The 72,089-nt window shown below is 41.1% G+C and overlaps 3 protein-coding genes and 1 gene segment (V, D, J or C); 3 read left to right on the top strand and 1 right to left on the bottom strand.

The window, feature by feature from the left end:
• LOC132808261 (uncharacterized) overlaps positions 1–6,049 on the top strand; it is a 21,135-nt gene extending 15,086 nt beyond the window's left edge. The window contains exon 6 of the mRNA XM_060822077.1: positions 5,835–6,049. Coding sequence (XP_060678060.1) covers positions 5,835–6,049 — 215 coding nt within the window. The remainder of the gene's footprint in view (positions 1–5,834) is intronic.
• Positions 6,050–31,911: 25,862 nt separating this feature from the next.
• On the top strand, positions 31,912–36,375 carry LOC132808260 (uncharacterized). Its single transcript, XM_060822076.1, has 4 exons — positions 31,912–31,954; positions 32,106–32,405; positions 33,179–33,227; positions 35,910–36,375. Exons 1-4 carry the CDS (start codon positions 31,912–31,914, stop codon positions 36,373–36,375), a joined length of 858 nt encoding a protein of 285 aa, XP_060678059.1.
• Positions 36,376–38,907: 2,532 nt separating this feature from the next.
• On the top strand, positions 38,908–41,268 carry LOC132808259 (probable G-protein coupled receptor 139). Its single transcript, XM_060822074.1, has 2 exons — positions 38,908–38,977; positions 40,430–41,268. Exons 1-2 carry the CDS (start codon positions 38,908–38,910, stop codon positions 41,266–41,268), a joined length of 909 nt encoding a protein of 302 aa, XP_060678057.1.
• Positions 41,269–48,263: 6,995 nt separating this feature from the next.
• On the bottom strand, positions 48,264–49,121 carry LOC132808258 (T cell receptor alpha variable 19-like). The segment is given in 2 exon segments: positions 48,264–48,610; positions 49,063–49,121. Coding segments are annotated over 2 exon segments (399 nt in total).
• Positions 49,122–72,089: the final 22,968 nt, after the last annotated feature.

Below are 72,089 nucleotides of genomic sequence, written 5' to 3'. Positions count from 1 at the left end.
TAATACATGGCCGAGTCTGTCCACTGGATTTTAGTAACTTTTAGAGACACGGTTCGAAAGGATTAATTGAGCTGTGCTGGAAAACGTTTCTCTCGAAATCCTTCTATGTATGTTCCTCTGTACCAAAACCTCGACGGATCCACTTGGATAATGATGGTGGTAGAACCGGTAACAAACACTGATGATTGTCATTCTGTAATTACAGAAAAACTGAACATTATTTCGTTCATTCACTGGACTTTCACCTGGTGATTGTGATTCAGCGTCTCTTCGACAATGCCCTGTAAAATCACATAAAGATATTAAGTTAAGCAATAGCATGTTATTGCGCCTTTCCCTCCCAGAACCAATGCGATAACTTCCACACGTACATTGAGAATTAACTGAGAAAATTTTACAGAAACATATGAAAGAAAACATGATCTACAACAACCAATTTAATTTGCTTTAATAAACTCTCAGTGGGTTCTGTGGCGACAAGTTCTCCAATGAGACAAAAATTGGAACATAAATAGATTAATTTGTCCGGAGCTAGCCAAATCTAGATTTGGTCACTTTACAGCAGTATCTGAACTTTTCTGTGCTCTGACTACATGGAATAGATGAGACATTTGTGTGCTGAAAAAAACAAACATCCTGTCAATTTACCAGTTAAGAAAGCTGCAGTGGTAACAACAAAGTAAAAATTAAACCCAAACATATTGGCAGAGGTTCATGGCGGATCTGAACAGAAATTGTTTTTTTTTTCTGAAAGGGGTATTTGTCAAGAGATGAGATGATGTCTGATATCGATCTCCCGTCTGATTGATTTGTTCTGGACAAACACACAAGGTGACATCTAATAAAGTGGCAAAACCATTGCCTTGCACAAAAAAAATCTGCTCAATACGCCTCTGTTCTGAAAATGGTGACGTCAGAAAAAGTGATGGTGGAATGGCATGATATTGAAACATAATTCTGCTGCTGTTGAAATTATTCCATCCTCTTCATTAGAGCAACTGTTCTGAAATGTGCAAAACAGGAAGCATCGCTGATATAACAATGTCGAAATTATTCTCCCAAATCAGTGAAATGGATGTGGAACTATCCAAATGTTGGATTTGAAACATGTTCAATCTGTTCCTTGTTTCCTCAACAAGTCACCTTTTGTTTCACTCCATCTTTCACCAATTATTCCCCTTTCTCTTCTAAACATCTTGTTACTTCAATTATATTTCTGTCAATTTGCAGATTGTTCCATTTCGTTTACTACTGTCTCTTCATATCTAGCTTATTTCTACCTCCATTTCGATTTCAGACATCTTTTCTAAATCCTCTCCTCTCTTTTACTGCATCTTCATGATCCCTTTTTGCATTCGCTCTCCCCTATCCTCTTTGTTCAATGTATTTCTCGACGTCGGTTTTTCATTCATTTCTCTCTGCGCTTATCCATTGCAATGTTGTATTATCTCATTAAATGCGATTCAAAGCAATCTCACTTTCAAGAGTTGTTATCTTTTTCACTCTGTATTCTTGTCTTTCTCTCTGTCTTTATGTTTCTGCATCTCTCCACCCAACTCTGTCGGTCACTCTGAGTCTTCTTTAATCTGTGTGTTTAAATCATTCTCTCCCGCTGGATGCTGCACTCCTTTTTATACTCCACTCCACGATTTCTTTCTGTTTCTTTGCTAGCCTCGTCTTGTATCTTTCTTTCTCCAGTTTCTATCTCATTACCTCTCATTATCTTATTTAAAATCAATTTATTTATCTGACCATCTTCGCAAAGTTCTCTATCTCTCGCTGGTCCTCTCCCTCAGTGTTCTCTATTCCAGATAGTAATCCACTCTTTATTTGCATATTTATTTGTCTTCTCCCTTGGATATCTGTATTTCTATTTTTATCTCCTCTGTTTTTGATGTCCCTTTCTCTACTTCGCTTTAGGTCTGACTGGCCTTTTATGTTAACCACAGTTTCATATTACAGTTTTATGTAGTGTCTCTATCTCTCTGTTTCTCTTTCTTCCTTCTTCTTTCTCAGATCACGTGTGCCTCCATGTCTCTTAATTGCCAAATCGTGCTGTTTCTTCACGTGGTTCTTGTCTTTCACTCCACATTCTGCTCTTTGGAGACGAAGCACTCTGTCCAGTTCCGCTGTTTTAATGCAGCCTTCCTGGTTTGTGCAACATTGTGTCATGTAATGAAATAGCAGGAATTTATATTTGCAAGGAAAAAATACGAGACATGACTCTTCTGCAGACTAAAAAAGCTGATAACATTGGTCGTGCTGCGTGGTGCGTATCTGTTTAAATCATGTGGAAAACGCTGATCTCTGACAGGGATGGACAGAGCTCAAAATGACACAAAACAGTAGATATTCCAAGCTTTATTTCCAAATTACCTTGTATTGCAATAACCTGGTGTTGCATGATTTTTAAATATGTTTAAACGTTCAATATCTGCTCCACAAGGTGTGGTCTCTTTCGGAAAATTAATAATTTTTGCTTTGTTGCAGGTACCAATGGCAAAGACTCAGTTTTCCAGGATCAACACGAAATCACAATCTTTGAAGGACAAAATATTACATTTAACTGCAGTTTCTCGCCAGCTACTGTGAGAACTGTGTTCTGCTGCGTTCAGCATTATGTGACATTGTAAGATATTTCATAAAAGCTAACAGACTGGGAACAGGAGAAATGTCGTGAGATTTTCAAGACAGGTTCTTTGGTGTTTTGTACAAAGGAACCAAAGTGTTTCCTTTATATGTAGCTCTGGTTCTTCTCTCCAACAACGCATTGCATTTCTGGGCCGTGGAACCGAGATTGCTGCAAATAGACACATGTATCTTGAGATTTCCCACTGCTGTCCATGCGAGGGAGGTCCCAGAGCAATAAACCGAGACAAGAATGAAAACCCAAGGATGAGGGTCACAAAATCATCAATGAAAACGGAAAAAGAGTACTCAACCAGAACATGTCAGAAAAAAAACGAGAAATTAGGCTTCTTTTTCATTTCACTTTCAAATACTCAAAATTGACTTCATAAATGAATATGTGATACATTTATGCATATTTTACCATGATATCATCTTTAAATACCTTTGTAATTTACTGTTTATTTTCATTTCACAAAGTAGCTGTGAGTGGAGATTGTTAGTGACTAATAAAAGGAATAATACAATGGCTAAGCATGTGATAACAAACCCTGGTGTGAGAGGTAGAGGACTTGCACATAGCAGAGTTCATGCCCTAACATCATTGAACTTGATTAGGAGTCTCAAATGCTGCAGGGTCCACAAGCAGAAAATGTGTTCTTAAATTCATATAGTCATTGAGATGTACAGCATGGAAACAGACCCTTCGGTCCAACCCATCCATGCTGACCAGATATCCCAACCCAATCTAGTCCCACCTACCAGTACCTGGCCTATATCGCTCCAAACCCTTTCTATTCTTCCTACCTGCGATAATTTCACTTGGGCACTGCAGCAAGCCTGAGAGCAAGGTGTTGGCCAGGTATTACAGTGGTGTAGTTCCATTATACATCTTTAAAATACTGAATTGTACTGAATTGTGCCCATTTGCAATACGCAGCAAGATTATATTCTACCTGCCGTTTTGAACAATTACAGAACAAGTTAGATCATTTACATTTGATTAGAATATATTGCATTGCCTGAATATTAATCATGTAAACTGCTCAGGATTACATTCTATTCCAATACTGGAAATTAAACTCTAATGATTTCGGTGTAATATGAAATAATCTCCACTACCACTGAGGTCGACATTTTTAAGCGCAGCTTTCGTGATAATATCTAAGGAAACTATTGACGATCTGATTTTTTTCACACTTAAAGGTTATGTAGTGATAATTTAAGTCAGTTGGATAATACCTTGCAATTTCCCACAGGCAACTTGCTGGCGATCATCATGCTCTTACAATCAATCTTCTTGTTGGAGGATGTTGCAGACTCTCTCGGTGCACCACCTATTGTTTGAGGGACTTGCTTGCAATCATCACTGGGTATATCCTTGTCGGTGAAATATCTGTCCCCCTGCCCACCCACAGCATGACAACAAACAAACTCAAAAGCAGGACTGCGAAAGAAGGCGATCAGGCCTGCTGACACCCACAATGCCCCAGTCTTGGCTAAGCAGGCTAACAAAGAAACCAAACATGGCAAAGCTACTCCTAGACCAGAGAATACAATTCCCAAACAGCCTTCACAGTAGGCTCCAAGCCCGATTAGCACTGCAGTCCAATGCCCTAATGGCTGCCTCATTTCCCATTGAAAGCAAAACCACAAAAACAAAGAGACAGATCGAGAGGCCTCAACAGACGTCATTCGCAGGAGGAGCACAATGGACAAACCTGGATGCCAGGAAAATAAGCATTTACACATATTCATGCAGACGGGAAATACAATGAAGAATCCTCTAGAAAACATTCTCACCCATTCACGGAGATGGCTCAAATCGCTTGTGTCCATTACAAATGAATTGCTACTGCCAAACACTTGATTAGTTTCCATTCAGTTTATTCTTGTTTTAATCGCTTTGCAATTTTTACGATTGTCCTGTAACTGCATTACAATTATCACCTTTGTGTTATAACCCGAGATAAAGCCGTCTGCACCTTCCATTTGGGGAAGAGCATTCTGCTCATCTGTGCAGAGAATCAATTCTGTGTCAGCCTCGACAATTTCTCTTTTGTGATATTGCTTTGTTTAATACACTGCTTATCAATTTAACCACGATCCTCATTTGTGATCTCTGATTCATTAGGCTGAATTTCTCCAACAATCCTGAATCAGATCGGTGATATTTGCTTCCATCATAGTGCCCTTTCCACGACACCTGCCTCTGCACAGAACACTGTGATGATCTACGCCAGCCTAGATAGCTCAGTCTGGCTGATTGAGGATTTCAGCATCGACCATTCGTTGCCCATCTGCTGCCCGAGTCTGAAGAGCAAGTACTGTACGGGGAAAATTGCATCATGGTTCAACATAGTGGTTTGTGTCCTGAGCTTTGTCAAGAGCTTGCACCCCAAATTGTCTATTGTACATCCACTTGTACATTGTGGATGGAATGTCCCGGTTCTGTGACATAGAGAAACATACGATGACTCACCGTCATGGAGGTCTTATGACTGGCCTCAAAATATGCTGAACAATGAGGACGTCCTTGAGGAATGGGATAGATTGGTAAACTGTCTGCATATGAAAGGTTTTTTAAAGCAGTGCGTGGACGTATGCAGCAATAAAATGGGGAGGGCTAATGTAGATTCAGGTTGGAGGACTGTATGGAGAACTTTGAACAAGCCAGTTACACCACTAAATTGGATTTCCTGCGTGGTTACTGGCAGTTAAATTTATCAGAGAAGGTTAAAGAAATTTCTGCGTTTTTAATCCCAAATGTGCTGTAACAATTCAAAGTGATACACTTTTTGAATGAAGAACGCACCCACCAACATTCCAAAGACTCATGAACAGAGTTCTGCCATGGCCAACAATCTGTGCAGTCTATTTGGACTATGTAGTGATCTTTCGTGAGTGCTGGGAAGATCACGAGGTAAAGCTGGCAGAGCTCTTTGACTGATTAAGAGTTGCAAAACTAGTAATGAACTTAAACAAAACTGAATTCGCGAAAGTAAAGGTGACGTTCTTGAGACATAACATGGGGCATGGAAGGATGACACCAAGGAATGCAAAGTTAAAGGCCATTGAAGAATCTCTGAGACCAAGATCGAAGAAATAGTTGTTTTAATTTTTGAGACTAAGCGGATCCTATCGGAAGTTTGTTCCAAACTTAAGCAGCATAGTGGCACCTTTAACAGATCTTTTTCGTTGGACAGATCGATGCCAGGAGACTTTTGACGATTTAGCAGTTATGTTAAAAAACGCACCAGTTTTAGCGACACCAAACGTTTCGAAACCGTTCAAAGTGTCCATCGATGCTCGTGACATCAGAGTTCGAACTGTGCTGCTGCAGGAAGATGATGATTGGCAATTTTCAAAGAAACTCAACGTCTACCAGAGAAAATACCTACGATCGAAAAAGAACGACTGAGTTTGTTACTGGCCATAAAACATTTTAATGTTTATGTCATGAATAATGTGTTGGAGCCAGGTGGATCCGTGGATCACAATGCTCTTCTTTTCTTGGGGCGCTTTAAAGACATGGATATGAGACTATTTCGTGGAGTCTTATGTTAATGACTTTCAATTCACAAATCGTGCATGTTGCGACTCATAAGAATGTAATAGCAGATGTGTTATCGTGGATTTAACTGACAAAGTATGGATGTGTTTGGTACATACTCGATGATATATATGGGAGGACGTTAATATGAACTTAGATTAAAGTGACGTGCCTGTCATGGGAAAGTGTTTATACTAAGCTGATTTGTTATACAACAGATTCGAGTTCAACCAATTAGTTTAAATTATGCCTCAAGATAACTGATTTAAATCGCAAGTGAATTTTACACTTTTGACAGCATCAAACCAATGAGATGATCGGATGTGTTGGGATATAAAAGTCGGATATTTTGAACAGTCAGCCAGAGCGGCAAAGAGCGCCAACAAACAAAGACTGCCCACACAAAATCTTTCTGAAAGGTACCTCTTCATGTGAAGTCTGTGAAGCAGAAGACTGAATAAAAGACCTAGGGAAATGGAGAGGAAGATACAGAGGAGAATCGAAACAGCTGACTGGTTTTGAAGTTTGAACTTTTTGTAAAACCTAATTGGAGTTTTATCGTATTGGTATATTGTTGGAGAGTGAGAGGACGATAAATCAATGGGATATAGAAGGCTAACAGAATTGATAGTTATTTTTTCACGTTCTCTTTTTTCTTGGAGTTAAAGGGTTTTTTGTTGAAGTAGTGGAATTTGGTAGTTCTTCGTCACACATACGTTTACAGATTACAAGGCAAGGAGAGTTTTTCTAAGTGTCTGGTTTAATTTGGCAGAAGGTTTTACCCTGTGTAGTCACAATCCATTGTACTGCTGTTCAGCATATCGCTGGGCTTCCTCATTCTATGGGTTATCTCTGCTGCCCGATTTTTGGTGAGGCCTGCTTCAGCGACTTGGGTTTCACGAACACAGAGTCATTCCCAAAAGGTGAACAATGTTCAGTAGATATTCGGTTTCCGCAGCTATGTCTTCATTTATGCATTATTCCAGAACAAGTTCCCAGACGATGTCAAGAACGTCTTGGTATCTCTCTGCACATCTCTCGCTCGTTGCAAATACTTTTGGATTGTTGTTTTCCTTCCAACAGATGGGCTCAGTGAGTAACACTCTCTCTATATAGCTCCCTCAAAACTGAATAATTTTGTGCATTCTTACTTCTCTCCTGGAGATATGAACAGTTAATTTTACAGCCCGGATATTCGTTGTTGCCAAAGTCATCAGAATATGAGACAACCAGAAGAGATGTGTTTTTGGAAGAGATGCAAGTGATCAATATGTAAGATTTCTAATGATATGAGCCATTTGATTTGATATTCATCTCTTTCTCTCCTTCCCTCTCAGTCTCTATTATTGTGTGACTCCCTGCCTTCGTCTCCCTCGTTTATGTGTCAGGACTATTGTGTTCATCGTTTTTGAAGCTCAAGCGTTGTCCTTAGCTTAGATGAACAAAATAATTGTGCCCTCAATAAAGATCTACGTAGTTTTCGTGCTATCTGTAGATCGTAGAGTCCTTGTCACTCTCCATAAATATCAGACTTAGTTTCACAGTAGCAGCAGCTCCAGGCAATTCACAGCCATCCACCACCACTACCACCAACCCCCAAAAGCACCTGAAGGCGTCCTCCATCTTTTGTGCACTGCAAGAAAAAAATAATTTAGTGATTCTTTTACTTTACGTTCCCTTTAATGTGATAAAAGGCTGTCAGAAATTAGGTTCTGCACGGTCTTTACACAATTAACTAGGTCATACATTTGCCTGATATTTCTCTCCTGCTGTGTATACTCCTAATCGAAGAAGTGCACCACCTAATGATCGATTTCGAGAAATTCGACGCGTTGACTTGCCAACACTGAAATGTTGCATGTTTGCGGCTCATTCTTTATTGTAAGCTATATTATCATTGGGAGCAATTTGCCCTCCTCCTTCCTAGGTATTTCAAACTAATGTCGTCGAGTGTGTAATGTATTCTTGAGCGTTGAACGACACTGTTGCTCACTGTTCATGCCCAAGTTGAGCTGAGAATCACCGAACTTCCAGCGTTCGTATTGTGTGAAAATGGAATGCAAAGGTTGACATTAATTTCTCATGGACATTGAGTGGAGTCGAAAGGATAAATTTGCTTTCTCCCCACAGTTGATGCCACACCTGCTGAGTTTTGGCAGCTAGTTTTGCTCTGTATCAGATCTCCAGCATCCGCAGCTCCTGGTTTTATCGCCTTGGTGCAAGTTATAACAGGAAGCCCAATAAATAATTCTTCTGATGATATCATCTAAAGATTCTGAAGGTAAGACTTTGGTAAAATCCATATGTATTTTTATTTGCACAGTTGGCCCAGTCGACCAACTTTAACTATTCCTGTGTTGCATCTGAAACCACAACGCACGTTATCGTGACACCTGAGACTCACAATTGAAAATGGTTCCACCATACAAGAGGCATCCCAGCTCGCTTGTCAATCAGGACTTTTTATGCTGAAGTCAGTTAAAACAATATGAAGACCGGTGGACAATAAAAGAATTTGGACAATCATAGACTCATTACAGTTTGAAGCATGCCATCCGGCCCATCGAGCATACACCAAACCTCCAAATATCATCCCACAACCCAGACCCACTGCTTCTCCATTGAAGCGTATATTTCCCAACGGCTAACGCTATCCACCTAGCCTACACACCCCCAGGCACTATGGCAATTTACTTTAGCCAATTCACCAAACATGCACAACTTTGAAACGTGGGAGGAGACCAGACCGCTTGAAAGAAAGCCACACAGATACAGAGAGAATGAACAAACTCCACGAGACAGTCGCCTATAGATGGAATCAATGGAATCAAGCCCAGGCCACTGTTACTGTGAGACAGTAGTGCTAAGCACTGAGCCGAAAACCACCCAACTGCAACATCTTTACATGTTCCATTACGTTGACAACAACGTCTAACTTTAATCAGATTACATTATTGTGAAACTCCTACATTATGAGAACTTAGCTGAAAATATTTGTCTCTGTTTTGTATGGGACATCAATTTCAGCCAAACTCTATAATCGGCGGGAGAACGTGAATTTGCATGCAGCGAGCTGTTGTGATATGGAATGTATGAGCAAATGTTTCGTCGATAGGAACAGTAAAAAAAAGCCTTAAAATTATACTTGTCTAAGCATGTGCATAGAGGAGGTTAACGGTGCCAACTCTGTATAATATATGATGGATGGTAAACCATTCAGTTATAATTTGAGCCAGTAGACACATATAATTACAGAAAAGAGTCATAGGAGTAGATCATTCAGCTCCTCGAGCCTGTTCCACTATTCAGCGTGGTCTTGACTGGTCATGGAGGTGAATGCAATGCACTGATCTCGCCCTCCTCCTATATCCCTTGATTCCTTCAGAGACAAAAACGAATCTCGATCGACCAAAGGAGTGAGTGTGAGAGATAACGAGTTTATCTATGTGAGAGAAAGGTAGTGAGATTGTGCATGAAAGAGAGAGAGAGTAGGCAGAATATGGAGGGCCGAATGGTTTCTGTACTGTTCTTTGCAAATATCTCCTTCCATGTGTAGCTATGTCTTTTAGTGCAGAGAGAATACTTGGGCATGTTACAATTCCTCTTGTCAGTTGGTGTCTGTATATTTCACCGTTTCTCAAGGTGAGCCGTTGTTGTTGAACACTAATGGTAATTACCTTTGCTGATTTTTCAGTTTGTGAATTTTATCATTCCAACTCATGTCAAAAGGCACAACTGGCAGGATGTAAACTAAAATCCAGCATGCTCATTGTTGCAAAAGAAAATGTGCCTCATGCTGCATCCGGCAATTGTGTGCTTGATCTTCACATGCTTCCAATGTATTTTGAAAACTCAGTGTTCATCACGTGTCAACTAAATGGCTTTTCTTGTCCTACTAAAAACTTCCTCTAGTGAAATGCTAACGTGAAATGCCGTTGTAGGATTCAAGCACATGCAAGGAGAATATTGCTGTCGCTTTCACATTGTAGCCACCATCAACAGATGGACGCTGATAAAGTTCGTCAGAGATAATGCAATGATCCCACCAGCGAAGAAGGCGACTCAACCAAGGCTGGTCCCGCTGAGATCCCAAAGATTCTCTGTAATACCGCTCGCTCTCGTTAATGCCAACATAGAGATATTAATACAGTGAGGACGAAAGACGAAGGCAAGTACCTGGTCTTCTGTATTCCGAGAAAACCTTCCCTGCATTAACATATTTATGGCTGTTAACATAGGAAAAAGAAGGAACATTTTATTTTTGTTACTTGTTCACTGAATGAGGACGTCGCTGGTAAGGCCGTCTTTATTCTCCATCCCTAACAGAGGTTACTTAAGTGTCAACCATATTGCAGTGGGTCTGGAGACACATGTAGGCCAGACCAGATGAGGATGGCAGTTTCTTTCCCAAAAAGATATCAGTGAACCATTTGGGTTTTTAATACAATCGACAATGGATTCGAAATCATCACGAGATTCTCAACTCGAGATTTTTAAAAGTTAAATTCAAATTCTTCCGTCTGCCAGGGGGCACATACTGTGTGCCCAGATACTTAACTGGATTTCTGTATTAACATTCCAGCAGTGATGCCACGAGGTGGTCTCATCCTCGCTTCCACCTACATTCACTGATGAAGTTCAATCCTGTAAGGCAGGAGTGGAATCAACGAATAACAGCAGATTTTGGAGTGACTGCTTTCTGTCTGAAACTAGCCCTCAGTTTAGGATGGAGAAACATGATTCATAAGTAACTGTTCTAGGTTGTGCATTGTCCTTCCAAAAGAATGAGAGTCGACTGGAAAATTTGGTCAATAACAACGGCAGATAATGAAGAAAATGGTTCATGACTGACAGCATCCTAATGAGGAAGAATGATTCCATAAGGGGTTAAACCAACCATGTTTAAGTCAGAAAGCAAAAGATAAAAAGGAAATTTGAAACGTACATGGAGAGAGGTTAAGAGGTAAGAAAGAGGATTGGAAAGACATGTTGAAAATAGAATGGAAAAGGGAGGTAGACTGCAATGAGCTAACAAACCCCCATCTAATTCTTTAACAAGTTCGTGATCTTTCTGTATGAGGTTATTGTGTTGAATATGGAAGGTGGATACAAAGACCAGCCAACCTCATGATGCTTTACGTCTCTCAGATACAGAGGCTCATTTAAAACAGCATTTCACTGATGATGAGAGCTCCATGCAGCCGTTACACCCCGCCAATGGTTCCTGAGAGACCTGAACACAATACTGGAATGCATAATTGTCACATTTCGATGAATGAAAATGAAGTGAACAGACTTTGTTGTTTGATAACATAGATCAGAAGAGGAAAGTGGGATCAGTGATCTTAAGGTGAAGTAGAAATAAGAAATCTTTACATCACGATTTTTTTTAAACACAACTAAGTACATACAAGCGGAGTCGTTACTTTTCAGAACTGCAACCATCAATTAACACAAAGGCAGTACAGCTATCGAAGAACCAGCAACTGTAACATACTCGCCAAAGCACACTCACCATGCCGACTTTGAATCTTGTCATGATTCTTGCACAGTAGCCAAGTCAAAATCCTGGCTCTCCCTTCTTCGTAAATTGGCGATGCACTTTCACCAGATTGGTGTTTGGTAACATCGTGATAATATATCCGGCCACGCAATCCAGTTGCTTACATTTGGTCTTAGAGGTCATGGACCCACCATTGCATCTGAAGGTGTTTGATCTCATATTCTCAGGCTTTGGAGTTGAAGGCTAGTGTCTGGAGATGACCGTGAAATTCTCATTTGTATGCTTTTGACAATGGCATATACAACTGCATTGAATCCCTTGTTCCGTTACTCAAACCCTCTTGCAATGAAGTCAAAAATGTGGACATACCGGATTAGGTTCCATAAACCAAATATATATGAATTCTGATTACGCGGAGTTGCCCATCTGTGAAACGAACAATTCCTCTTACATTTTGCCAAGTTAATCTATAAGTGAGTCAATTGTTAAGGGAGTAAGGCAGAAAATTGGATTTTAAGATCTTCAATTCATTCATAATCCCAACGAAAACCAGAATCCCAATGAACCGAATGGGCAACGTCTGCTCCTACATCTACAGTCTATTGCACTCTGATGATTATTGATGAAATTTTATTCGATATTCATTGTCATGAAAAGTTAACTCTCTCCAGAGTTCTGTCACTGGTTTAACATGTGAATGTATCTGTTTCATGCTACTCCTGCCCTCTGATGGCAGCCGGTTATGATATTTTTCACTATGCTCAAAGAAAATGAACAATTTTCCCTTTGAGAATCATAAAGATATACTGCAAGGAAAGACAGCCTTTTGCCCAATTCATCCATGACAACTAGATATCTCAAACGAATCTACTTCCACTTAAACTATCCGTTCAGTTGCCTAATAAAAACGTTTGTGGTTTTTTCTTTTATCAACAGGTTTCACTTCTTCTATAACGAAAGAGTTATTTGGACTGTGCAGAATGTATTAGGTCCTGAAAGATTCCAAGTCCCGTGTGTGTCCTTTAATCTGCAGAAGCGATTTCACTAGACTTGGATATGCAGAATCCGGAATATCTCCTCTGTGAGTGCATTTCAAAATAGGATTCTTCTTTTCTTCAAATGTCACAAGAGGAACAAGAGAAACTCATTGGTCTTTCTGAAAATTAAATGTCCGGAAGTAAACTGCTGACAAAGAATGAAAACTTTAAATGAAGGATGAAAAATGTTCATATCCATCCAGACTTACAGCAGATGATTCATGTCAATGAGATTTCCACTGGCAGCTCTGACTCACAAACCAGTCATCACGATGTGCAATCTGTGGACATGGGAAAGCATTTATTGAATACTTTTTGACACTACTCATATTGGAAAAGCGCAAGATTAGTGAGAATATGATGATGCAGGATACTAGATTAGATGGGTTTGCAGTTGGCAAAGAGGCGGTTTTAGCATTTTTTGAAGATCTTAAAATAGATAAGTCCCCTGGGCTAGATGGGATTTATTCTCAGATACTGTGGCAAGCCAGGGAGGATAAAGTAAAGCCTTTGGCTTTGATCTTTATGTCATCATTGTCAACAGGAGTATTGCCAGAAGACTGGAGGATATCAACTGTTGTTCCCTTGTTTGAGAAGAGGGGGGGTGGTCCGGCCATTCTTGGAAATAATAGGCCAGTGAGATTTATTTTGGTTGTGAGTAAGGAGTTAGGACAGTTTACAAGAGATAGGATTTGTAATCATCTGGAAAGCAGTAATTTGACGAAAGATAGTCAACGGGGTTCTCGAAGTATAGGTTGCACTAAACAAACCTTACTAAGTTCTTAAAACGGTGACAAAGAAGGTGAATGAAGTAAAGCGGTTGGTGTGGTGTATATGGACTTAAGTAAGGCGTTTGATAAGATTCCACATGGTAGGCTACTGCACAAGTACGGACTTTCGGGACTAATGTTGATTCAGAGATTTGGATCAGGCATTGGCGAGCTGAAAGAAGACAGAAGGTGGTAGTTGATGCAAAATGTTCATCCTGCAACTCAGTTACCAGTGGTGTGCTGTAAGGATCTGTTTTGGGCCAATGCTGTTTGTCATTTTTAAAAATGGTCTGGATGTGGGCGTTGAAGCATGACACTAAGGTAGGCAAAGTTGTGGATAGTGCCCAAGGATATTGTGGGTTGCAGAGGGACACAGTGAAGATGCAGAGCTGGACTGAGAACTGGTAAACGGAATATAATGCGAAAGGATGTGAGGTTGTTCACTTCACAAGGAGTAACAGGAATGCAAAGTATTGGATTAATAGTAAAACTCTTGGCAGTGTCGATTCATGGAGGAGTCTCGGTATCCAGGTACATAAATCCCTGCAAGTTGTGACCCAGGTTGTTAGGGTTGTTAAGAAGGCATATTGTGTGTTGGTGTTTATTGGTAAGGAAACTGACCTTCAGGGCCACGAGGTCAGGATTCAGCTATTCAAGACACTGGTAAGCTCGCACCTGGAATATTGTGTGCAGATACGGGAATGCCCTGCCCGTATCAGTGGTGAACTCTCCTTCTTTATGGTCATTTAAGCGGGCATTGGATAGGCATTTGGAAGTTATTGGGCTAGTATAGGTTAGGTAGGATTCGGTCGGCGCAACATCGAGGGCCGAAGGGCCTGTACTGCGCTGTATCCTTCTATGTTCTATGTTCTATGTTCTAGTTACCGCATTATAAGAAGGAGGTGAAAGCTTTGGAAAGGGTTCGGAGGAGATTTACTAGGATGTTGCCTGGTATGGAAGGAAGGTCTTACGAGGAAAGCCTGAGGGAACTGAGGCAGAGTTCGCTGGAGACAAAAAGGTTAAGATGTGAATTAGATGGGATGTGTAAGATAATCAGAGGCTAAGATAAGTTGGACAGTGAGAGCCTATTTCCTCGGATGGTGAAGGCGAAAACAAGGTTACATGGCTTTAAATTGAGGGGTGATAGATTTAGGACAGTGATCAGGAGCAGTTTATTTACTCAGAGATTAGAAGGGGCGCGGAAAGGCCTGCCTGCAACAGTAGTTAATTTTGCAGATATTAAGAGAATTTACATGGCATTGGACATGCATGTGGATAATAATGGAATGAGGTTTGATGGGTATCAGATTGATTTAACGTGTGGGCGCAAAATCGAGGGCTGAAAGGCCTGTACTGCTCTATAAAGTTCTATGTTCTATATTCTGTATGTTTTTGATTTGTTATTATTGTTCAGATATGTTTTGGAACCCGCTTTCTTATTGATATGCGGACAAGGTCTGCATGATACCGTATCGCCGATCCTCTAGTTCACCTTTCTGGAGTTGCAAATATGGAAGTACGGGGCAGTGCTGAGTAACCTGCAATTTGGTTGACGTTGTTCTCGTTGCACGACTGTTTGTGAGAAACATGTAACAGGTTATTGTCTCTCAAACGAGTTCTACAATTCCTTATGTCGCTAAAGGATTCTCTTTAACTTCAACTAGTCCCTGCATTTTCGACACCACAATGTCAATTAAGCATTCAAATAGCTTGGGACATATCAAAAGGCACAAAATACATTATTTGTATATCATTCGTTGAACTAACGACGTTAGCTCATTATAATAGGAGCTTATTAATGATTAAAGCTTTGTCTTCGAATGCGGTAGATGATGTCACCGTGTATTCTGGTTCCACCGCAGATCTGCCCTTCATCTCACTGTTTCATTGACATGCTGTCATGTTCAGTGGCCCTCTAACAGTTTTGTACTGGGTCGGCCATGTTCTGAGTGTCTGTGGGGCTCAGCCCACAGTAATAAACCGTGATTCTGTCAATTCTGTTTTCAACACATTCAGCTGGATAGTGCGGTTCACATGATCAAACTGAGAGAAAAGGCCGGATTCTTAAAGGTGTGTCTGTGGTCTTGATGTAATGGTTTCTCCGCAAGAGATATTCCATGATGCAGCTGGAATGCTGCCAGAAGCAGAAGAGTTAAGGATCGCTGCTTGGTGTAGCTGTATGGTTGTAGAATTACAGGACATCATCTCCCACATTCAATGTGATTGCGGCTGGTCATTGTAAGACAGAATCTGCGCGACAAAACACAGTAAGAATCGGGAGTGAGACTAAATTTAAATAGTTACTTAATTATTTTTATCGCCCAGAATCAGTCGGTTCATCTTGGACAATAAACAGAGAAATAATTGGTAGGGAAGTTGAACAAGAATCTGTTTCAAACAACACTGCGACTGGAACAAGCAAGGACTTTGACAAATGAAATAAAAAGTTCTTCAAAACACAGGCCACACCTTTAATGAGGTAATTTCCCATTCCCCTCCCAAGGGGACATCGGGAATTAGTCGGTTATTTTAAAAGTACGGCCTTTGACAAGTTGTTTCAATCGCCTCAATCCTGTCTGGCTTCCTAGTCTAACTCTTTCACTGCCTTTTTTTTTGACCAAGTACAGTTGTTAATTTACCCCAACTTTTGCTCTGTGTTGGGACAGGTTTATATCCAGATGATTTTCATCTGTGGAGAACGTGTTGCTGTCTCTGTGTTGCCAGAACTGCTCGAATCAATTTAATTCCCGGCATAGAGCAGAAGCATAACGTTTCACGAATTGTGAACCTACAGTTCAGAAGAGCTGCAGCTAGGAGTAATAAACAGAGAGCTGCAGACGATATGTTTGCAGAGATATCACGTTGAATATGATCAGAACTGGCCAAAGGTAAAATTGTTTTCGTCAAGAGATGGGAAAGCCTTGAGTAATTCCCGGACCTTTGCTCATTGGTTCATTATAGGCGAAGAGATTGGGTGACAGCCACGTAACTTGTAGCTGCTTTATTCTTAAATTGCATTACTTTCAAGCTCCTGTGAGCCTCACTTCATGTCATGATCTTTGTGAAAAAGGAACAAAATACTGAAAAACTGTCACTGGAACTGAAACGTTGATTCAGATACTGCCAAACTGGGTGAGTTTCTCCCGGTGTTTCGGTTTTGTTTCAGATATCCAGTAACTGCAGTTCTTTATAATTTATTTAAAAAACAAACTCAGTTTGTTCATCTGACAACACCGTGATGGACAGAGTCTAAACAAAATATCGCCCCATCACGGAAATTATTATTATTAGGCAACACCAGAAAAAGGAAGTATTTCATGTTCTTCAACTATCAGAACTGGAGTTCCCCAGTTAACAGAGCTGCTCTCTGACGATGACAGTTCCCTGCAGCTGATGTGGAAGGACTGTGGGTCTGAGCGATTTGGAATAAAATAATTAGGGAATTAAAAATAATACGTCATGAATGTGACGGTAGAATCGAATGCGTTTTCACTGCATTTGCTGGCAAGAGCCATTGGCTAGCATGGAAATTCATGGTTGCAAGGCTGTCGCACTGCACGCGGGACATAGGTTCTATTCCACTTTCGGGTAAACATGTTCATGGTGTGTACAAATTTTTGCTGCTCTCCAGGTATCCGCACACAGTTCAATCATTTGCAGGCTATGTCGCTTAGCTGTGGGAAAAGTGTGGTTACTGGAATGCGATAGAATAGGGTTCATGCTTTTCAGTGGGTCAGTTTGGTTTCAATGGGCTGCATGGCCTACTACCATATTGTCGACACTCTACATTGTCAAAAGCTGGTTTTGTTTAACATCACATTTCATCATCGCATATATAACTTATGCACCTATATCAGATGCAGTGTGTCAAAAAGATGGCTCACAAACCTATTGCCATGCTACAGACCATGTTTGCACAAACTTAAACATTTAATACAGGTGTTGCTGATAGTATTGGTGTGAATGCTGGTGAGTCAAAATGACGTTGTCGGATGGGTCAGGCCCTATCATGATGGCAACTGTAACGGACCATATTTTATTTTTTTTCCTATAATATTATCTCTATTTTTGTTCCTTTATAACGGAAGTGCCTCTAATTACCAGTGCTTTTGATACGATAATACAAATCAAAATACATTTGCTGTTTCACCTGTTGACGCATTTAGCAAACATAGCAAACCCCAGCCCACAATTCGACCTTTCTAAATCCTGAACAAGAAGTCGAAAGGTTGAAGACCTGTCTGCACTTCTCGATTAGCAGGACAAACGAATCGTTTTGCGTATTTCCATCTTCAAAAATGTGCATCTGATATCAACTTTACTTCAAATAGTTCAGCGATTTGGTCACATTAAGGCATAAAATATGACAACCCTGATGAACAGACCAAGCAAATGAACGAATCTGACTTGTCACATCAAAAAAGTACATGAAAAGTGAAAATGGCAGAAGCATCAATTTTAGATTTCATATTGTGGCGATAGAAATGAAAGGTAGACAGAAAACCATGGTTTGTGAGGATGAGCGCATCAGACGTTTATGGAGCCAATTCGTCCATGTAGTTGATGGCAGCAGCTGCATTGCTAATTGTCAAAATGGAAGGCATCAAAACCGGGATTAATTTGCTTTTGGCAGAACTGTAAATGAGCTGAATGATCCAACTTAATTGTTTCTCTAGAGACACCAAGATGGAATATATGTGGGACTCTGTGCATTTTTCAGAGCTCAGTTCTTTCCAATTGCTTTAATTTTTGGAGGAAAAAAACAATGCACGGGCCAGCGAAAGGACTCTTCTTTGGAATTGCTTACCCCATTGTCGCTGCTATTGGTGTCCCTGGTAAATAATAGATGACAAAAAGATAATGTTATTTTCTGTTCTATAAATTTTTGGAAACATTGCTTTTCAGGTCCAGGCTGAATTTATTTGCAGGACTTGACATTTTCTGAGATTGAGATAGATCAACTAGGCAGCAATATCTTAAGCTGCCACTTTATATATGTAGCTCAATTTAGCTTGGCACTGTCACAAGTATGTCATGTATTTGAGTGCTGGAATATGAACTTTAACGTGTGACATTGCTTGAACATCAGCCTATTATTTTGCTGAATATTAGTTTCTGGAATGATGTTGTACAAACCTCAAAATACAACTTCGTGACATGTGAGTGATTTTGTGTCATGGTGCAAGCAGTTCTATTTTCGTACACACATCATATGGCATCATTATAAGTAATTCCTATCATACAATGATCACGTTAAGGGCATTCTAACTTAGAAAAGTACGTTCAGTTGTTATAAAAATGAATGGTGAGACTTTAGTGAAATAAATAATAGTTATGCTGCAGTGAGTTCCCATTAAATAGTCAATATTTGAAATGTGATTTTAAATAAGACATGGACACATTTGAAAAGGGCGAGGAGAGAGAAAATTGCTATAATCTGTGGCGAAAATTGTCTTATGCTGATAGGTTTTGTACATTTTCGTTCTATCTTTTGTGTGAATACTCATATGTTAATGATTATGCAGTATGGCTGTCTCAATTTCCGTTTAGCACTGGAGAAGATGGAGTTGTACATGTTCTTTCAGCCATCGCATTATGTCAAGACTGTTTGATTCGCAGGAGTGTGGACATTAGGAAATTCTGTTGAAAGATGGAAGGAATAGTAGTGCGAGCTACAATATGTTTATCAAAGAGATAGATTATTTGAAGCATTCTTAAAAAAGAAGAGTAGAAATACCCTTCCAGGGAGAAACTTCCAGGGATTAGATGCTCGACAACTATAGATTTAGTGGGAGAGATGACATGCTTCAGGGATGCACAACAGAGCAAAATTTGAGGCACGTGGTGAAGACAGATGTTTATGAATTCTAAATAGATGCAAGTGGCAATTACTGATAAACATTAAGTGAGATGAATGGAAGTGAGGTGTTGCCAGGCGGAGACCCATTGTACGGCAATATGCTTGGGACAAGGTATGAACTGCATACTATGCGGATGTGTGGGACCAGGGTTCCATTCCATCCTTGTCTGTGTGAGTGTTTCATCTGCTTCCTGTGTAAGCAAAGGTGCCTGCTGCTTGGTCAGGATTCTTTCCATAGTACAAGATATCCAGATAAGATGAATTGGCCAAGCTAAATTGTGCCATTGTGCACAGGTGATACGCAGTTAGTTGGTCTATCTATGATAAACACATGATTACGGGGACATAGTGGGGATAGATGGGATGCCCTTCAGAGATTAAATGTTCGAACCGCAAATGAGTTCTTTCGCTGCATTAGGAATTCTCTTTTTCTGCAATCTTTGAATGAATAGGTGGATATTACCAGAAGGAAGAAATTGTGGTGATACAGGTTTCAGTAGCCCCTGTATTGACAAATGATTTATCCAGCAGTGACACTATACTTTTAGAAGAGTCATTATCGCAGAGTGATGAATGAATGTTTAAGATGATAGCAATAACAGGAAGACGAGACAATGGCCGGCATTTGAAATTAGCATAGTAACAACTGTCTCTTTTGACCACTTGCAGCCAACGTGGTGACAATCATAATCCTATCCCGAGGACGATGCGGACTCTCACGTTTTGTCACCAACGACCTGATGGCGATAGCTTTCGCTGATTTCCTTGTCATTTTCACCGGATGCATTCTGAACAGGATCGGTCGCATTTATCTTAGGTACACAATCCTATCTGCTCATCCAGTGTGTGCGTTTGGTGCAGTTTTGGTCTACATCAGCCGTGATGGATCAGTCTGGCTGACAGCAGCCTTCACCATTGATCGTTTTGTGGCCATCGCCTGCCCGAGTCTGAGTACCAGATACTGCACTGAGAAAACTGCATTGCTCGTCATAGGCGTGATCTGCTCCTTGTTCTGCAGCAAGAACATTCCTCTGTACTTTGTCACTCAACCCTTGGTTATACTGGAAGGGATGCCTTGGTTCTGTGTCATCAAGCCGATGTTCTACACTTCACCTGCTTGGCAGGCCTACCGCTACCTTGACCGTGTCTTGACTCCACTTCTTCCGTTCTTTTTCATTCTACTGCTTAACGCCCTCACTGTTCGGCATATTTTAGAGGTTAATGCGGCACGCAGGAAGCTGCGTGGCTCTCTGAACGGTGAAGATCACGAGGTGGCCAAACGCAAGAGGTCCATTGTTCTGCTGTACGCCATCTCCATCAGCTTTCTACTCCTGTGGGGCACATATGTAGGAAGATTTCTCTACATTCAGCTTACAGGACAGGACAACTTTGGTGGACTAGATTTCAATAACCCACAATACATACTCTCAGAGATGACAAATATGCTCCAGTTACTCAGTTCCTGCAACAACGTCTTCATCTATGCGATATCTCAGAATAAATTCCGAGAGGAAATGGAGAAGGTGCTAATGTGTCCTCTTGTCTTAATCACCAGTTGGTTTAAACGTCGAAAAACGCAACAGAAAATCATCACATAAGTTCTCTTACATCATTGTCTCTCAGAATGTTTTGCTGCATTACAATGTTGGATATTTTAGCTTCTGAACTCGTGAAATCTAAGACTCTCTCTTGTACCAATAATGATAGAATACAGAACAATTGAAGGTGCTGCATTTCTGGGTGGTGTGGAAAATCAGAGTCTGCATCTTCGGTCACTATTACGGAATTCTGAGAGGGGAGCAAGAAATTGTTTATGAAATTGCCCCAGCCATGAGGAACACCAGTAATATCTAAAGATCGATGAGTGTGTGCCTACTTGCTTCGGAAATGAAAAGTTTGAATGCAGATGAGGTCGAGCGATTTAAGATCACTTGGAGTCTGAACAGACTGGAGGAGGTAATAGTTGCAGTTGGATGCAAGGATTGACATGCAGACAATGTACACACTTCAGGAACCTGGGAGACGGAAGAACAATGACACAATCAAGTTGATCAACACAGCACAAATTTAGAATTTGTCGGAATCTAACTGAGAATTTGTCGGAGGCAGAATCTAAAGAGACTTTTGAAGTGAAGGACTTGCATTTCTGAACAGCAGAAATGGTTCTGTTCTATGAAAGTCGACTGGCCCCTGGTGAATTGCTCTTTTAGAAGACATTTACAATAGCCGAATAGGCTCCCTTTTGCGTTTTAATATTTCTATGATGTCGTTACTAATCTTAGGACAACGAAGTTAAATCAACTTTACATAGCATTTCCATGACGAAAGTATGTCTTGCTGATGGTAGTGAAATCTAGATTATGTACATGGCATGAATCTGGTGCTGTTTAAAAATGTAACTGCACTGGACCCAGTCTCTGTTTGTATGACATTAAATGAAACCATGTACTCAGTCATACTACATCAAGTGATACCTTTGATTGTATTGCAGCAGATCATGTTTCAATTTAGTCTCTATGCTTGCCCAGTTACTGAATCGGAACGTATGTCATGGGCTCGCATATTTGTCCATTCCAGCATGCTGCAATAATCAACAGGACAATGTCCGGTAAAGCTTTTCTCTCGTTTCCAGCTGTCTGTGTGCACCACGTACACTTTGGATTCCATGTAATCATTAAAATCTGTCTAAAGCAGAATTGCATAAATTTAAAGCTTCCGCCTGAAGTATCTTGTTGGCAAAGTGTTTTTTACATAGAGATGGACCTATACGGGATGCACAAGTCATTTCTTAAGCAATTTAAAAACGTGGTGGTTGGTTTACTTGATATTTTACACACCCTCAAGCTTTTTTTCCCCTTCGTTTGAAACTGTGAAGCGTTTTGCTGGACCTATTTCAGTACATCCGTCGACTTTTGGATTTCTCCATGAGTATCTGTGTTCCACATCAGGATTGTCACAAAGTTGGGTTTGATTTGTAATCTAAAATTCAGAGAGACATATGATTGTGCTGGGATTTCCTCTGGATTTTGTGAACAAAATTCGAAGGTGAACTCTTCTGACTGATTTTTCGAATTAATCGCTCAGGCTAATATTCTACAGGCAAAGCGGCAGGCGGAATGAAAATTCAGTTTGTATGTAATCTGAAATTTAATAGTTCCTTTAATTGTGAGCGTGACACGGAAATCAACTGGTATGTTTTTAAAAAAAGACAAGTTTTGATATCGGTTGGATAATGCAGGTTCATAATGTTTCTAGGTGTGCATGTACCCCGAGACCTGATGAACCGTTTGACTCTTCATTGACCTCTGAATATATTTTACAATGCAGCCAATTCAAGGAGCAATTAGGAAAGGGTAAAAACTTTTTCCTTTACCAGTGACAACAGCTGGGGTTTTCTGGAAAATGGATTTTCTTCGGAATTTCCTCATGAACTACTCATACCAGTTGAAACTGTTGAAAACTCACAGACTCTGCAATATATTGCTTCTCGCAGAGACGAGTAGACAAGTAGGTTTGAAATATTTCACATTTCACTTGTTTGTTATAACACAAAACTTCATTTATTAGAAATATTATCTTTCAATGGACTAACGCTGCTAGTTTAGGGAATGAATACAGGACTTATTTCGTGCCTTTTGAGATGGCGAAATGTGATTTACTGTGAAACCAATGAGGTGCTGTAGAAAATTCCACAACCACTTTTGTAATAGTAAAGTATTTCGATGAAGCATGGAACAAGAGTACTCATTTGAGAGACATCCAGTCCCTGTACACCTCCATCCCCCATCACGAAGGACTCAAAGCCCTCCGCTTCTTCCTTTCCTGCCGCACCAACTAGTACCCTTCCACTGACACCCTCCTTCGACTGTCTGAACTGGTCCTCATCCTGAACAACTTCTCTTTCCCACTTCCTCCAAACTAAAGGAGTTGCCATGCGCACCCACATGGGCTCCAGCTATGCCTGTCTCTTCGTAGGATATGTGGAACAGTCCATCTTCCGCAACTACACTGGCACCACCCCCCACCTTTTCCTCCGCTACATCGATGACTGTATTGGCGCTACCTCGTGCTCCGACGAGGAGGTTGAACAGTTCATCAACTTTACCAACACCTTCCATCCAGACCTCAAATTCACCTGGAATGTCTCAGACTCCTCCCTCCCCTTCCTAGACCTTTCCATTTCTATCTCGGGTGACCAAATCAACACAGACATCTACTATAAACCGACTGACTCCCACAGCTACCTGGACTACACCTCCTCCCACCCTGCCCCCTGTAAAAACGCCATCCCATATTCCCAATTCCTTCGCCTCCGCCGCATCTGCTCCCAGGAGGACCAGTTCCAATACCGTAGAGCCCAGATGGCCTCCTTCTTCAAAGACCACAATTTCCCCCCAGACGTGATCGACGATGCCCTCCACCGAATCTCCTCCACTTCTCGCTCCTCCGCCCTTGAGCCCCAAACCCCCAACCGCCACCAGGACAGAACCCCATTGGTCCTCACCTTCCACCCCACCAACCTCCGTAGACAGCGTATCATCCGCCGTCATTTCCGCCACCTCCAAACGGACCCCACCACCAGGGATATATTTCCCTCCCCTCCCCTATCAGTGTTCCGCAAAGACCACTCCCTTCGTGACTCCCTCATCGGATCCACACCCCCCACCAACCCAACCTCCACTCCCGGCACCTTCCCCTGCAACCACAGGAAATGCAAAACTTGTGCCCACACCTCCTCACTTACCTCTCTCCAAGGCCCCAAGGGATCTTTCCATATCCGCCACAAATTCACCTGCACCTCCACACACATCATCTAATGCATCCGTTGCACCCGATGTGACCTCCTCTATATTGTGGAATGCTTCAGGGAACATCTCTGGGACGCCCGGACCAACCAACCCAACAACCCCGTGGCTCAACACTTTAACTCTCCCTCCCACTCCACCAAGGACATGCAAGTCCTTGGACTCCTCAGTCGCCAGAACATAACAGCACGACGGTTGGAGGAAGAGTGCCTCATCTTCCGCCTGGGAACCCTCCAACCACAAGGGATGAACTCAGATTTCTCCAGTTTCCTCATTTCCCCTACCCCCACCTTGTCTCATTCGAATCCCTCAAACTCAGCACCGCCCCCCTAAGCTGCAAATTTCTTCCTGACCTCTCCGCCCCCACCCCATTCCGGCCTATCACCCTCACCTTGACCTCCCTCCACCTATTACATCTCCATCGCCCATCCCCCAAGTCCCTCCTCCCTACCTTTTATCTTGGCCTGCTGGACGCACTTTCCTCATTCCTGATGAAGGGCTTTTGCCCGAAACGTCGAATTTCCTGTTCCTTGGATGCTGCCTGACCTGCTGCGCTTTAACCAGCAACACATTTTCAGCAGACATCGAAATGTCACATGATTCTAACAATGAAACATTGGAAGAAACTGAATCAGATCAAACACATAACAATGGCATGGGGAAGCCAGTAGAGGGCGGCATTACATCACTTTAAACTGAAAAGGGACTGACAGGCATGCAGATGGAGAGAGAGATTCTGAGCCTCTTATTCATCAGGTTTTAATCATTCATTCAACTGTCCCTCCCGGACAAACTTTGTCCCATTGCAGGCATAGATGGACACATACATACACACACACCCACACACACACACACACACACACACACACATCGAGACACAGTTCCACGTGAGCAGTAATATTTGATGACTTCAACAACAAGAGAGACTGAAAAAGAGAAAGAGGTTTTGACCCTTTCCTTTGAATCAACCTCCAAAATAACAGACCGTCGATCGCACCCAGATTCAGATACAGAGATATGCACAAACATAGAAACACACATTTACACACGCTAAATACAAGCACTCATACTGACAAACACACACAGAGTGTCAGGAGCGGAGGCATCGAAATATGCAGATACAGAAACAAAAGCACAAATAAATGGATGCGTGCGCACATGCACATTCACTGTCTCGGTCTCTCTGACAGTCCATTTCTCGAATTTTACTTTTGAACTCTTCAAAAAGTCAAAGTTCGGAGAGTAGAGTGCAAAATAGGCTTTCTCTAAGGGCTGGAGTACCGAGAGCTGAGCTCACATTCTCCCAATTACGTGTCCATAATTTAGGAATGATATGAAGAACAATTACTTCCCACAAAGGATTGTGAAAGTTACGAATTCTAAATGGAACTTGCAATCAATCAGCAAAACTCTTCCACTACAATCACAAGATAGAAACTGACATCTTCACTCTTGGTGTAAAATTGATAAACGGTAACAGCAGAGAAAGACATTGATTTGCTCATCGGTTAGTCTACAGTCTGTTCTGTCTTTCTTCATTATTCCTATTGACCTTAAAATGAACGAGAGAGTATAAAGGAAAAGAAGAAGCAGAAGTGTTCACATAACTCTTGGCCAAATAATGATTGCATTTCAAATCCAAAAGGCAAGTTCCATCAATGTGGAGCATCTCTGAGTGACATGATTGGGAGTGCCCACAAATGACATAATTAGTTCAATCACAGGACCGGTATGCAATAATAATTGCATCAGATAAGTTAGATGTAGACATGAAGTTAACAGTGACGTGACCGAATTCAATTTTCAAAACGCTCTGAAACTTTCAATGTTAATATGGATCATATATAATGTGCCTTTCCAGAACTATACCCAGTGCTCAATTTATGATCTAACCAGGGAGTTGCATAGCAGCAACCAGCTTTACTTTCCATCAACATGTTGTATACGGTGGAGAATATTTTGAAAGTCTATTGATATAAATGAAGACATATTTGATTTGAAAAATAGCTGAGAATAAACATTAAATTTTAAATCAACTTCCTAAATAAATACACATTTGCACAGTACAGTGCAGAACGTTTGGCTCAACCATTTAATAAACTGGTTGTGACCCATTTGCCAGCATTTGATATGTGTCGAAAATCGTCCTATTCATGTACCCAACCAAACGACTTTTAAATATCACAATTGTACCCGACGCTAACAATTTCTCTGACACCCCACGAATTTCAAGCACCATCCAAACGCTCTCTTTATTACGTGTTTTTTTTATTATTTCAGAATTTTATTATTGCAGTATCCGAGATTGGACTGCAAGCCGAGATATCATTGATGGAAAATGTGTTAATAAATACAAGTTCTGCGAATGCACTGAATTTACGTGGAATCAAAAACATACCCTTTTATTTTGCAATATCTCCTCTCCATGTCCAGACCGTCGCAATAGGATCATGAGCAGTGCAATTCCGATTTGATCATGCATCGTCGGTGTTGTGAAAGATGCATGTCCACGTGGCCACACCTGCTGCAGGATGATGGGTACTTGTTCTCCGTGAAATGTGAAAGAAAGCAAAATGTGGGAAAGACACTGGAGGTGGTGGCGGGAGGGGGGAGCTTTCATCAACAACGCTTACAGACCTCAAAACCGAATAAGACTCTCATAGTCCCGCACTGACAATGAACTAGTCTGAAGCTGTGGTGCTGCGTGTCTCAAACACAAGCCACAGCTATATGTTGTTACTTTTGTTGGTGGGGGTGCAACGGCCAACAGCGTGCTAGCGCATTAATCTTGATTGTGGAGTGGCAAGCCATGAATATCTCTGCAAAATGGACAGGGGTGAGGTTTATTAAATCTTTTTGCAGGGGATTTACCCACGGAAATTTCAAACCAAGAGGAATACTGCAGGAAGGCTGGAAGTGAGAAGAAAGTCAAGACTGGCAGAATCTTTGTAGAGAAAAGCAGATTTTCCTGTAATACATACGGGAGGCTGAACTTTAAATGTTAATTAGCATTCACTCTCCACTGATGCTGCTGAACGTGTTAGGTTTTTCCTTCATTTCAGATCTCCAGCATTTACTAAAGAGAAATGTTGATCATTTTGAATTTCCATTCTGAACTGGTATTGAAGGTCTTTATTGCTTTTTCGTGCACTGTATTTAAAGCAGAGACTCGGTGGCGGAGAAACTGAACTCATCTGTCACATCAAGATCTGACAGAGTCGATTAATTCATTATGTTCTGAGAAGGGTTCAAATACCCGACTGAGTTGGAAATTCATTGATGCAATCACATTGAGTAAAAGCCAATCATCTGTGCTGAGTATGGAAAAGGATTCATTGGGTCATCACACATGCTGACATATCAGCGCATTCAGACTGCAGAGAGAAGAGACGTTTTCAATGTCCAAACTGCGAGAAATTCTGTACAGTTTCTGGTGAACTGATTCTTCATCAACGTGTTCAGAAAGACATGAGACCATTCATCGTAACTCACTTTGGCACTGGGTTCAAGAGATCATCTCAACTTACTGTATATCAGCGAAATCATGCCACGCGATTAAGGTCTCTGGCCATGAGTGTGAAAAGATATTTACCACTTCATCCAAACGTTTGGCACACCAATGTTTCGTCTTGCCAATGGGCAAAAAGCCTTTCTTGACTGGGGGGGAGGGATTCACTAATTCATCTGTGCAGCTGGTACACAGGCGTCTTCACATTGGAACGACACCATACATCTGTCCTGAATGTGGGAAAGGATTCATTGTCATCCAACCTGGTCATACAATAACAAATTCACAAATGAGATCTCATTCATGTCTTGTAACACATTGTTGTACTTCTTGGGATAGACAATGAAACAAACACTTTGAAACGTACTTTGGCAGAAGGTCTATTTTAGGTTTATCATTTAGAAGGTGACTACAGATACATCCAAACAGTCAAAACAGTCACGCAGTTTCTTTGCGCACAGACTATGATTACCAATGTTGTGTATGGATGGATTTCACCAAGAAAGAGCTTCCACTTTCCTGATTTGAGTTGTTTTTTTTTACTTTTTACTGGAGGTATCGGCGACCTGGGGGTATATTTTAATGAAAGATGGATGGAGGTTTTGAAGGACTTGAGGGGCAAGCAAGTGACCTTTGAATGTTCAATTCACTGCCGTTAATGGTGGTACAGTCGAAACTCAAAAAAAATTAAGAAGAATTGAGAAGTTCTCGCACAATGTCAACAAAAAGTCTACAAAGTCAGTGACCCTGAAAATAATTCCATTTGTTTTAGCTCAATTTACATAGTCCTATATTGCACACATGTATTCCCGAAACTATGAAGTTTCTAGGATTGGAAGCCACTACATTTTCAGATTCACTACCATGTTTACATTCCCGATTATCACCATTCCTATCTACGTAATCTCCTGCTGAAGCACAGACTTCTAAAATATCTGAACCCATCTCATTCAGGTCTGTTGTACATTCTTGAATTAAATGGCTTAACAACGTTGACCATTTTTTTTCAGTTGCATATGACAGACACTCCGGAATTTCGTCCTTACACTGTTCCTACTCTATATATCCAATTCGTCCTTAAATACATCCCTGAACCCATTCCTCCATGACCAAACAATCTATCTCGTGTTCTAGCATGACCTAGACAAAAAAAACATTGCGGATCTGGAGACCTGAAATAAAAACAGAAAATGTTTCTCGAAACTCAACACGCCTGGCAGCGTCTGTGAAAGAGAAACACTCCTAATTCAAAAGTACTGTCCTTCAGAAATGAAGAGACGTGGAAAATTGCTGGAGTTTAGACTGGACAGAAGGGTATGTAACTAGATTCTCCCCAGTGTGCACTTGCTGATGTTTCAGCAGGCTGATGACTGAGTGAATCTCTTTCACAGTTTCAGCAAGTGAATAGCGTATTCTCTATTTGATACCACCAATGCGTAGTCTGCACTGAATGGCAAGTGAATCGCTTGTTGCATAATGCAACATTTCTTCCTGTTGGAGATGCATTTCGGAATAAAACATGCTTTACTGTCTGTTCTGATCCATCAGATTATGGCTTAAGCTTTGTCTACACAAGTAACACAAGAGCAGTTTCTCTACACTGTAAACAGGGCTTTTTCCTTCCATCTTCCAAACCCGATAATGTTTAAATGATAAGTTAGGCGACTTCACCCTCTTCTAATAGAATGATTGACTCAAATTTCCTCCATGCGTCATTTTTTCTGCCCTGATCATTGTCTGTGAAATTGATTTTTAGGGGGAAAGCATCAGAGAGAGGACATTCAAAATCACAAAGGCAGATTGTGAAATTGAGTTGAAAGAATCTGATCATTTCTGGGGTAGTTACTAGGAAAATGTGACCAAGAACACTTATCAGGTTATCATTGATTCACGACTTCTTAACTAATACCCTTAATAATACTCTGGCATGTATTGAAGGATAGAGAGATAGGTGAGGCAGAAAAAGAACAAGGAGGGTGAGTTGTTCCCACAACAGCGCTGGAATGTTGACAGGATCTTTCAAACTCTCCAACTCCTTCAACCGGAAGGACCAGGGCAGCAAGTCTCACGCATTTCAGCTTAACCCGCATACTGTCCTGTTTTGTGTAACATCCAGCACTGGAGGCATTGATGGCCAATCATATCAACGAGTTCTTTCCAGCACGTAAACAAGGTCTTCGGCCCAGAGTCAATTCTGGAGTTCCAGAAGGTCTTCTTCAGACCTGGATCTGAAACCTGTCTGTGAGAAGCAACAACTTCACCACTCAGGGTGCACAGGAAAGGCAGTGATATTGGTAGAAAACCACAGCTTCGTTATAGCAAAGAAAGGAAGCCTTCGACCACTCCTCTGTGTGTTACTGTCCCATTGTTTACCCATTACTCTTCAGTTTATACTGCCTCACCTCGTTCTTCAACAGAAGTATTGTTTCAGGATCTCGTGGAAGAATGAAACCAGAGGATCTTCGTTCTATGATAATAGGACTGACAGAGTAGAGTTATCTGATGAAGAGAACAGGGACAATACATTCACTTAAGTCCAGCTCTGTTATAATGTACTATATATTTGGACTTACTTTGGGACAGCCTCTTTCAGTGGTCTTCTCTCACTCAACAACAAGTTGAAGACGAGAGTTTTCACGTAACGAAGTGTCTCGGAGATTCATAGGTACTTAAGGTCACATTAAACGACATGACCAAATGCTTGGCCAAAGCAATCAGTGGTAAGGAGCGTTTTCAATGAGGAAAATAAAGTAGAACTTCTTCAAATATTTCGGGAGAAAATTCCAAATTTCAGGGTCCAGGCAGTCCAAGGCATGGTCACCAACATTAAGGTAATCACAATCGGCAATGAAATGTACCTGGAATCGGTTTTCTATGCACTTGGGCCTATAGTTTAAAATACGCGGATACTGGAGATCTTAACTAATGACATTCAAGTGTTGGAGAAATTCAGCAGGTCTGGCAGCCTCTGTAGAATGCGATACAAAAGTGAATCTTTAGAATCGCTGCTATGTTTCTCAAAGACTTCCTCTTTTAATATAGGTCTTAAAATATTCTTCTGTATTGATATATTATAAATGGAGAATCATTCGAATCAAACTGTGCAATCGACAGGGATTCACTTTAACAGGCTTAAAATTCACTGCGTCTCAGTGTTGTACCCAGAACAAGCTTGAGCAGAGATTTAAGGAGAAACAAACAAAAACACAGTTACATTAAAACCTGAAAAGAACAGAAGTGGGAACATTCAAAACAATCACATCATTAGTTATTGGGAAAGTTTTAGATGAAACTCCTTCAGAATGTACACATCCCACCACCAGCAATAAATCCGAGTCCAGAGGAGGAAAGCAACAATGCCTCATCAGACTGATTGTTGGAATGATCGGATTGTCCCCAGAGGAAGCTCAGACTGCATTCTCTACAGTTTACAAGAATGCACGAAAGTTTAATTAAAACATGGAAAATCTTTCTACCGTTAAATTATAACAGCAGTCAGAAAGGACGATTGCAGAAACAGTGTTTTTTTAAATGTCTGTGAAAGTCAGTTCATCAACGACATTATGTATGTTCACAACAACATTCTCATTGGATAATATCGTTTTGTCATCCGGGCCTCAGTTGCAAGACTGAGGGAAGCCACTGGGTTGAAGGTTCAGTTTTCCTGATCAGATGTGTGACCGGGGTCCAACGGAGTTGCTCAGCATTAAATCATCAAGAGAAATGTTGAATTAACAAGAGGTAGAGAACGGGGCAGGTAGTTAACGAAAGTAATGCTGGGGACAGTGGAATGGGGAAGGTAATTTTTGGTTTCTTCCAGCATCATCGCTCCACATTCTTTGGTCAACACATATGACGAAGTAAGAAAACAGACAGAGTACCCAGCTCATTACTGCAGGACTAAAAAGGAATGCAGCGATCATTGACAGAAAAAAATGTCCCACCTTCAACACCGCACCCACCCTTGTGCACTCGGTTAATGTGGGAGGTGATTACATACCTAGTCCACAGAACTGGTGAAATGACATAAAGCTGGAGGTTCCCTCCTCAAACCTACCGCGTACTCAGATAACGCACGCCCACAGATCTTGAATCCACTCCGCCCATCAATCACCTCATGGACACTGCAGCGCACAAATCCACTCCCTCCATCCAAAGTACTTCAGTCCAGGTCACGATTCAGAAGTCCAGAGTAATCTGTCGTTCCCCTAACTATCATCTAACTATCAGCTCCCAATCCGGGAAATATGAGTAACCTATTTGGTTTAATCTTGTGTGTCTGTTTACCCTGTGAGTATCGATCACAAAAATTAACATTACGAATTTCAAACAACACTGGTGCCGAATTCGTCCGCATTTCAGGCAGGACCTGCAGTGTTAATTGCAGGTAAAGTTTTGGTCAGTTCTAATGCTCGCTCACTTCTCTCTGTTCAATTTTCAGGTTATTTCAGTCAGTCAGTGACACAGAGCCCAGTCGCTGTTAATAAGAAGGAGTGCCAGTCTCTCACCATCAACTGTGTTTTCAAAAGTCGTTATTCTTATCAATATTTTGAGAGTGGACATTTCTTTAGACAAACGCGGCAAGCTACGCAATGGGAGCGGATCTCCGGTGGCGGGAGATTCGTTGTGTCCACAGATAAAGCACAAAAGACATTTTCGTTGGAAATTCGGGATGTCAGAGTTGAAGACACCGCCACCTATTACTGCAAAGCTCGTTACTGGGATGGCACACACAGTGATGGGCTACGGTTTCCGTCCCACAAAAACTCTCATTGGAGATTTTTGCAAAAAGAAATTGAAAAAAATAGCCAACCTGCCCAGAAATTCCCACATTTCGGCCTCACAGCCGCTGCCCCGCAGTACAATTTGCAATTAGACTGGATTAATGTTAAAAACATGCTATGATTCACAAATGCCATGTGTCTTTGGATGGCGATATCTTTGTCAAGACTGGTGTGCGTGAGTGGATGTTGGGAATGATTGATCACTGTTAAAGGCTACTGACGTGAATCGGAGTCCTGTTCTAACAGCTGAAATCAGGAATTGACGTTCAGCTGTCATACCCAAAATCTCAACAAAACCTGTGAAGTTTTACACCGACATATACCACTGTGACATTTTGGAACAAGGCACAGTGAAAGAAGCCCGATCACAAACATCTTTACAAGTAAAGTATACATTCTCCGGCCCCAACACTCAATTGTCAGCTTGAAGTTCACTTCACTGCAATGCAGCTTTATATCTTTACAATTCCCGTCAAGAACTAATTTGTTTACTCGATTGTTCTTCGCTGACATGAAGTGAACATCCACCTCCTGTATTCCTGTGCCATTTGATAGAAGAACAAGAGATGAGCTTGAGCCAAAGGGAATTTGGACACGGAGAATATCGCCTATCTATCTAAATCGCTTGAATAATTAGCTTGGTCAAGCAGCGTGCTGATGATGTTTCGATGCTTTGATGTAACATTGGTTCTTGTGCAGAGGAGACTTAAAGGAGCATTGCTGTGTTATTATGACTATGTAGATGGAACCGGAACGGCGTTGACTGTCACAGCTGGTAAGTGACTCTGCATTCCATCTTGCAATGGATTATGATGCTAAATGATCGTTTCATTGTTATTAGCTTAAATGTAAATAAAGTAAACAAATATTTTAGAAGGAATCGCTTCTGGTCCAATGTCGGAGTTGCTTGTCAGCAGAATATACGTGTCAGGTCCTGGTTTCCACAGGCGAAAAAAATGAATGACACCTGGTCCTGAGTCAACGGTTTCACTGTACCTGTGGTATCAATGGTCAAACCGGTCAATAAAGGGACACCAACAACATGGCGAACAGGTGACTCAATGAATAAAGAGGACTGACTGTCTGGGATCCATTCCAGGAGTTACCTGTGACCGAGGGAGCTCTTTTTGTTGCTTAGGTCACAGAAGCAAGTTTTCAGAGCTTTGCAGCAGGCAGAGAATCAAGCCCAAATTCCAAACGTTCAATGAAAACATTTCACCCACGAGAAAATCAGGAATACTACTTGGCGAACCTCAAGTAGAAGGTATCTGGATGTACGTCAAGATGAGTTATCCTATTTGAGGATTGGGAGCCAGGAATCACCGAGTTACTATTTCTTCTCAATTCATTTCATATATGCATTCGTTTAACCAATCATATTTCCATTTTAATTGCCTGAAATTGAACGTGAAACTGCAAAGATATTAGGTTCATTTAATGTCGGTGTTTTGCGACGTCGGATTGCTGTAATGAACGTAATTATCTGAACCAGCTCAAACTGAAGAATGCTCATTTAGAAACAGCAAGTAACAATTCATCAAAAGGAATATGTGACAATTTCTGGGGCATCGTTCAAATTAAACCCATCATGAGAATGTTGTATGAGTTATATGAAGCGAAGGGATGGAATGTTTTCTACACTGAAATGCTGGTTAGAAATTTGTTCTCCTTACTTGAGAATGAATTAATTTGTTTGCGAACAAGTAAAGCTAATATTCACTCGACATTCACTTGAGATAAACTAATTGTCCTTTGTGAAGGTATTCTGAAGTGTTAGCACCATTGCCTTCCGTTTAGAACAAGCAGAGTGATTTAATTTGAACATATAGAATTATTAAGGGGTAGATGTATCGATGGAATTTTCTCCAGACAGAAAAGTCCATCCAATAGTCACAATTTGCAATTAGGATTCAGCAGATCGGACGACGAAGAGCAAAAAGATTTTCAGACGATCGATTGTCTTGAATCAGTGGCATTTTATACCGCAGAAAGCAGTGGAGACCCAAGCGTGAACTGCTTTCGCTGGATCTGGTTTGCATTAGGAGCAGCGAAGCACGAAGAGACTTCATGAAAATCTTAAGTACGATGGTCTCGAAACTGGGATGGATGAGACTGAGCTCAGAGCAATAGGCCACTAGCAGAACAAATAAAGTAACGAAGGTGAAGAAATGTGCAAAATATGGAACTTGCCACCAGAGTAGTTCGAGCACATTATATTGAGTCAATTATAGAAGGTTTTGAAAACACAGGCAGGAGAATGGAATGCACTACACACTGTGTTAAATGGACAATGTGAATTAGATTTCAGGCATAAGTGAACGTTGGCATAAACGAGCAGCAACAAATCAGTTTGGCTGAATGGCCCTGTCTTCACTTTTACTGCAAAACTAAAAAGATTTCCACTCAGAAAACCATAATCCAATGAAAGTAATTGCAATTGAGAGAAATCTGAAAGGTAGATTCCAGTGTGTAATAGTAAAACCACCCTAGAGACATTACAGACAGAACCAAACAGACTGCTGAGAGACGTTTGTGCAGATTGCCATGATCGCAAGAAAAGAAAAAGGCACAAAGGAAAACCTGAAATCAGTTAATACAAAATTGAAATATTTCACGTCAGCTGTGAATACTGTGAGAAGAAAGTGACGCGATTGGGGATAAAAGTGGATCAAAAATCGGGTATACTCTCATAAACAGAGGTAACATGCAGACAATGATTGAAATAACCAGTGCTAATCAAACCCGTCGTTTATTTTGGATCCTATTCTGCATGGTGCCACAGCATCGTTTGGTTATATTTTGGGTGGTGAAGTTTGGAAATTTATTATAGAGTTATAGCATCAACCAAATTATCAGGTTTCCCAAACCAATGTTTTCCATTTGCCAGCGTTTGGCCTGCATCTATTTAAACATTTCTGCCCATCATCGATTTCCAAACGATTTTTAAATGATTTCACTATACCTGTCTCTAAGACTTCCTTGGCAATTCATTTCATATACACTCCACGCTCTGTGCAAAATAGCTGTCATATGTGTCCCTTTTAAATCTTTCTCCTTTCACCTTCACCTTATGCCCTCCAGCTTTCAAGATGACGACAAGATGATCGTTCGAGTTAGTCTGTCCACAGAATGTGTGAATACTGTTTTCTACAGAATCCTTTGTAATTGTTCCTAATGCACTTACGTTCTCCACATAGCCCTGCATTGTTTGCCTGATTCAGCTGCAATCGATTACCCATTTGAATTTGACTGTTGATTCTGTTTCCAGCAGCCGTTTTGGCAATGTATTGCACATCACAAGAAGAAGATATGTAAAATAATTGCCATCTCATCTCCTCATTGCTTTACATTCTGATAAAACATAACATATTCAAATCTAATATCAATAAAATGAACAGAATAACTCCCGTGATTTGCAATTTCACCATTGACTGAATATCTGTTGAATGTCATCCCACAAGTTTCGGTTCTCTGGTGTCCCGGAGTCCACCACTCCAAACCTCTGCTGCTGGTGACACCGTCACATTAAGCTGTGAATACTCAGGGATCTGTCAGTACACAGTTTACTGGTACTGTCAGTCCCCAGGCCAACCTCTGAAATATATGCTTCAAAGACACACCTCAGGAGAGCAGAATAAAGAAAATGTTGCAGGCGGACGAATCTCTGCTTCTCTTGATGCTACGGCAAAAATCGGTTGGTTAATGATCTCGCAAACTCAACTGAGTGACTCCGCTGTGTATTACTATGCACTGAGTCGGCTCTCAGCGCGCACAGTGATACACAGTACGGAGAGAGCTGCACAAAAACCTGAACATGCAGAGAATTACAGACAGAGTGCCACAGATCACGGAGACTGCTCCAAAATACCTGAACATGGGGTGATTACAGACACAATGCTACAAAACACGGAGAAATATTTCAAATAAATGTTACTCAGGGTGGAGCATTTTTTTATTGACACGGTAACACAGAGCACGGAGAAACCTGCACAAGAAGCTGAACACGATGGGGTTACAGACACCCAACATCACAGAGCGCAGAGAGAGCTGCACAAAATCGTGTTAGCAGAGGCTTGAGGAGGTGAAATTCGAGCTGGGGTCTTGGATGGATTTGAGCGGGATTGTCTTTATCCAGAATCTGCTCGATTGATTAGTATTGATTGTTTGTTAATGCACTGTTTATAAAGGAAACATCCTGTTCAAGGGAAGAATTCTCGCTTTATGTAAACCAGCGTCTAACATAACGTGTTTCTTCTTTACACTCTGTTAACAGAAAGTCAATCAGTTAAGTAGATGACGTGTTACATTTTACACAAGAGGGATACAGCATGAGCAAATTCGTCAATAACTCTTGTATTCTAATTGAACTATTATTCGAACACAAAATGCGTGTTGGATAGTTGGGAAACAGCAAAGGTTTGAGGACTATTTGGTTTCCAGCTTCATGGGTGGGGATTGGCATGCATATCGAGTAACATTCCTCTGTACTGTGTGAGTTCGTGATTTCAGTTTTCAGTTTATAATCTTTTCTGAAGAAACTTAATTCCAAATATACATTCAGACATCAGTGGCATGTTTCATTTCCAAAAAGCATTTTTTTTTCTGAGACATACCCATCTGGGTTCTCTCCAGAACTGCACACAGAAACATTTAACCAAAAGTATAAAAACACCTTAATTGAACACCGACTGTCAGAGATCAGTGATTTTGACACAGCAACACTGCAGGTAATGTTCTGTTTTGTTTTCTAGTGTTGGCGAAAAGGAGGCGCGATATCATCGATTTCAAATTATTTTGAATTTTCACGGTTAGTTTCTTTTAATTTCTTCAAGTACTTTGTTCTGTTTGTGGTTTGTGCCATCGTGGGAGATTGTTCCAAAGTCTCTAAGTTGTCGGTTGGTTTCAGTTTGTATAGATTCAGCTGAGGTTTTACTGTTACTCAGTGGGAGATTTCTCTACAGCATATATGACAATCCCAATTCCCTCCAATCAATTGTTCGATTCTTTCCCATCTTGTGGGGTCCTAGCTTTCTTTCAATTTTATATTATTAACAACCTGCAGAGCAGGTTCAGGACATTGACCTAATTTGACCCCGCAAATGCATGCCCATCACATGAATCTCTCTCCACTTTACACTGAATGATATATTAACAGATGGAATCATGCAAGTATCTCTTCCTTTCGCCATTCTATCGCTTCCCTGTTCCATCTACTGCTTGTATGAGTGTTTGTATTCTGTTCTAATATGCCTTTGCATGGATGCATTCGCCTTAATATCTCCATTTGTTGTTCTAGTGAACTTTGTCACGGAGTCACGAATAAGAACTATTTTCAGAATTCAGTTCATTTAACCAGGGCATCATTTAAAACATCCCTGTCCAGTCACCTTCTGGTTCCATGTTTTCTGGAGAAGAGTGATCCAACCTATTCAAACTTTTCTTCAGCCGCAAAATACAGCTATATTATGCATTAAGTTAATTCCTTTTTATTATTATATATTATTCATTAAGTTAATTCCTTTTTACTGGATGACATCGAATTTAGAAAATCTCACTGAGGAGATCACCCACCATCATATCAAATACCACACAACGCTCGAGGTTGGACTGCCCTTGTAACTTTTACTTTCGTGCACAATCAATGATAACGTATTAGATTAGATTTCCGACAGTTTTTGAAACAGACCCTCAGGCCCAACATGTCCACACCGGCCCATCGAAGACTAACTCACCAAGACCCATTACCTTAACTTACATTTACCCCAACTAATGCCCCTAACACGTTGGACAATATAGCACGGCCAATTCACATGACCGGCACATCTTTGGATTGTGGGAGGAAAGCCACGCAGAATTTCAAAATTTGACCACCCTTCTTGAACTTGTGATTGATCTGATCAAATGAAGAATTTTTCAGATTCAACGTTACCAAAATTTGCATTTGATGCTCCCCACAATGTTACGGTCCTTTGTTTGTTAACCATCTTATCCAAAAGTTGAACTGTAATTTTATGGAAATGTTGAAGCAGGGTTAAAGTATTAGGCATGAAAAAGTGTATAAATGAACGCAAACGAAGAAGTAAATTGACGTTTAAAATACACATTATTCAGTGAAATCGCAGAGTTGGGAAGCAGAAAGGAAGTTTTGAGACAGGGACTGAATTCAGTGTTTGCTATCAACGGATTCACAAACTGAAGGCTCGACATCATATTTTGTGAAGTTCGAGGAACCAAAGAAATTACAGTGAGCCTGTCCCCAAAGGGAAATGCAATCATTCACCTTATTGAAAGGCATGAACAATGAGGTAATCTCTTTGTTCAGCGAAATGTAATTAAGGTGCATACTGTGACTTATTTGTCCCTGTTGTGACTATTTATCTGAATAAATAAGGAGCCATTTGAACGTGTCACAGAGCAAGCCTCTATGGCGGCAGCAACTCCGGCAGTGCTTGAATGAAGATGCACGAGCCAGTCATTGCCCCATTCTTTGTCGTTTTCTACTCAATCCTCGCTGCTATCAGTGCCCCGGGTAAGTCAGTGATGTTCGAGAAAATCGATTGCCTATTCGTGTATTTCCAGATGTTTATTCCTTATCTTTCCAGGATTCAGTAGAATGTTCCCAAACTATAACTCTTTGATTTTAAAGCAGTTCGACAGGTCTCCAGACCGTATAATACATCATGAAATAATATCTGCAGCAAACTGACAGAAAAATGATCTATGAGAACTGAGAACTGCGTTGAATCACAATGCATAAACATTAAACAGTAATATTGTCACAAATTGCGTTCAAATCCAATTCAGTAAACTGCAATTTGGTCCATTGTATGATGATTGGTTTAACACAGTGTGGTAAAATGCCTCTCTGCACAGCTTTCACTACAGTATCTAAATATGAATTACTTTGTAGTTGTACTTTAGAAGACATTTTGTAATATAAACCTACATTCACTGATTAAACGAATCTACAGCATGTGCTGTGCAGAGGTGTAATAAAGTGTCGAGCTCCAAAAGGAGAACAGAATCGTTCATGTGGTCTAAGGTCTTAATTGAAGTTTAGTCTCAAAGACGTCAATAGCGATGCAATATTTTTGTACTTTTGTTAGTTTGCCTTTCTGCTGTGAATTCTCTCAAATTTCAAACCATTATATTCTAAATAATTTACCAAAAACATATTGTTCCTCAATTATACGAACGTGCAGTTCCACCTCGTCTCAAGTTATCTCAATGCATACAGCAAACACTAGAACAATGTGGCAGACCAATTTAGTTTTGAGGAATATGAAATATTGACAAACGGTTTGACCATGGCAACGTCTGAAAGAAGAGACCAAAAGCCGAGCTGCTCAGGTGGTAATTCCAACAATTTGGGTTTTAGTCATTAAATCTATAACCAACATAATTTGGAATATTAAATGGAGGGATGCACAGGACGTAGAATCAAACTTAACATGATATTTCAGACTGTTGTATGATGCCGCGGGAATGGATTTCACTCAGGTCGGGAGCATCTGAAAATTTGAAGGATGAGGTTGCAAAGGGTGAGACATCTCTGGAAGGATCCAACGTCAGTTAACATTTATGGGTTCAAGGCTGGCCCGTGTTTGATATGAATTTGTTCATGTCCGCCGCATTATTTTTGTTATTGCAAATTGAACAAGTAGCTATTGGCATTAACTCAGTGACTGGAGAGCGATTTTGTTTTCCTGGACTGATCACATTGACAGATGATGCGATGGTGATATGTAAGACTGGGGTGGAGAAAGTCAGACGTGACAGTATACCTGGTTATTGTCCAATGAGTTTGTTTAAAATCAATATGCTTAATGCTGCACTTCATGTCTAGTAATTGTCAATGTTTTCAAAAATAAGGTGGACAGTGGAAGTGCCAAGGTGATAGTTGAAGGCAGTTCTGTGTAATATTTCACGAAGATACAAAGTTTCGACTGAGTTCAGTAATGTCTCATTTGACTTTTCACAGCCAACTTGCTGGCGTTCATTATTCTATTGCGAGGACGGTGTGGTCTCTCAAGGGGTATCACCTACTACCTGGTGGCGATCGCAGTGAGTGACTTCCTTGTCATTACTACTGCAGTCATTCTCAATCGAATCAGCCGCATCTGTTTTCGGAAAAGTCTCTTCTCCACCACTCCTGCATGCACTCTCAGTGTCGTATTGGTCAATGCCAGTCTGGATTGCTCGGTGTGGCTGACAGTGGCCTTTACCATCGATCGCTTTGCAGCCATCTGCTATCAGAGACAGAAGACCAGATTCAGCAATGAGAAGACCGCATTACTGGTTATAGGAATGATCTGTGTTCTGTGTTCCGTCAAGACCATCCCTTTGTACTTTGCATTCCTGCCCTTGTTCATTTTGGATGGGGTATCATGGTTTTGCAACATCAAAGCCAGCTTCTATACCTGGCCAGTATGGCAAGCATATGATTGGTTGTTTCGTATCATGACACCTTTTCTCCCATTCTTTGTCATTCTGCTGCTAAACATCCTTACCATAAGACAAATCATAGCGGCCAACAGAGCTCGCAGGAGGCTCTGGGGTGCCGAAAATCGACAAGATCCAGAAATGGCCAACCGCCAAAGGTCCATTGTCTTGCTGTTTGCCATTTCTCTCAGTTTCCTCCTCATGTTGTCCCCTGTTGTTGGACATTTTATCTATGTGTGTCTGAAAGCTAAGAGTGACTTTGATGGACTGGATTTCAGGAACCCGAAGTACATATTTGAAGAGAGCACCAACATACTCCAGTTACTTAGTTCCTGCAACAACGTCTTCATCTACTCTGTCTCACAGAATTTGTTTTGAAAGCAGATGAAGAAAGTTCTGATTTACCCCTTCATCATTCTCGCCAGAACATTTAAACGATGAACAATTAGAAAACACTTCATCTTGTTTCTTTCCCAACAGAGTGACATAGCGTTCACTTCTACCATCTGCATTCCATAAAGAAATCTGATGAAAAGAAGCCCCAGTCTTAAAGGGACATAAGGACTATACTCCTGCTGTACAGATACCTGAAGCATAGCCTAAAAGAATGCAGAAATATCGGAAATTATTTCCTTCTGGACATGAAGCCAATTTATGATTTGTATCCACTCACACTTCCTCCAACTCTCACTGGTCTCGTACAGTTCGTATTTGTTTATTCATGTATTTTCCCCATTGTTTTGCTGTTGATATCATTTTCCAATCTCTTCATTCCTTACTCGCAGCATTCGTTCCAGTTTTCCTTCAGCACTGTCGTCCTGTTTGCCATTATTTCCTTTCTTAGAGCTGTCATATCTCCCCATCCATCTCTTTCGCGATGTTCCACAGAGTAACATGATCTTCAAGAATATCCATAACCCAATACTTGTGTTTGAACTCTCTCTTCAGGAATGTGTGTTCTTTTTATTGTTGAGTCTGCAGATTTTACATTTATTCTCCAGTTGAACCCCTCGGAATATGGAACATTGTAACAACATCATTAGGTTCTTCCCTCGTTTCTACATCAGAACTTCATTTTTCTGCACCTGAATTCAAATAAACAAGAATACAGGATTAAACCATACCAAATTTCCAATTTCATGACATCAATAATGTTGCAATAACTGATTGAGGCTATCATTATATAAATTGCCAGGCTCAATGTCTCAGATTCTTGGGGCTCTCCAACTAATAACATTCGGCCATCCTGAGAATAACCCATTCCTTTCTACAATTTGAGTTCTCCTTATTAATTCATCACCACAACTTAACATCAACCTCGTATTCTCTTATATATTTACTGACTTCCTGTACGGAATGTTCCCAAAAACTTTCAAAGTAACGAAAACACATCACATCTGTTGGTTGTTCATTATCGGTTCTCCAATTAGCATCCACAAAACGAATTCCAGAGTGTTTGCCAAATATTCCTTCCCTTTTGTGACTCCGTATTTACCCGTCTCAAACATATCATTGTTTCAAAATGTCTATTTATTGTCTCCTTCATTATATGATCTGGTGATTCCTTATAATTGACATTCAACGTACTCTGGTTCCTGTTTTCTGATCCCTTCCTTCTTCAGTAGTTGGATTAGTATCGCTTTTTTATAATCCTCAGGAACTTTTCCATAACTTCTCGAATTTCCAACGATAACCATCAATGCACTCATTGTATATACAGCCACCTCAAACAAGACTCTGGAATGGACCCCATTTGGTCCAGGAATTTATCAACCTTCAATTTAAGAGGTTTTCTGTTCTCAGCATCCAAAGGATTTTCATGCTCTGGACTCCTCCTCAGATATCATCCATTCTTCTTAAACAGACACTTCAAATTTCTGAACTTTATTTATAGCCGAATGTTCAGACAGCAAAACCGTCGAAGGAAAATCATTCAATAATTTCACAACTAAAGATAGGAATAATTGGGAAAAATGCAGAGAAGGACTGAGATGTCCTTCAAAGGAGACCTAAGCTCACATTTTCAAATAGGAACTCTTTGATGGAGTAATCAAAACACGTGGAAGGGGGCTTCAGAATTTGCAGGTTGCTGTTCTCGTTTTACGTGTGTGCAATTGTGCAATATTCCAATGTTACATAGCAGGCATGGCACCGGACCAGAAAGGAAGGTATATGTTCGAATGTAATTGACACACTGCAGACTCTGAAATTGTATAAATTAGAGACCTTTTTGTTTATGTCACAGCGCAGATTTGAAATTTCATTAGTTTACAACAAGTGATGCATGGCCCAGGGAATGTCTCGTTCAATGCCCTGTATTATTTAGCACTTGCTACTACTGGTGTCCCTTGGTCGGTAACACATTCTTACGAATTGCTTTTAAGTTCAACCAATCTATTAAATTTCACGATCGTCTATTTTTTTCTGATCATCACCGTTGAAGGAAACTCAGACCAGATCACTATGCATATCCAAAATATTGAGATGTACTAAATTGTGCGCGTTTGCAATGCACAGCAACATTATACTCAGACTGTTATTTTGAGCAATTAAAGAACAATTAGTTATTAGATTATTAGTTTGTGAATTTTAATGTGTGACATTGCCTGAATAATATTCAGATTAACTGCACAAAACTAAATTTTATTACAATGCTGGCAACGTCAAGCAGCTGTTTTTGCTGTTGTCTGGAATAATGCACTACCATTGCGTTCAATATTTTTATACACAAATGACATGATGATCCAGAAGAAAATTATTGCAAATGCGTAATTATTTTAAAGATTAGAAGTGTATCTAGTGATTACTCAAATAAGTTCAAAAGTTCTTGGCACTTTCGCCCAGCCAACCTGCTGGCTATCATGTTACTATTACGAGGATCATGCGTCCTCTCTGGGTGCACCAACTTTTATTTGGTGGGGATAGCAATGAGCGATTTTCTTGTGATCATCACTGGGTACATCCTGACTCAGATCGGTGGCATTTAATTCTGACAAAGCGCCAAGTCCGCGACTACTGCCTGGGCAGTCAAACCATGATAATCTAAGCCAGCCGGAATGGCTCAGTGTCGTTGATTAGTATTCACCATCGGCCGTTTCGTGACTCTGAAGATCAGGTACTGCACCGAGAAAACTGTATCACTGTTCATTGGAGTGGTTTTCGTCTTGAGCTGCATCATGAACCTGCCTTCAGACTACGTCTACTAGCCCTTGTACATTATGGACTGGGTGTTTCAGTTCTGTGACTTCAGATACTCGTACTGTAATTCATCTGCATGGAAGTTCTATTACTAGATGAATCACATCTTGACGTCTTTTCTGCCTTTCCTCCTTATTCTGCTGCTCAATGCTGGGACTGTCAGATACATCTTGGCAGCCAGCAGTGCCTGCAGGAGACACCAGGTCCATCAAACTGCTCATCACCATCTCGCCCTGCTTCCTCCTTCTAAGGGTCACCTTTTAGTCGGGGGCTCCTTCTATGTGTAGGTTAAAGGTGAGGAATACTTCAGCGGCTTGTATTTCACTGACCCACAATTTATTCACCAACAAACGACGAACATGATGCAGATACTAAGTTCCTGCAAAAACGTCTATATTTATGCAATATCCCAGAACAATTGTCGAGATGTTATTGTCTCTCTTCACATCTCTCGCTGGGTGCAAATATTTTGTCATGTTCTCCGTCGATCAGAGTGGCTTAGTGTGTAAAACACAGTCTCCATCTCGAATTTAAAATACGTTTGTGCGTTCATGCTTCTGTCCTGGAATTATGACCAGTCCGTTTTCCAGCCTTGGCATCCTCTGTTACTAAGACCAATAGAAAATAAAACTAGCAGAAGATGTATTTCCAAGGATGAGATACTAAACTGTGGACTATGCCTGTGATGAATATGTTACACTTCCAGTGGCCCGGGCTATATCACTTGATATTCATCTCTTTCATTCCAGTCCCTCCTTCCCTCACAGTCGCCATTCTTCCGTTATTTCCTTCCTTCTTCTCCCTCATTCGTGTCTCAGCACTACCAAATCTACTTCTTTGAATCGTGCACGTTGCCTTTCACTTTGACACAGTCTTGATGAACAGCTCATTGCGTCCTCAACAATGATCTCGTTGGTTTTCATGTTTTCGCTGGATCATACACTCCACGCCTCTCCTGGTAAAGCTCAACTTTAGTTTAAGTCTTTCACAGTATTAATAGTATACAAAGAACTCAGCGACCCCCACCCCAATGTCCCCATGACATACACACATATATTCTGCCCTTTAAGTCAAATGTCGTGCTCGTTTACTTAACCACAAGAAAATCAACGTTATTTCCATGACTTCCCAACGTTATGTTTTGATTAATATTATACAAGACAAGCCGAAACGATGTTTTGCTTCTGCGTTGGACAGCTATTAACACAATTGTCAGGTCCTGATTGTCATTTCTCTCCTTTCCCTCTGTGAATATTCTTAATGGAGTAAGGACACCATCTGGTGGTGCATTCAGATAAATTAAGTGCTACGATGTTCAGTCACTGAAATTTGCACTGAAAGCATTTGCTCCTCCATTGCAAGTACTGAGGACATCTGTTTTGGATGACACTAAATAGTTAAAAATATGTACATATATTTAAACGTGTGTCACATACTATTGGGAATTGAACGTCTCCACAAATTTTGAACGTATTCTTCATATTGCAGTAGAGTTTGGACTGATAGAAGTTTCAACTCTAGTGCAGGACGAGATTAATTGAACACAGACCTTTAATTTGCCATGTTCTTTTCGGCGAGAGCACGGGTAAGTGGATCTGAGTCCACGAAAAGATCAGCCATGATTTTATAATGGTGGAGTAGGCTTGAAGAGCCGGACGTCCTACTCTTGCTCCAAGTTCTTATGTTCTAATGCTCTTATGATCATCAACTGGGACACGCAGTTTTCTGATGAAGAGTCTCTGGACTCAAAATTTTAACTCTGTTTTCTACCAATAGCTGCTACCAGACCTGCTGAGTTTCGACAGCAAATTGTGTTTGGCTTCAGATTTCAGCATCCACATGTCAAATGATGAACAAATAAATGATTGTTCTGATAAGATATTTGAAACTTCTGGACATAAACTGGATTTTGACAAAATCCACACTTTTGTGCCACTAATTTAAACTTTCGTGCGTTGCATCCTCCGCGCAGTTCAGTTTTATTCCAACACCTGAGAAAGTCAATCGAAAATTTCTAAATCATCCAAGTGACATTCCAGCCGTTTTGTTGATCAGAAATTTGCGCACTGAATTCACTGAGAAAAGTGACCATCAGAAAATGCATCAACGTGCTTCAAATCATCAATAGTGCCAGCATCCAAGTTATGAGCACCTAACTCCCACTCCGCTAATCTGGGCATATGTTAGGATGCCTAACCTATGACTGCGAAAGTAAATCATCTTCACTGAATTCGAAGAAGTGCTAAAACCTCAAAGGAAGCTTTTTAAAGACATACTGAAGGCTCCCTTCCAGAAATGGAAGAGATTTCAACGCATGGGAGACCGTCGTTCAGGATGAAATGACTTGAGTTTATTGAATCCAGGGATACAACTCGTTGAGAAAAGCCACGCACGAGCTGAACAGGAATTGTAGAAAGGAATGCCACCAATGTCGAAATAAAGAAGTAATTCCACCTCCTCAGCAATGGCCAAATTCGTTGTCTTCAGTGTGAATCTTGTACTTGGTACGTGTCATGTCAGGACCTACAGAAACGTGATTAATGACAAGGAATTTTCTCGCTTGAAATCGAACGCTTTTAACGAGTGATTTGAGAATCAAGACCAGTTTAGACACGTTGTAACATCCACCAGAACGTGGTGGAGTGACACCTATATCCACCTGGGTAGCACTCAGATGTGCTGTTCTTTGCAGCACCAATCTACATCATGTTTTAGCAGCTATCTCGCAGAGTTGAGTTGTTAACCGAGCCATGAGCGGGAATAGTAACCTTCACAACGTGAACAAAAAGCGAAGATAATAATTGATACTATTTAAATTGAGTCTTAAAACGCCTAGCATTTTTTTCTGGAAAGCAAATTGTATTTGTTCCTATATGGCTGCTTCCTTGTCATCTCTTTCCCATTTGAAAATTTCTCTCTCTTCATTCACAGTTATTCCTCCATTTTATAATCCAATCTCGTGAAATGCGCCTTCATGCCTAGTGCGAATCTTTTGAAGTCAACTGCTTGAACAAATTCGACGAGGAACTTCGGGTCAAATCTACCCAAGCTTCTGGAATACGACGAGTTGAACGACACTTTTTATGGGTGATGTACATCGCTGCAGCTCAGCAACTCAAAGCAGATCCTGCTCTGTTCTTTCATGCAGCACGTCTGATGACCAACATCAAATAATGACAATTACACTTTCTTCAGAATGAAACCCAAAACGACAAATTGAACCTTTTCAAACTTCAATGCCATTCATAGAATTAGAAGGACAGTGTGACTGTCGACATCTCAATATTTCGTCTCACGTGTGATCTGATCGAAAGGTTTCACTTTTTCCATAACAACAGGGTTATGCTGATCGGCAGAATGTACTAACTCCTGAGGGATGCCAAATCCCACGTTAATCCTCTATTCTACAGAAACACACGTTATTGGATCGAATGCCCAAATTCAGGAAATTTACTTTTTGTGACGAGCTACCAAAATAGGACTTTGTATTTCTCAGTTACCACCATAAAGAGAAGAGGGATTGTTTATACACAGATTAAATATCCAGATGTGATTTGCTGACAAAGAATTAGGAAATTTGCTGAGAGGATTAAAAGTGTTCATTTCCATCCAGCCTAACAACAGAAACGTCAAGTGACGTTTTACTGGCGGCTCTGACTCATCAGGCAGCCGCTACTCAATGCTTTTAATTGGTTTAGTCGTGAGTTACATCCTACCTAATTCTTAATATTTTAAAACATGTCAGCGTTATACTTGTCCCGTAAATCTGGAATGGTTAACGTGAAGTCACAGGGACAGTACTCAATAATGCACAAGATGTTTGCCATTGTTCAGATTATTCCAATGTTTCATTATTAGAATCGTGTTGCAATATATCATCTCTCAAACTGAATGCTGCAGTTCCATTTTACTGGAGGAATGTGCTGGATCAAAACTAGCTGTTCAATAGCAGCTCATCGCTGTCACAGCATTTTCTAACATCAACAAACGCACAAAATATTTTTATTTGTTTTACGTTCACGAAACTATTCGTTTATTTCAATAATGGATTTATAATAGGTAAATATTTGTGTCCGAATGTCAAGTATCAGATATCACTGTGAGCTCAAGAATCGCTTCAGATATACACCGGATCTCACTGTTCGCTGAACACACAATCATGTACAGAGATGTTCTTAGAGTTTTTGTACAGGGTCAGCCCAGTTCTCATTCTCTGTGGGACTCAGTGCGCAGTCATACACTGCAGAGTCTGTTAGTTCTGTACTCAACACATTCAGTTTGATAGTGCGGTTCACAGGATCAAAATTCCAGGAAAGCCGGCCCAGTAGGAAACTCCCCGTTTTCTCGCTGTATTGCTCTTTCTGTAGCAGAAACTGTACGGATCCGTTGGAAGGTTGACGGTACCAGTACAGGTAAGCATTGTTGCTTATTGTAGTGTAATTACAGAACAACAGCACATCGTCCCCCTCATTCAGTTTGATTGCAGCCGGTGTTTGTGAGACAGAATCGCCACGACAAAGTCCTACAAGAGCCAGGAGTTATACAAAATTAAATAAGGCACGACAATATACTTAAAGTCCAGAATTCGCAAATGTACCTTCATCAATAAACCGAGAAATAAATGAGGGAAGTCAAACTGGATTGCATTCCATATGTCGTGATCATTTCCCATTACATCTCTCGAAACCTGTAGTGAAACATGAAAACTGTTGGTGGATATAAAACTCTCCCCTCGGTAAAATCATCTGAATTATCTTAGACCTGTCTGCATTTCAAGCCGAACTCTTCCACTGCCATTGCCTCATTTACATTCGCTCATTTCTGTCAGATTTTGCTCATTGTTGGGGAAAATTTAGATCCAGATTTTTTTGGGCGGAGAATGTATTGTTGCTTCTATGTTGCGCAAGTTGATTGAATATAATTCACTTCTCAGCAAAGAGCTGAAGCACAGACATAGACAGGTGTTTAACCTACCAGTTAGAATAGCTGCAATTGTGAGGAGTAAATCCAGAGCTCCTGGCAACATGTTTGCAGAGAGTTCACCGTGAATATGCAAACAACTGGCTGAAGCTAAAATGGTTCTCCTCAAGAGTTGGGTAATTCAGGTTGAGTAATTTCCGGACCTCTGCTCGTTGGACCATTGTTGGCAAAGGCATCGTGTGAAAGCCAATGAGTACCAGGCTCCTTTGTTCTTCAGATGAGCCAATCAGCTTCAAGCTCGTTTGAGCCCCACTTCATATTATGACTGATGTGATAAACTAACAAAGTTCAGATTATGGGTTACTGCATCCGGAAGGTTCACTCGGTTTTCTCATCACAGTTGCTGCCAGGCCTGCGCGATTCTCGGGTGTTTGTTTTTGTATTGGATTTCCAGCCACTGCAGTTTTTTGTTATTTTTATTTCACACACTGGATTGATTAGAATCAGGTGGATCTTATTGACTATGAGATCCTTCATTGGGATTGTTAAATCGATGGAGTCCTGGGCAATAGGTATAAGTACCAGATTTTGAGTCGCCTCACTTCAGAGACAGAATCCAAACAGGCTATCTATGGCGAGTGTACTGTCACAAATAAATGAAGGGTGACTCGGCGACGGAATGCCAGCTTCTGTGCAGTTATTTCAAGAGCAAAGTAACTTTGTTCATTAACAAACAATGGTATGGACAGAGATTGAACCAAACGTTGTCCCATGTCGATTATTATTTCAGCAAGCACTTCTCCAAATGGGAATTAATTCATCCTGTTCGAGTATGATAACTGAGGTGTCACAGGTAACAAAGCTGGTCTCGGTCTTCGATAGTCCCATTAGCTGATGCGTAGGACCAGTGGGTCTGGGGGATTCTGATACAATAATGAGGAAACAAATAAATAATTTTTTTTAAAAAACTGAGACAGTACAATCGAATGTCGCTTCTGATGCATTTCCTGGTGTGATACGTTGCAACTGCCTTTCATTAACTTTACTTTGTTCCATCGTAAACATAACTCCTGCATGAGTATCAAATACACTGCAGTGCATCAAACACGCGGCTCACCGCCACATTGTCTCAGCTTAAACAAGGCTAACTGATCTCTCACGGAAAAAAAGACATTCTGTTAAACTCTTCCTCATTTGAATGGGCATGGTGAAAGGACAGAGGTGCATGCGAACGTAAATTCCAAATCCTGACTAATGTTTACCAAGTTTACAAGTGACACAAAAATTAGTAGCATGGCAATTGGTACTGACTATGACTTAAAGATTCTCTTGGAAGACAAAGTGACAGACTGTTTCAAAGAATGTCACTGTACCATATTCTGGTGAGATCTCCAGGAAATGTTCAATAAAGAAATGAACAATTCATGAATGGGAGGAAAAGCAAATCGTGAATTTTCATCGGCCATTCTCAAGATGATGGCACGGTGGCTCAGTGGTCCGCACTGCTGTTTCGTAAAACCAAAGACACACGTTCGATTTCAGCCTCAGGTAGCTGTCACGATGGAGGGTGCACGCTCTCCCTAAATCTGCATGGGTTTCCTATGGGTGTTCTGGTTTCCTCGCACAGTCCAAAGGCGGGAAGCTTCGGTAACTTAGACCTTAGGTAATATAGGAGATGCAGGGGGAGGTTGGGTCTAGATGTGATTTTCTTCAGATGCTTGGTGTGCTCTCGATGGGCCGAATGTCGTGCATCCACACTGCAGGGATTCTATATTTAGATGTGTATATATTGATCTTTTTTAAATGTCTTTACTGGTGGGCTGTAGGAACCGATGTCTAGCCAGCATTGACTACTTGTCCCAAATTGTCCTTGTGAAGGTGGAGGTGAGCTGCCTTATTAAACTGCGACAGTTCACCTGCTCTGAGTTGACCTACAATGCCACTGGGGGGACAGAATTATCGGTTTTTTTAACAAGTGAATGCCTGTCAATGCTCTGCCGATCAAACGGGCTGCATTGTCCTAGATGGTGTCAAGCATCTAAAGACTTGTTGGAGCTGCACTCATCCAGACAATTGGGGAGTATTCCATCACAATACTGAGGTGGGCCTTGTAGATGATGGACAGGATTTCGGGAGACAGGAAGTATATGTTACTCCCCGCATTAATCCACGTCACTGACCTGCTCGTGTTGCTGCTGCAGTTTTGCATTGTGTCCGGTTGAGTTCTTAATCATTAAAATCCGCACGATGTAGACAGTGGGAGATTCGGTGAAATTAACATAGCGTTAAAGGACATGCCACTATTCTTCGTTCATGTTTCCTTCAACTGTGATTTGACCGGATCTTTAACACAATGCTTGTTAGTTTTCACTTTCTTCCATATCTGCTTCAACCGTTTCTCATCATTCTACCCTCTTCAAGTATTACTAAAGTATCTCTCCACTTTTCCTTTTCTCCATCACACTTTCAGGTTTGCAAACATATACTTCTTTCACCTCCATCTGCATCCCCAACTGTCTTCACTTCTGACCATCCTTAAATTTACCTGATGCATACATTGTGGTGTACTTTGCTCATATTTCCATTATCTCAGATGTTGGTGCCAAGAATTAGCAACACTGAAACTTCATAATCACCATACTGGAACTCCCACTCTGTGCTGGTTTTAGTACGCGCTTTCCATCTGTTTGTAACACTGTGCCTTCATTGCACAGAGATAGATTGCAGTGTCATTAAGTCTGGCGTCTTTCACAGTCAGTGTACTTAGTTTGTAGCCTCCACTGATTGAAGCAGTGATCCTCTCGGGCTGATCATTTTCCCTTTTGGCCATCACCAGAAGTTGGGGTGGCTGATTCGGGACCTGTCTGTACCAATACACTGTGTTCGGCATAATGGCAAAGGAGCAATTCATGGACACAATTCCCACTTCACGAACAACCATCCACGAAGGAAATTGCGTTACATCCCCTTCTCCTGTCACATCCCTGGAAGTCAGAGTGGAAAACATCAGGAAGATTCTGCAAATTCGGAACATTATCAATTGTAAGACCAGTAGCAAAAGCAATTGTTCATGCGGTTCTGTTGAGGAACTGGAGACAACTATTACATTTAACAAGTAAATATCGAGAACAATGCACACTTGACGTCTAGCGCAGACCAGCCTTGCTGTTGGAGTTGCAGAAGAAGCTGAGTCTTGGTGCTTGTTCATGTAACAAGCCTCTGACAGTGAAAGGTCTGGAAGGTCATTCCTCCTTCAGCCGACGTCATCAATATTTATCCCAGGATCACACTGCCATCTAGTCGCATGAACAAATAACTGCGACATCCACGTATTCGCAAAAATTACACTTCACGCGATACTACTCAATGAAACTAGATGTGCCCTCCTTCCCAGCAGAACACTGTGAGCAGCTGAGAATCTGCATTTCAATTTCCCACGATGTTCCTCCTGCATTGTAATCAAAGCTTTATTCCTCAAGGCAATTTTTGATGAATGAAGCAGTAGAATCGAATGCTGCTTTTGCTGCATTTACTGGGCAGATATATTATAATCGCATTTATTGAACTTTACTTCATCTTATTGTAAATGTAACTCCTATATCATTATCAGCTGCACTGCAGTTTGTCAAGTCAATGCCTCATGGCCACGTTGCTCTGGACAATTAGAGGAAGGTGTTAGCATTGCTAGCCACTCCCATACAGGATTGCCAAATGTTTCAGAAGGAAAGAAAACACAACTTGGTAAAGTCTCCAACATCTGAAAGGGAATGGTGTAATAGCAGAGGTACGTGACAACGTGAGATGCAAATTCTGATACTTTTACAAATGACACAAATATAAATGGTAAGTGTTGATGATGATTCAAAGAGTCCATAAGAAGATCAGGTTATCACCTGTTCCAGTGAGTGTGACTAATGCGTACTCTGAGGAGATCTCTTGTAATTTTGCAGCACCAAGAAATGAGAAATTTATGAGTTAGTGCAATACCAAATCATGAATTTCCAGGAAACATTCCACAGATGATGGTATTGTGCCTCAGTTGTTCGGACTGCTGCCGACCAGCACCAAACGCCCAGGTTCTATTTCAGCTTCAGATGTCAGTCTGCACATTTTCCCGGTGTCTGCGTCAGTTTCCTACAGGTGTTCTGGAATCTTCCTACAGTCCAAACGTGTAGCAGAATTAGCCAGAGGCGATGCAGGGATAGTTTGGGTGTGTTTTTCTTCTAAGACCCGATGGTTCCAATACCCTGCTGCCATTCTGTCGGGATTCTGTGTTCAGAGTGCTAAAACGTTTTTTTCAATTCGTGAGATGTGGGCGTCGCTGGCTTGTCAGTATTTATTGCCCGTTCCTAGTACGTGTTAAGGATTTTGGAGCGAGTTGCCACCTTAAACTCTGTAGTCCACGTGCTGTCTGTGTCCGAATAATGACATTGGGCAGGGATTTCCAGGATTTTCACCAAACGACAGTGACGGAACGCTGATATGTTTCCGTGTTAAGATGGTGATTAGCTTCGACGGGAACTTGAAAGTGGTAGTGTTCCCATATATCTCCTGGCCTTGGAAGTGTTTGTGGGTTTGGAAGGTACTTTTGAACGATCGCTGGTAAACCTCTGCAGTGAAACTTGCAGTTAGGCACACTGAGTGGCGGTAATGGAGGGAGTGGAAGGCTGTGCATGCTGTGCAAATCAAATGGACTGTTTGTTCTTGGGTAGTGTCAAGGTTCTTGAGTATTCTTGGGGCAGCGCACATTCAGGCAGGTCGAGAGTATTCCATCACACCCCGAACTTGTGCCTTGTAAATGTGGGCACTCTTTGGGCAGTCAGGAAGTACGTTACTCGCCACAATAATCCGAGCCTCTGACCTGCTCTTGCACCCATTGTGTTTATGTGGTGAATCCTGTTAAGTTATTTGTCATCAAATCCCCCAGGATGTTGACACTGGGGCATCCAGTGATGATTACATCATTTTAAAGGAAAATCTATCATATTTTCTTCATGTTTCCTTTTATTGTGATTCAAGCTGACCTTTCACCTCTGCGCATCATGCTTGTTATTTTTCACTTGCTTCCAGTTCTTCTTCAACATGTTCCCAACATACTGCCCACTGCAAGTATTATTAAAGTATCTCTATATTTTCCTTTTTCTCTATCATTTTTCTGATTTGCAAATACACACTTCCTTCACTCCCATCCGTGTATCCAATTGTCTTCACTGCTGACCATCTTTAACTTGAGCTGTTCCACACTTTCTGGTGTATTTTGCTCGCATCTCCCATATCTCGGCACAGAATTAGTCACAAAGATACTACAAAATCAATATATTAGAACTCCCAAACTATGCAGGTTTTAGTACACGCTGTCCATCTGTTTGTGACACTGTGCCTTCATTGCACAGAGGTAGGTGGCAGTGTCATTTAGTCTGGTTTCTTTGACAGTCAGGGTACTTGTTTTGTAATCTGCACTGATTGAAGCGGTGATCCTCTTCGGCTGATCATCATCTCTTATAGCCATCACCAAATACTGTCGATACCAATGCATTTTGGTAGTTCTGGCAAAAGAGCAATTCATGGACACAATGCCCATTTCACAAACAACCATCCACCAGGTGAGTTGCTTTGCTTCACCTTCTCTAGTCACTTCCTTGGCCATCAGACTGGAAAACATCAGGAGGATTCTGAAAATTTGGAATATTATCAAATTGCAAGAACAGTGGTGAAAGCAATTGTCCATATATTTTTGGTGAGGAATCAGAGAGAAATGTTATTTTTATTCGAGTACATACCTGGAATAATGCATGCTTTACGTCTAACTCAGAACCTCCTTCTGTTAAAGTTGCAGAAGAAGCCGAGTCTTGTTTGTTTTGTTTCTGTAGTACGCCTCTCATACTCACAGTTGCTCACACTGTCTTTAAGTCACTCCTTCTCCAGCTCTCATTTTCAATATTAACGGCTTCGGACTGCCCTCTAGTGGCCTACACACGTAATTGTGACATTCACTCATTTCAGTTCACTGGATACTGCTTCATGAAAACAGGTCTGCCCTCCTTCCCGGTAGAAAACGTGAACAGGTGAGATTCTGCACTTCAAATTCGTTTGCACCATCCAATGATTTCGGAATGTGTTCCTCCTGCATTTTAACCAAAGCTTTCTTCCACCGAGCGATTCCGCTTGGAGAAATGTCCCCACATTCATCCTGAAATATCGATGTGTACTTGAAATTGTGTGAATCCTCAAACTGTTACACTATGTTTCTTGCAGGTATCATGTGCGAATCCATGATGAAAGGTACCATCGCCTTCATCTAGCAGAGAAGGGGGAGCGGGAGAAAATTAGAAACTTTTGCCCAATATCATTGCTGAATGCAGACTACAAGATCCTGTCTGAGGTCATCGCAAAAGAGGTCAGCGAGATCCACCCTGCCGCACCAGGTAGAATGACTTCAGGGTGCCCCAGTCTCCTCAGGGATGCAAACGCCTAAACGGAGGACACGAGGGTGGATAACTGCCTCACCAGCCCGGACCAGGAGAAGGCCAATGACGGGATGGATATCGTACAACGACATGCAAGACGTGCTCTTCAAAAATTTATTTTGGGAAGGAATCTGCAAATGGATCTGACTGCTCTGCACCAACATTGTCAGTGCAGTCTCGGATAATGGGTGGGAATCAGAAAGCCTCCTGATCAGATCCAGGGTCAGGAAGGGCTGCCCCTACTCTCCGGACTTGTTCGGGTGTTGTATGCAGCTCTTTGCTGAGTACCCCAGGAAGAATGCGAGTCTGAGAGGGGTGAATATTGCAGGCAGCGGAGGCCAACAGTTCAAAGTCTCCCTGTACACGGATGGTGTTTCGTTTCAACTGTTCTCTGGAGCCAAGGTAAATCGAGGTAATCGTGGAGGCCATGTTCTTTGGGAATTGGGCCGACTGATCGTTCGTTCCCATCAGCGTCAGGAAAGAGAATTGGAAGTTGCTCAGAATATCATTCAGAGCATGCACAAAATATTGAGTGGAGGGCAGCACCAAAGTGAAGCAGGAACTGTTCTTTTGGAAATACTGCGCCCTCGCTATTGTGGGTAAAAACCTGGTCATCAGACTTGAGGTATTCTCTCTGTTGTTGTACACGGTGCAGGTCAGGCCCATTCCCTGAACCTGCGCTGTTTCAGTCACCCAAGGCATTTTCCACTTCATCTGGAAGCGGAAGATAGATCGGGTCTGGAGGGACCCCATGTACAAAACTATGGGTAAGGAGAGTAAATATTTGTCCAACGTTACCCTCATCCTGGGAGCCATTTTTGTGTGTGGCTGCATCAAGCAGTGTGTCGATCGTCGATACGTAAACACCAAGTGTCAATATGCACTGAGGTTCTACCTGCCCCCACTGTTGTCAATGATGTGCCTGGCCTCATAGCTACGGAATTCCCCAAGTCGACGGACCATCCCGTGTCATCTGCCATGCATCAAGAAATTTGCAAAGCGATACACCTTTGACCACCAGTCTATCAAGAAGTGGTAAGCACATAGCATCCTCAAGACACTGACAGAAAGGTGGATCCTGCCCGGAGGTTCCCTGAGAAGATGCTCACAGTAATTTCGCAAAATGCCTCCTCACCAGAACTTGCTAACAATTCCCAAAATATCGCTGATCTGGTGGTGAGACGGGCACTAACTGTCAGATCCTCCATGCACACCCAATCAGCCTTGCACCAGTGAACACTGCCTTTGAAGGGTTGTGAGGGATTAGACTGTCAGACAATTCCTTCTGGATTGTGCCTTTGCAAAGAGATTCTGGAGGAAGTGCAATTATTTGTGTCAAGGGTCGTGTCGAGCAGCTCTGTGACACAGGGACGCACATCGAAGGACCATCAGGTTGGTGAAAGATACTCTTTGATATGCCCGAAATGTGTTGATCTTCCAGAATCAGGAGTTGGCCCCCATTGAGTATTGCAGACTGGTACATCCCAAGGTCAGTTCCATGGTCAGCGACACACTAAAACTTGGAGCAGCTGCCGCCAAGATGCAATGGGGAAAGAACACTGTCTGAGGTCTTTCTGCTGAATGGGGGCCTGTTCTGTTATTGGATCCTGCTCGTGCCTTAAGTATTTGTATATATTTTTATTGGATGAGTAAGACAAATGTTGGTTTTCTGGGTAGAATAAACGTCCATTTTTTTTAGTTTTTGTTACTTGATATGCAACTGGATAGAACTGAACTGCTTTTGTGACAATGCATACAGCCAGATTTGTAATGAATAGAGTACATTTTTGAAATGAAAAGAATGTATATTTATTTCTGTTAGGTCCAACATTCCCACAGGAAGATTGCCATTGATAGCTCATTACAGTGAATCACTTTGTTGAGATCTGTCAGAAATCACTGCCCTCCGCCTCTCTCATACACACACACACAAATGAAGAGGGATTAATGGATTCTTTATACTCGTGTGTATAAGAAACTGAAATCTGACAAGTTCAAAGTAGAGGCGGAATCATGGTTAGTGTGGAAGCCGGAAGGGTGTCGGGTAAGAGTGGCAGAATTAGGTTATTTGGCCCATCGAATCTGAGCTGCCATTTGATCATGGCTCATATGTTTCTCGAATCCATTCTTCTGCCTTCTTCTGCGAGACTTGATTCCCTAATTGACCAAGAATCTACCTATCTCTGTCTTAAATACATTCAATGAGTTGGTCTCCACTACTTCTGCAGCAATGGGTTCTACAGATTCTCCACCGCCTGGGAAAGAGATTCCTTCTCATTTCAGGTCTAACGGGTCACTCTGTTCCGTTTCTCAGTATTCTATAAGTTTCAATCAGATTTCCACATCCTTCCAAACTCCATCAAGTACAGACTCAGAGACTTCAACCACCTCTAACATGACAAGCTATTCATCCTGGGATCATTCTTGGAAAATTTCTCTGAACCACCTCCAAGACCAGCAAACCCTGACTTAGAAATCAGGTACAAAAATGCTCACGACTTTCAAAATGCTGTCTGACCAGAACCTTATACAGCCTCAGTCATGCATCCCTACTCTTGCATTCTGATGCGTTCAAAATGAATGCTGATATTTCATTTGCCTTCGGAACTGCCAACTGATAGAGTCATTCAGTACTGAAGCAGCCACTTCAGCTGTGCTGAACAGATATCCCAATCTGATCTAGTCTCACTTATGTGCTTGCTAAGCTTAATATTTATACTTGAGTATGTGTGTGCACGCATCTCTCTGCATTTTATATTCGTGTGCTTGTGTGTGTGAATCTTTGTGTTTCTATCTTGGTGTTTCTGTCTGTCTGTGTGTGTGCCTGCATGAGCATGTGTTTCTATGTATGTGTGTCATTGCGCGTTTCTGTCTGTAAACTCATTTCTGTACTCAATGGGGGAAATGTAGATGGAGGTTGCTTTCTTCTGCTTGAAATGACATAATGTCACCACTTGCTGGCAGATCGATGCTACTGTACGAATGGTAATTTTTTAGTAATGCATTTTTTGAGGGATTCTCTTGGGAATTTTCTTCTTTGTTACTTTCTGAGTTTCGGGGAATGGAGCTAAAACTAAGGTCCATGGATTAAAAATAAGGAGGTATAATGTAAAGCAGAGATTCGTGGAAGCCATTCTGAGGCAGCTGAATTCATGGCATCGTTTTTGGATCTTTGCAGAGGGAGGAAGAAAAAGGTATACAAACGTAAGGGTTACAGAACATTCAGTAAGGGAATAGATAGGCGTTTTTTGTGGCTGGAAATAAGAGTCCAGAATGGTGTGCTGGCTGTCTGGTGCTGGGATGCTCGATGTCTCAGAGCAGTTGCAGGACATTTTGAAGGTGAAGGGCAAATACTCAGTAGTCGTGGCACGCCTTGGTATGAACGACATAGGGGAAAAAAAACTAAGATGAGATTCCAAAAGCAGAATGTATAGAACTAGGAAAAAAGTTGAAATACAGTCCCTCAAAGGTACGCACCTCAGGATTACTACCAATGTAATGACGGAGTCAGAATCGAAAAGCAGGATGTATATGATGAACACCTGGCTTAAAAGACAGTGTAAGCACGAAGTTGTCAGATTGTCCGACATTGGGACCGTTTCTGGGGGAGTTGGGACCTGCACAAACTAAACTGGTAACACTCGGGCAGGACCGGGACTGATGTTTTGGGGGTTTAATTGTTTAGACTAGTTGAGCAGGAGTTAAACTCATGTGACAAGGGAATGGGTACTAGAGGAGTAGAGCAGCAAATGGAGAAAGTAAGGGAGATGTAGAGCCATGACTAATATGACTAAGGAAAAGAACAGGAAAGGTAACGCTGCTGAGAAGACCAGGGGAGGTGGTCTGAAATCCATATGTTTCAACGTGAGAAATATAAGTGGAAGGGATAGGGCCTGTCAAAGCAGGAAGTTGGAAGTTATATGTGGATTCTGTGGAGATGAGAGTGATGCTAAACTGTGGTGCTTCACTCAAGAACACGGGAATATTGTAGAGCAGAAGACTTAGATACGGGCAATTAGTCTTGAAACGGTTGAGGTTAGTAAGGAGGAGGTGTTATAAATTGCAGAAGGTGTGAAATTAGATAGTTTCCCTGCGCCTGATGGGATTTTTCCGAGAATTCTCTGGGAAGCTAGGGGGAGATGGCTGAGCCTGTGGCCTTCATCTTTGATTCGTCATTATCTACAGGTTTCAGGCTAGACGAGTGGAGGATTGCAAATGTTGTGCACATGTTCAAGAAGGACAGTTGAGATGACATAGCTAATCATAGACCAGTGAGCCTTATTTCTGTTGTCGAAAAGGTTTGGAAAGGTTTATAAGAGATAGGATTTATAATCACTCTGCAAGCAACAATTTGACTGGAAAGAGTCAACATGAAATCATTAAGGACAGGCTGTGTCGCACAAATCTCACTGAGTTTTTTTTAGAAGGTGACCAAATATGTGGATGAGGGTAGGACAGTTGATGTGTTATACATGACATTCAATAAAGTTGTTGATACGTTTCCACATGATAGGCCATTGGAAAAAATGTGGAGACATGAGAAGGAGGATGATTTAGCAGTTTGGATTAGAAACTAGCTTTCTGTAAGAAGGCAACGAGTGGTGGTTGATGGAAAATATTCTGCCTGGAGTCCAGTTACAAGTGGTGTGCCTCAAGGATCTGTTTTGGCACATTTTATAAAAGACGTGAACGCAGGCATAGGTGGATGAGTTAGTATGTTTTCAGATGATACTAAAGTCAGTGGAGTGGTGGGTAGTGTGGAACAATGTTGCAGGTTGCAAGGAAGCTTGGATAAAGTGCAGAATTGGTCTCAAAAGTGGAAAATGGAGTTCAATGCAGACAAATGTTAGGTGACTCACTTTGGGATGAATAACAGGAAGGCAGAATATTGGTTCAATGGAAAGATTCTTGGTAGTGTGGATGTGCAGATTGGTATTGAAAAGCAAAAGGTATTGTGTGATTGAAAACGTATTAAGGTAGCTAGGTCTTCAGGACCCGGTGGGATTTACCTCAGAATATTCAGGAGGCAAATGAACAACATGCTGCTGCATTGACAGACATCCTTGTATGCTCTTTGGATACAGGTATGATCCCAGAGGACTGCAGAATAGACAATGTTGTCCCATTATTTAAACATAGTAGCAGGGATAATGTAGGAATTTACACGCCTGCGAGCTTCACATCAGTGGTCGGGAAATTATTGGAAAATATTATCAGCGACAAGATCTTTACGTATTCAGTACCAATTGGTCTAAATGGTGAATAATAGCACGTTTTGTGCAGAGGAGGTTGGGCCTCACTAACTTGCTGGATTATTTTTGAGAAGGTAATGAAAATGACTAATGAGAGAAATGCAGTTGATGTGGTCTACATGGACTGATTTAAAGCTTTTCTCAAGGTCCCTCAAAGCAGGCTGGTGCAAAAGGTAACGTCACATTGCAATAAGGTGAGCTGGCAAGATGGATACAGAACTGGCTTAGCCATAGGAGACAGAGGATAGCGGCAGAAGGTTGTTTTTCGGAAGAGAGAATTGTGGCGAGTGGGGTTGCACATGGATCAATGCTCTGGCGTCTGCTGATTGCGGTCTACATAAATTACTTATAAGAAAACGTGACTGGTCTAACAAGTAAGTTTGAGGACTTTACGAAGATTAGTTGGAGTTGCAGATTGTGAAGAGGACTCTCAGAGAATATGTCAGGATATAAATCATTTGGAGGCATCGACAACAAAAAGGCGGATTGAGTTTTATTTGGACAGATGTGAGGCGATGAATTTTGAAAGGTCAAGTAAAGGTGGAAATTTAAAAGTGAATGGCAGAACTTGTAGGAGTATTTATATGCTCAGGAATCTGTGCATGCAGGTCCACAGATCACCGAAGGTGGCAGTTCATGTAGATAATTTAGCAAAAAAAAAGGCCTATGTCGTGCTAGCCTTCATTGGAAATGGCATTGAATATAAGGATAGAAACATATGTTGCGACGTTATGGAACCTCAGTAAGGCCACGCTTGAAATCTTGATAAAGTTTTGGTCACACACTACCTGAACAATGAGGCCGCAGTGGAGAGGGTGCAGAAAAGGTTTACAATGATTTTTCCTGTTAAGGGGGAATTTTAGCTAAAAGCATATGGGGACATAAGACAAGCTTCGTCCTGTGATGGACAGAAGTTGGGATAACTTCCCCTGCTCCTACATCTATATCCATTGCACTCTGATGTTTTTTTTAATGAAATTTTATTCGACATTCAATGTCATGAAAAGTTAACTCTCTGCAGAGTTCTGCCACTGATTTTATATGTGGATGTATCTATTTCATGCTACTCCTGTCCTCTGATGGCAGCCAGTTATGCTATTTTTCACTGTGTTCAGAGAAAATGAACAATTTTGCGTTTGAGAATCATAAAGATATACTGCAAGGAAAGAGAGCCTTTGGCCCAATTCAACCACGACAACCAGATATCTCAAACGAATCTACTTCCATTTCAGCTATCCGTGCAGTCGTCTATTATAAACTTTCATGATTTTTTTTTCTCAACAGGTTTCACTTCTTCTATAACGAAAGAGTTATTTGGACTGTGCAGAATGTATTAGGTCCTGACAGATTCCAAGTCCCGAGGGTGTCCTTTAATCTGCAGAAGCGATTTCACTAGACTCGAATGTGCAGGATCCAGAATATCTCCTCTGTGACTCCATTTCAAAGTAGGATTCTTCTTTTCTTCAATTATCACCAGAGGAACAAGAGGAACTCATTGCTCTTTATGGAACTTCAATGTCCGGAAGTGAACTGCTGACAAAGAATGAAAACTTTAAATGAAGGAAGAAAAATGTTCATTTCCATCCAGACTTACAGCAGATGATTCATGTCACTGAGATTTCCACTGGCAGCTCTGACTCACAAACCAGTCATCACGATGTGCAATCTGAGGACATGGAAAAGCGTTTATTGAATACTTTTTGACAGTATTCACATTGAAAAAGCGCAAGATTAGTGAGGATATGATGATACAGAATACTAGATTAGATGGGTTCGCAGTTGGCAAAGAGGCGGTTTTAGCAATTTTTGAAGATCTTAAAATAGATAAGGCCCCTGGGCTAGATGGGATTTATTCTCAGATACTGTGGGAAGCCAGGGAATATAAGGTAGAGCCTTTGGCCGTGATCTTTATGTCATCATTGTCAACAGGAGTAGTGCCAGAAGACTGGAGGATATCAACTGTTGTTCCATTGTTTGAGAAGGAGTGGGGGGTTCCGGCCATCCTTAGAAATTATAAGCCAGTGAGCTTTACTTTTGTTGTGGATAAGGGGTGGGGCAAAGTTATAAGAGATAGGATTTGTAATCATGTGGAAATCAATAATTTGATTAACCATAGCCAACGCGATTCTCTGCAAGGTAGATTGCACTTAACAAACTTCACTGAGTTCTTAAAACGGTGACAAAGAAGGTGGATGAAGTAAAGCGGTTGATGCGGTGTATATGGACTTAAATAAGGCGTTTGATAAGATTCCACATGGTAGGCTAATGCACAAGTACGGAATTGCGGGACTGAAGTTGATTCAGAGATTTAGATCAGGCATTGGCGAGCTGAAAGAAGACAGAAAGTGGTAGTTGATGCAAAATGTTCATCCTGCAACTCCGTTACCAGTGGTGTGCTACAAGGATCTGTTTTGGGTCAATGCTGCTTGTCATTTTTATAAATGATCTGGATGTGGGCGTAGAAGCATGACATTAACGTAGGCAAAGTTGTGGATAGTGCCGAAGGATATTGTGGTTGCAGAGGGACACAGGGAAGATGCAGAGCTGGACTGAGAAATGGTAAATGGAATATAATGCGAAAAGTGAATGAGATTGTTCACTTCAGAAGGAGTAACAGGAATGCAAAGTACTGGATTAATACTAAAACTCTTTGCAGTGTCGATGCACAGAGGGGTCTCGGTATCCAGGTGCATAAATCCCTGCAAGTTGTGACCCAGGTTGTAACGGTTGCTAAGAGGGCATATGGTGTGTTGGCGTCATTGGTCAGGAAACTGAGCTTCGGGGCCTTGAGGTCATGATTCAGCTATTCAAGACACTGGTAAGTTCGCACCTGGAAAATTGTTTGCAGTTCTGGTCACTGCATTATAAGAAGGACGTGAAAGTTTTGAAAAGGGTTCAGCGGAGATTTACTAGGATGTTGGAAGGAAGGTCTTACGAGGAAAGCCTGAGGGAACTGAGGCTGATTTCGATGGAGACAAGAAGGTTGAGAGGTGAATTAGTCGAGATGCACAAGATAATCAGAGGCTAAGATAGGGTGGACAGTGAGAGCCTTTTTCCTCGGATTGTGAAGGCGTAAACAAGATTGCATGACTTTAAACTGAGGAGTGATAGATTTCGGATAGATGTCAGGGGCAGTTTCTATGCTCAGACATTAGAATGGGCGTGAAACGGCCTGCCTACAACAGTAGTTAATCTTGCAGATATTAAGGGAATTTACATGGCATTGAACATGCATATGGATAGCAATGGAATGGTGCAGGTTTAATGGGCATCAAATTAATTTCACGTGTGGGTGTAAAATCGAGGGCCGAAAGGCCTGGACTGCGCTCTGACGTTCTATGTTCTATATTCTGTATCTTTTTGATTGGTTATTATTATTCAGACGTGTTTTAGAACCCGTTTTCTTATTGATATGCTGACAAGGTCTGCACGATACTGAGTCGCTGAACCTCTAGTTCACCTTTCTGGAGTTGCAAATATGGAAGTCCGGGGCAGTGCTGAGTAACCTGCAATTTGGTTGACGTTGTTCTCGATGTATGGCTGTTTGATTGAGAGAAATGTGTGATACGTTATTGTTTGTCAAACGACTTCTACAATTCCTTATGTCGCTAAAGGATTCTGTTTAACCTAAACTAGTTCCTGCATTTTCGACACCACAACGTCACTGAAGTATTGAAATAGTTTGGGACGTATCAAAAGGCACAAAGTACAATATTATTTGTATCATTAATTGAACTAACGACGTTAGCTCATTTTAATAGGAGGTTAATAATGATTAATGCTTTGTCTTCGAATGAGATAGATGATGTCACCGTGAATTCGGGTGCCACCGCAGATCTGCCCTCATCTCACTGTTTCATTGACATGCTATCATGTTCAGTGGCCGTCTGACAGCTTTTGGTTGGCCATGCTCTGAGTGTCTGTGGGGCTCAGTGCATAATGGATTCTGCCAATTCTGTTTTCAACACATTCAGCTGGATAGTGCAGTTCATATGATCAAACTCAGAGAAAAAGCCGGATTCGAAACGTCTGTGGTCTTGATGTAATGGTTTATCTTCAGGAGATATTCCATGATGCAGCTGGAATACTGCCAGAACCAGAACGGAACGGGCAATTTAGTGGTTGTAAGGCTGTCGCACTGCACTGGGGACATAGGTTCTTTTCCACTTTCGGGTGAACATCTTCATGGCTTGTACAAATTGTTGCTGTGCTCCAGGTATCTGCACATAGTTCAATCATGTGTAGGCTATGTCGATTAGGGGTGGGAAAAAGAGTGGTTACTGGAATGCAATAGAATAGGTTTCATGCTTTTCAGTGGGTCAGTTTGGTTTCAATAGGCTGCATGCCCTACTACCATGTTGTCAACAATCTACATTGTCAAAAGCTGGTTTTGTGTAACTTCATCTTTCAGCATCGCATATGTAACTTATGCACTTATATCAGATGCAGTGTGTTTAAAAGATGGCTCACCAACCTATTGCCATGCCATAGACCATGATTGCACAAACTTAAACAATTAATCGAGGTTTAGCTGTTAGTGTTGGTGTTAATGCTGGTGAGTCAAAATGACGTTGTCGAATGGATCAGGCCCTATCATAATGGCTACTGCAAGGTACCATGTTTTATTTATTTTTCTATCATATTATCTCTATTTTTGTTCCTTTAAAACGGAAGTGCCTCTAATTACCAATGCTTTTTATACGATATTCCAAATCAAAATACAAGTTGCTACTTTACCTGTTGAAGCATTTAGCAAATATAGCAAACCCCAGCCCACAATTCGAGCTTTCTAAACACTGAACCAGAAGTTGAAAGTTGAAGACGTGTCTGCACTTCTCCATTAGCGGGACAAACGAATCGTTTTGCGTATTTCCATCGTCAAAAATGTGCATCTGATATCTACGGAATTTCAAATAGTTCAGCGATTTGGTCACATTAAGGCATAAAACATAACAATCATGATGAACAGACCAAGCAAATGACCCAATCTGGCTTGTCACATCAAAAAAGTACATGAAAAGTGTAAATTACAGAAGCATCAATTTTAGGTTTAATATTGTGGCGATGGAAACGAAAGGTAGACAGAAAACCATGGTTTGTGAGGATGAGCGCATCAGACATTTATGGAGCCAATTCGTCCATGTAGTTGATGGCAGCAGCTGCATTGCTAATTGTCAAAATGGAAGGCATCAAAACCGGAGTTAATTTGCTGTTGACTGAACTGTAATTGAGCTGAATGATCCAACTTAATTATTTCTCTAGAGACACCAAGATGGAATATATGTGCGACTCTGTGCATTTTTCAGGGCTCAGTTCTTTCCAATTGCTTTAGTTTCTGGGGAAAAAAACAATGCACGGGCCAGCGAAAGGACTGTCCTTTGGAATTGCTTACCCCATTGTCGCTGCTGTTGGTGCCCCTGGTAAATAATAGTTGACAAAAAGATAATGTTATTTTCTGTTCTATGCATCTTTGGAAACATTGCTGTTCAGGTCCAGGCTGAATTTATTTGCAGAACTCAACATTTTCTGAGATTGAGATTGATCAACGAAGCAGCAATATCTTAAGCTGCTACTTTATATAAAGCTTTAAAATATGTAGCTCAATTTGTTGCATGACACTGTCACAAGTATGTCATGTATTTGCGTGCTGGAATATGAATTTTAACGTATGACATTGCGTGAACATCAGCCTGTTATTTTGCAGAATAATAGTTTCTGTAATGATGTTGCACACAACTCAAACAACCACTTTGTGACATGTGAGTGATTGTGTGTCATGTTGCAAGCAGTTCGATTTTCGTATACACATCATATGGCATTATTATAAGTAATTCATATCATACAATGATCACGTTAAGGGCATGCTAACTTCGAAAAAATACGTTCAGTTTTTATAAAAATCAATGGTGAGATTTTCGTGAAATATATAATAGTTATGCTGCAGTGAGTTCCCATTAAAGTCAATATTTTAAATGTGATTTTAAATAAGACTTGGACACATTTGAAAATGGAGAGGAGAGAGAAAATTGCTATAATCTATGTCGCGAATTATCTTACGCTGATAGGTTTTGTACATTTTCATTTTGGTTTTTGTATGAATACTCATATTTTAATGATAATGCAATTTGGCTGTCTCAATTTCGTTTTAGCACTGGAGAAGATCGGGTTGTACATGTTCTTTCAACCATCGCATTATGTCAAGATTCATTGATTCATAGGAGCGTGGACATTACGAAATTCTGTTGAAAGATGGAAGGAATAGCAGCGTGAGCAACAATGTGTTTATCAAAGGGATAGATTATTAGAAGCATTCTTAAGAAAGAAGAGTAGAAATACCCTTCCAGGGAGAGACTTCCAGGGATTAGATGCTCGATAACTATAGATTAAGTGAGAGAGATGACATGCTTCAGGGATGCACAAAAGAACAAAATTGGCGGCACATGGTGATGACAGACGTTTACGAATTCCAAATAGATGCAAGCGGCAATTACTGACCTTATACACATTAAGATGAGATTAATGAAAGTGAGGTGTTGCCAGGCGGAGACCCATAGTATGGCAATATGCTTGGGACAAGGGATGAACTACATACTATGCGAATGTGAGGGACCAGGGTTCCAGTCCATCCTTATCTGTGTGGGTTTTTCATATGTTTCCTGTGTATGCATAGGCGCATGTTGCTTGGTCAGGATTCCTCCCATAGTACAAGATATCCAGATAAGATGAATTGGCCAAGCTAAATTGCGCCATTGTGAACAGGTGGTATGCATTTAGATGGGCTATCTCTGATAAACGCATGACTACGGGGACAAACTGAGGATAGATGGGATGCCCTTCGGAGATTAAATATTTGAACCGCAAGTGACTTCTTTCCACACATTAGGAATTCTCTTTTTCTGCAATCTTGGAATGCATGGGTGGATATTACCAGAAGGAAGAAATTGTGGTGATACAGATTTGAGTAGCCCCTGTATTGACAAATGATTTATTCAGCAGTGACACTATACTTATAGAAGTGTCATTATCTCAGAGTGATGAATGAATGTTTGAGATGATAGCAATAACAGAATGGACGAGACAATGGCAAGCATTTGAAATCAGCATTGTAACAACTCTCTCTTTTGACAACTTGCAGCCAACTTGGTGGCAATCATAACGCTATCCCGAGGACGATGCGGACTCTCACGTTGTGTCACCAACTACCTGATGGCAATAGCTTTCGCTGATTTCCTTGTTATTTTCACCGGGTGCATTCTGAACAGGATTGGTCGCATTTATCTTAGGTACACAATCCTATCTGCTACGCCAATGTGCTCGTTTACTGCAGTTGTGGTCTACATCAGCCGTGATGGATCAGTCTGGCTGACAGTAGCTTTCACCATTGATCGTTTTGTGGCCATCACCTGCCCGAGTCTGAGTACCAGATACTGCACTGAGAAAACTGCATTGCTCGTCATAGGCGTGATCTGCTTCTTGTTCTGCAGCAAGAACATCCCTTTGTTCTTTATCTCTCAACCCTTGGTTATATTGGATGGGATGCCTTTGTTCTGTGGCATCAAGCCTATAGTCTACACTTCACCTGCTTGGCAGGCCTACCACTTGACCGTGTCTTGATTCCACTTCTTCCATTCTTTCTCATTCTACTGCTTAACGCCCTCACTGTTAGGCATATTTTAGACGTTAATGCGTTACGCAGGAGGCTCCGTGGCTCTCTGAACGGTGAAGATCACGAGGTGGCCAAACGCAAGAGGTCCATTGTTCTGCTGTACGCCATCTCCATCAGCTTTCTATTCCTGTGGGGCACATATGTCGGAAGATTTCTCTACATTCTGGTTACAGGACAGGACTACTTTGGTGGACTAGATTTCAATAACCCAAAATACATACTCTCAGAAATTATAAATATGCTCCAGTTACTCAGTTCCTGCAACAACGTCTTCATCTACGCGATATCTCAGAATACGTTCCGAGAGGAAGTGAAGAAAGTGCTGATGTGTCCTCTTGTCTTTATCACCAGTTGGTTTAAATGGCGAAAAACGCAACAGAAAATCATCACATAAATTCTCTTACATCATTGTCTCTCAGAATGTTTTGCTGCATTACAATTTTGGATATTTTAGCTTCTGAACTCGTGAAATCTAAGACTCTCTCTTGCACCAATAATGATAGAATACAGAACAATTGAAGGTGCTGCATTTCTGGGTGGTGTGGAAAATCAAAGTCTGCATCTTCGGTCACTATTACGAAATTCTGAGAGGTGAGCAAGAAATTGTTTATGAAATTGCCCCAGCGATGAGGAACACCTGTTACATGTAAAGATCGGTGAGTTTGTGCCTACTTGCTTGGGAAATGAAAAGTCTGAATGTAGATGAGGTCGAGCGATTTAAAATCACTTGGAGTCTGAACAGACTGGAGGAGGAAATAGTTCCCGTAGGATGCATGGATTGACAAGCAAACAATGTGCACATTTCAGGAACCTGGGAGACGGAAGAACAATGACACAATCAAGTTGATCAACACAGCAAAAACTTAGAATTTGTCGGAATCTAACTGAGAATTTGTCGGAGGCAGAATCTAAAGAGACTTTTGAAACGGAAGACTTGCATTTCTGAACAGCAGAAATGGTTCTGTTCCATGGAAGTCGAGGTGGCCACTGGTGAATTGCTCTTTTAGAGGACATTCACAATAGTCGAATTGGCTACCTTTTGTGTTCTACTGTTTCTATGATTCCATTGTTAACCTTAGGACCACGAAGTAAAATCAACTTTACATAGCATTTCCATGACGAAAGTACGTCTTGCTGATGGTCGTGAAATCTAGATAATGTACATGGCATGAATCTGGTGTTGTTTAAAAATGCAACTGCACTGGATCCAGTCTCTGTTTGTACAACATTAAATGAAACCATGTAACCAGTCATACTGCATCAAGTGATACCTTTGATTGTATTGCAGCAGATCATGTTTCAATTTAGATTCTATGCTTGCCCAGTTACTGAATCGGAACATATGTCATGGGCTCGCATATTTGACCATTCCAGAATGCTGCAATAATCGACAGGACAATGTCTGGTCGAGCTTTTCTCTCTTTTCCAACTGTCTGTCTGCACCATGTACGCTTTGGGTTCCATGTAATCAATAAAATCTGCCGAAAGCAGATTTGCATAAATTGAAAGCCTCGGCCTAATGTATCTTGTTGGCAAAATGTTTTCGCATAGAGATGAACCTATGCGAAGGCACAAGTCATTTCTTGAGCAATTTAAAAATGTGTTGGTCGGTTTACTTGATATTTTACGCAGCCTCAATCTTATTTTTCTTTCCTTTAAAGCTGTGAAGCGTTTTGCTGGACTTATTTCAATACATTCCTCGACTTTTGGATTTCTCCGTGAATATCTGTGTTCCACATCAGGATTGTCACAAAGTTGGGCTTGATCTGTAATTTAAAATTCAGAGAGACATATGATTGTGCTGGGATTTCCTCTGGATTTTGTGAACTCTTCTGACTGATTTTTCGAATTGATCGCTCAGGCTAATATTCTACAGGGAGAGTGGCTGGCGGAATGAAAATTCAGTTATTAGATAATCTGGAATTAACTCGTTCCTTTAATTGCAGGCGTGACACGGAAATCAACTGGTATGTTTTTAAAAAAAGACAAGCTTTGATATCGGTTGGATAGTGCAAGTTCGCAATGTTGCTTGGTGTGCATGTACCTCGAGAACTGATGAACCGTTTGACTCTTCATTGACCTCAGAATATATTTTACAAGGCAATCAATTCAAGGAACAATTAGGAAAGGGCACATATTTTTGCCTTTACCAGTGACAACAGCTGGGGTTTTCTGGAAAGTTGATTTTCTTCGGAATTTCCTCATGAACCACTCATAGCAGTTGAAACTGTTGAAAACAGAAACTCACAGACTCTGCAGTATATTGCTTCTCCCAGAGACGAGCAGACAAGTAAGCTTGAAATGTTTCACAATTCGTTTGTTGGTGATAACACAAAACTTCAATTATTGGAAATATTTTCTTTTAATGGACTAACGCTGCTCGTTTAGGTAATGAATACAGAACGTTTTGCGTGTCTTTTGAGATGGCAAATTGTGATTTACTGTTAAACAAATGAGGCGCTGTAGAAAATATAACAAACACTTTTGGAATAGTAAAGTATTTCGATGAAGCATGGAACACCAGCACTCATTTGAGAGACATCGAAATGTCACATGATTCTAACAATGAAACATTGGAAGAAACTGAATCAGTTCAAACACATAACAATGGCATGGGGAAGCCAGTAGAGGGCGGCTTTACATTACTTTAAACAGAAAATGAACTGACAGACATGAAGATGGAGAGAGAGATTCTGAGCCTCTGATTCATCAGGTTTTAATCGTTCATTCAAACGTCCCTCCCGGACAAAGATTGTCCCATTGCAGGATTAGATGGACACATACACAAAAATACACGCACACACACGCGCACAGACACACACACACACACACGCACACAGAGGCACAGGCACACACACAGACACACACACAAATAGAGACACAGTTCCACGTAAGCAGCAATATGTGATGACTTGTTCAACAAGAGAGACAGAAAAAGAGAAAGAGGTTTTGACCCTTTCCTTTGAATCAACCTCCAAAACAACAGACAGTCGATCGCACCCAGACTCAGATATCGAGATATGCACAAACATAGAATCACACATTAATACACACTAAATACAAGCACTCATACTTACAAACACGCACAGAGTGTCAGGAGCAGAGGCATCGAAATATGCGGATGCAGAAACAAAAGCACAAATAAATGGACACGTGCGCACATGCACTTTCACTGTCTTGGTCTCTCTGAAAGTCCATTTCTCGAATTTTACTTTTGCACTCTTGCAAACGTCGAAATTCGGAGAGTAGAGTGCAAAATAGGCTTTCTCTATTGGCTGGAGTACCGACAGCTGAGCTCACATTCTCCCAATTATGTGTCCATAATTTAGGAATGATATGAAGAACCATTACTTCCCACAAAGGATTGTGAAGGTTAAGAGTTCTAAATGGAATTTGTAATCAATCAGCAAAACTATTCCACAACAATCACAAGATAGAAACAGACGTCTTTACTCTTGGTGTAAAATTGATGAACGGGACCAGCAGAGAAAGATATTGATTTGCTCATCGGTTAGTCTACAGTTTGTTCTGACTTTCTTCATTATTCCAATTGACCTTAAAATGAACGAGAGAGCATAAAGGAAGAGAAGAAACAAAAGTGTTCACATAACAGAGGAAAGAAAGTCTTGGCCAAATAGTGATTACATTTCAAAACCAAAAGGCAAGTTCCATCAATGTGAAGCATTTCTGTGCAAC

This window comes from Hemiscyllium ocellatum (assembly GCF_020745735.1).
Source record: "Hemiscyllium ocellatum isolate sHemOce1 chromosome 27 unlocalized genomic scaffold, sHemOce1.pat.X.cur. SUPER_27_unloc_4, whole genome shotgun sequence".
Classification (NCBI taxonomy): Eukaryota; Metazoa; Chordata; class Chondrichthyes; order Orectolobiformes; family Hemiscylliidae; genus Hemiscyllium; species Hemiscyllium ocellatum.
The sequence above is the reverse complement of the archived record's forward strand: the minus strand, read 5'-3'. Positions and strand labels throughout refer to the sequence as shown.

What these genes read in the sequence shown, in the direction of transcription:
- LOC132808260 (XM_060822076.1), top strand. Translation starts at nt 31,912, where the DNA reads ATGAGTAACCTATTTGGTTTAATCTTGTGTGTCTGTTTACCCT. An exon ending in CTTGTGTGTCTGTTTACCCT is followed by an intron (nt 31,955 to 32,105) that starts GTGAGTATCGAT and finishes TTCAATTTTCAG; the next exon opens with GTTATTTCAGTCAGTCAGTG. An exon ending in TTGACTGTCACAGCTGGTAA is followed by an intron (nt 33,228 to 35,909) that starts GTGACTCTGCAT and finishes TCATCCCACAAG; the next exon opens with TTTCGGTTCTCTGGTGTCCC.
- LOC132808259 (XM_060822074.1), top strand. Translation starts at nt 38,908, where the DNA reads ATGCACGAGCCAGTCATTGCCCCATTCTTTGTCGTTTTCTACTCAATC. An exon ending in CGCTGCTATCAGTGCCCCGG is followed by an intron (nt 38,978 to 40,429) that starts GTAAGTCAGTGA and finishes GACTTTTCACAG; the next exon opens with CCAACTTGCTGGCGTTCATT.